At 43.2% G+C, this 72089-nt stretch overlaps 1 long non-coding RNA gene across 1 annotated transcript; it reads left to right on the top strand.

Moving 5' to 3' along the window:
• Positions 1-46931: 46931 nt before the first annotated feature.
• LOC149523474 (uncharacterized) lies at positions 46932-66523 on the top strand. Its single transcript, XR_016347048.1, has 3 exons — positions 46932-48169; positions 51353-51767; positions 65681-66523. It is a non-coding gene; the product is annotated as an uncharacterized LOC149523474 (long non-coding RNA).
• Positions 66524-72089: the final 5566 nt, after the last annotated feature.

The following is a 72089-nucleotide window of genomic DNA, read 5'->3' as shown; positions in this document are numbered from 1 at the left end:
GTGATGTGGGCCTCAGAGTAACTCAGGGGTAATACACAAAGGCTAAATCACCTCTTCTTTGGTCAGAATGCTGCAAAAAATAGAAAACATGGCCCAAGGTTAAGTAAAGAGTGAAAGGTGTCACCTCTTAATGTTAAAAAATTACCAAAAAAGTACATACAGTCCTTATAGTGTAGTACAGTATGTAGCACTCCCATCTTTGTATGCATCTATAAATCCCTGTCAAACTGATGCTTCCAATTCACGCATCTGACAAAGGGATGTGCAGCTCACCAAAGCTTATGCCCAAATAAATGTGTTAGTCTGTAAGGTGCCATGTGACTCCTCATTGCTTCTTGGTGTCTCAAATAACACATGATATTTGGAAAGCATCTCATTTCTAATGTCCTTTGGCGAAAATTATTCGCTTTACCACTGGGCTCTGCTGGTGACATAGCACATTCTCTCGTGTCCAAGAAGTACCATTAAAATCTTTTTGTAGTTGCATTTAGAAAGTTCCTGCATGTCCAAAATTTCTCTGGTCCCACTGATGCTCACTGGAATAATCCAGATCAGGATGTATCTGAATGGTATGTGTGTACGTGCACATGAACTCGTGTTCTGAAACCTCAAAGCATGTTCTCTTTTGTTGTTGTTTTTTTAAAGGCAAACAAGGTCAAACCTGGCTAGTCCACACTTAATGAAAAATGTACTAAAACTTTGTCATCCTGAATTGCAAACCATGGACCAATATTTCATGGGTTTCATATGATCTGATTACAACTAGAGTTTGTTCAGACTCTGAAACTCAAGAGTTGCAAGATTAGAGGAAATAAAACAGAAGACAGAATTCCCATGAACCTCTGTGAACTTCAGATTCAGTTTCACAAAAGCTTGCACTGTCACATTCATCCCTGAACTATGCTGACTTTAGTTGAATTAGACTGGTGGCTATAAAAGGCAATTGGAGATGGATATCTTCATCATCTTTGAAAATTAAGCCATTTACTCAGAAGCCTAATTAGGATTCCTGTACCTTTGAAATTTTTGGCTGACATATTTCTTCTGTTTCTATACATATAATGCTCAATATCGGTATAAGAAAAACAACTAAAAATAGTATACAGAAGGGATATATATGGCCCAGTGTGTCAGAATACAGCTAGGCTATCTGTCTGCTTTGTGAGAACATAAAAAAGTACTTTGAAAAGTTTGTATGTAATTCTAGCAAAGCATCTATGTTACATAGATTATATACACTTAAGTGACACACCAAAGATTTAAAAAATAAATGGACATAATTTTTCAAGTGGTTGTTTAAAACTTAGATACTTCTCAGAAACCACCCCAATGACGTCTGCTCAGCCATCTGCATTTTTCACTCCCTAGCCTTAGCCGAATTCTCATACACAACTGGCATCAGCAGAGATGCATTCCCTTTACAAATTAAGTTGTTTAAGCAAAATGGGAACTGGAATGAAAAGCTTATAAATTACCTATGAAGTTCTGTAAACATCAGATTGCTGCTTTTTTAATTTAATTGCTGCTTTAAATGTTTAATTCAGAGACTTTCACAGCAAACACTGTAGAGGATACTGATGGAGCTGCTGCGACACAGCATCCTGTCTGTCAAATGGACAGCACTCCAGAAATAATAACCCAGATTCCCCAAAAGAAATCTGTGTCAAATTGATGCTGAGCTGGTCTGACATCTGAGAAGCATCTTGGGTTGACAGCATTAACCCCAAAATGTCCTGGGGTACATAGTGCATGTCATTTGATGGGAGGGACACACATACAACCATGTGAATGTAAATGCTGCCAACTTCAAGCTGGGTATGGAGACTTATGGCACAAAAAGACTTTGTAAGACCAGCTAAAGGCTCAAATTAATTCCGTACCCTCCCCCCAATGTATTTGCCACAAGAAGAGAGAGCAGAATATCTCATGGATGGCATTGACTGTGTAGCATCCTGTAGGGCCCAGTGTTATGAGACACAGAGCATCTCTTGCAAGTGGAGGAGTACACCTTCACCTCCTGCTGGAATCACTGGGGGTATGTCTACACTACCCCACTAGTTCGAACTAGGGTGGTAATGTAGGCATACCGCACTTGCAAATGAAGCCCTGGATTTGAATTTCCCGGGCTTCATTTGCAACTCCGTATGACTACATTACCCTCCCTAGTTCGAACTAGGAGGGTAGTGTAGACATACCCTTTCTCTAGTGGGGGCCCCAGAACTGGACACAATATTCCAGATGTGGCCTCCCCAGAGCTGAATAAAGGGGAATAAAGGTTGAATGCTCCCAAGGGCAAATATCCACTATGGAAGGAAATCATGACCGTGAAGTGACATTAGTAATTCATGGTAGAATCCCCCTGCTATCCATTGCTACCTCGATACCATTAATATGATTTTTAGGCTAAAGAGCTAGATCTTTAACTAATGTAAACTAGTAAATTTGCATTGAAGTTCATGGAAATAGGTTAACCGACATCAGACAGACTTGGCTTCGCCTTTGTTACATACTTCTAAGTGAGGAGTGCTTTGCCTTTATAGATCTGCTCTACCGGAACAGTGATCCCAGCATAGACAAAGTTGGTACTGGCAAAACTGCTGTTCCAGCTGCCCCACTTTCCCCAGCTGCTTCTTAGTAAGAGAACCTTTACCAACAAAAGCACAGTCTTGGCAGTGTAACTACACCTATGCTAGGCATAGCATTCCTCCCCGTGGGACAGCTGATCATGCAGGGAATGGGACTGACATCGTGTAGCATGGGTATGATGCTTTCACCCCTTACAGGGGAATTGCGTAATCCTGATCTCAGATCTTAGCGCGGAGGTGGAATGATTTTCATATATTTAACTTTCTAAATGCATTGCTCCCTTATATCCTGCACACAAAGAATTAATGCAGGGGTGGGGAACCTTTTTTGGATTGGGGGCTGCTGACCCACAGAAAAATCAGATGGGGGCCACACACAAGTGAGATGCAAAAAAACCCAACCAAACCCTCACTGACGTGGCCCCTGACTGAGAAAGAGAAGGATACTCCCCACATTCCCCTCGCACTCCACAGCTAAGGGGACCCAGGCTAGTAGATTTTGTGGGCGTCAGCCCCATGGGTGGACAATAGGGGGTTGGAGCACCAGCATGGGCTCCCCAATACTAGGGGTAGCCCCATGCCTTGGGGGCCAGATCCTTAGGTTCCCCACCCCTAAGTTAATGGTTTGGAATCCTTAATCAACTTTAATGATCCAGAGGCTGTGGGTCCTTCTTTACTGGAGGTTTCAGAAGAGAGCTGGATAGCTCCTCTCTCTTGGATGGTTAAGACACAACAAATCCAGCATCTTGGCAAGAGTTAGACTAGATGACCCTTGTGGTCCCTCTAACCCTATGGCTGTGTCTACACTGCACCTCTTTTCCGGAAAAGGGATGCAGATGAGACAAGTCGGAATTGCAAATGAAGCGGGGGATTTAAATATCTCCCGCTTCATTTGTATAAACATGGCTGCCACTTTTTTCCGGCTCGGGGCTTTGCCGGAGAAAAGCGCCAGTCTAGACGGGATCTTTCAGAAAATAAAGCCTTTTCTGAAAGATCCCTTATTCCTGATTTTAAGAGGAATAAGGGATCTTTCAGAAAAGGCTTTATTTTCTGAAAGATCCCGTCTAGACTGGCGCTTTTCTCTGGCAAAGCCTCGAGCCGGAAAAAAGCAGCAGCCATGTTTATACAAATGAAGCGGGGGATATTTAAATCCCCCGCTTCATTTGCAATTCCGACTTCTCTCATCTGCATCCCTTTTCCGGAAAAGGGGTGCAGTGTAGACACAGCCTATGAGTCTATTATTCCCATTTATTCTAAGCCCCTTTAACAAAATGGCAGTGTTAAGTGAAGTTAATGTACATGAGAATCAAGTTGTACTATGACCTTTCAGTTTACTTCCTAAAGGACAGCCTGTGAGCACTGAGAGAGTTGTTTTGACAACTCGGTGTGTACATTATCTCACATGTAAAGCACTAGAGCACTGTCTGCAACATCAGTACATATGACTGGTTCCCAGTAAGCCTTGCTTGAATCAGATTGCCATTTTCAAAAGGAACTTGAGTGGTTTGGATTCTAAATGCCAATTGAAAGTTAATGGGACATGGGTTTGTAAGTCACTTAGAACCAGATGTTTAAAGGTATTTAAGTACTTAAATATGCAGATAGGAGCCTGAAGAGATTTCAAAAGTACCCAGGCAACTAACTCCTTTAATTTCTAATGTTTATGGAGGTTTCACCAATTTTGCGTACCTTTATTTTTGAGTGCCTAACCAAAGAATTTAAAGGTCTAATTCTCTGGGGTGCTGGACACCTGAATCTCCTATAAGCTCCTTCTGACTTTGGATGCCTAGCCACATTGAAAACCAGTATGTAGGTGTGGCAGATTCCCCAATGTTACTGGGCACTTCTGAGAGTGTTGCCTCTTATGAAAACCATATGTATTTGTGGGTGTGAAAATGAGCCATAACCCAGTTTGGGAGCTGCAAAATGTAAGTCACTGAGGGTATGTCTACACTACCCCGCTAGGTCGAACTAGCTGGGTAATGTAGGCATACCGCACTTGCAAATGAAGCCTGGGATTTGAATTTCTCGGGCTTCATTTGCATAAGCCGGGCGCCGCCATTTTTAAATCCTGGCTGATTCGATCCCCGTGCCACACGGCTACACGTGGCATGAACTAGGTAGTTCGGACTAGGCTTCCTAGTCCAAACTACCGTTACTCCTCATTCCACGAGGAGTAACGGTAGTTCGGACTAGGAAGCCTAGTCCGAACTACCTAGTTCATGCTGCGTGTAGCCGCGCGGCACGGGGTTCGAATCAGCCGGGATTTAAAAATGGCGGCCCCCGGCTTATGCAAATGAAGCCCGGGAAATTCAAATCCCGGGCTTCATTTGCAAGTGCGGTATGCCTACATTACCCTCCTAGTTCGAACTAGGAGGGTAGTGTAGACATACCCTGAGACTTCTCATGAGAATAAGGGCTGATGGATCAGGCTTCAGTGTACGTTGAACAAAGCACTGTGTTTGGTTTGCCGAGGTAGTGGAGGCTGTATTCACTTTGGGTATGTCTACACAGCAAAGTTATTTCGAAATAACTCTCCTAGTGTCTACACAGACATTCCATTATTTTGAAATTAAATCGAATTAGCAGAGGACTTATTTTGAATTTGGTAAACCTCATTCCGTGAGGAATAATGCCAAATTTGAAATAGCTATTTTGAAATAAGTGCTGTGAAGGCACTTATTTCAAAATAGGGGGCCTCCAGCCTTCCCAGGGTATGTCTACACTACCCCGCTAGTTCGAACTAGCGGGGTAATGTATGCATACCGCACTTGCTAATGAAGCCCGGGATTTGAATTTCCCGGGCTTCATTAGCATAAGCGGGGAGCCGCCATTTTTAAATCCCCGCTGCTTCGAACCCCGTGTAGCGCGGCTACACGGGGCTCGAACTAGGTAGTTCAGACTAGGGTCCTATTCCGAACTACCGTTACTCCTCGTGCTTCATTAGCAAGTGCGGTATGCATACATTACCCTCCTAGTTCGAACTAGGAGGGTAGTGTAGACATACCCCCAGGGTGCCTGGTGGCCACTCCAACCTCAACCAAGAACACTCCTCTCACCCCCTCACCCCCGAGCCCTTAAAGGGGTACACTCTGGCCACAGTGCCTGTGCCAGCTCCAAGCCTGCCAGCCCAGAGCCAGCAGTCATTGCCCATGACCCAGTGGCCCCAAAACATGAGTCAGCAAGCCACTGGCAGCCAGCCCTCTACTGCTCCCCAGGAGCAGTCTGCCAGCTCCCAGGAACCTGCCAGGGCCTGGAGAAGGTGGGCACCTTCCTACTCCAGGATGGAGATCATGGACCTTATTCAGGTTTGTGGGGATGCCCCCAATATCCATGATCTCTGCACTTGATGGAGGAATGCAGCCGTCTATGGCAGGATAGCTGCCAGCCTGGCCACCAAAGGACACATATGAACCCAGTAGAAAGTCTGCATGAAAATCAAGTTGGTCCGGCAAGACCCCCAACCCTGAGCCCTGAGCTTCCCCTCTCCTTTCTTCCCCTTGCTTCCCCCTTCCAGCTCCTTCCTCCCAGGTTTCCCCCTCCCCTCTCCTACCCTCTCTTCTCCCCTTTCCCACCTCCTTTCCCCAGTCTCACCAGAGTTTCATTCCCTCCCCCCAGTTTTGTTAAATAAAGAGAGTTTGTGTTCATAAAAATACGTGTATTTTATTTGACATCAGGAAGGGGGGGTTAGGGATGGATAAGTGGAAGGATGTGAGGGAGGAATGAGGCACAAGTCCCCAGTGAGACAGACCAGGGAGGCTCTTAATGCTCTTCAGGGTGGAATCTCTCCCACAGGCCTCCTGGATATTGACAGGCCCCCAATGGACCTCCCGGATGGCAGCCTGCAGAAAGTGCAGCCAGGCTCACAGCAACACATCCAAGAGAAGCACCAGAGTGCCCAGGGGCAGCTCTGGCTCCATGTTGCAGAGTGCTGTGGAGTCCATGTTGCAGAGTGAGGGCAACCAGAGCACGCAGAGACAAAATGTTTTGCTGTCCCTCATCGAGGTAGGCAAGCAAGCAGGGAAACCTGAGAACTGGCTGTCCAGGAGGAGTCCCTTTAAGTGCAAGCCTCAGATAGCCTCAGGCAGCAGCCACACAAGGTAACTCCTGGACCTGATGCCCTGCCGGACCTGGTTCCGGCCAGCCTTAAATGCGATTCAGTGTGGATGCATTATTTCAAAATAGTAAAAAGCTATTTCGAAATGCATTTTGTGTGTAGATGTGTTATTTCGAAATAAGCTATTTTGAATAACTATTTAAATAAGATATTTCAAAATAATGCTGTAGTGTAGACATACCCTTCGAGAGCAAGAAGTTAGAGGTTTTCAGATGTCTGTCACTTACAGTATGGATGCTGTTTCTTAAAACCATGGAGATTTGTGGCAATAGAGTAGAGCGGTGGAGTGGAGTTGGATGCTGGGAGAGAAGAAGTCTTCATTTAACATGAATGCTGCATATTGACCTATTCATTATGATCATGTATAAAAGATGATCAATCCACTAACCACAGACCTAATTATACATGAAGTCGCTTATCCCTCAATTTCTGTTATCAATAGCTTGAACAGGATATAAATAGAAAGCGGCCATGTGCGGCCCTGGGCCGGATCAAGTATTAAGCGGTCTGGATCCGGTTCCTGGGCCGCATCTTGCCCAGCATTGGTTTATACCAAGCAAATTACATCAATTAATTTCAAAAGCAAATCTAATGGGCATTTTAGAAGAGAATTTAATGTCTCATTTACTCGCTATAGCTATCTTGTTAAATGCCAATTAAGTATCTAAATATTTCTTACCAGCTTAATGAATTACAATATAATAAGTAATAAGTGATTACCAGCTTTTGCTAACATATTGGAATCTCGTTTCACTTTGGGACACTATCATTAAATTTCTTACACACACTTGTTTGCATCATTAAGGAAATTATTTTCAATACTCAGATGATGTTTTAATAGAATGGAATAAGTGGTTTCATGTAGAAGTTATCCTCTAATAGGACCCTGTCAAATTGTAGAAGTAAAGCAAACCGCAAGGGTCAAATAGGAGACTGTTTTAGAAGCTCACTTTGTGCTCCTAATTTGTTCAAATATTACAGTTTCACCTGATTAGCTATTTGCACATTCAATTAGTCCATTTTTATGCATAGCTGCTCAGCTAAACTGTTTGAAAATCTGCCCCCACATTTATTCAAACCTGAAGATGATTGCCCTGTGGAATTTAAGAGCCAAACTTCCAATGCTCCAAATTCCTTTGCAGGTGCACTGGAAGCCAAAGATATTTTCACTTTTTGAGTATCATATCTTAGTGGAGGATTATAGGTAGCAATGAAGTACTTAAGGGTAAATTTTTAGTTGGGCAGAGGCCTTGCTGTCCATTGTGGATTCAAGGTACACACCAAATATACAACTTTTAAATATTGTTCCATTCTGTTGTGAAAGGGGGGAAAAAATCTCCATTAACTGTATGGGCCAAGCATTTCAACTGGAGTATGTGGCAGTAAGAGGTGCATCAAGCCAGAAAAGGTCATGCTAGCTTGGTTGCGCTAACAAATATATAAGAAGGAGCAGAGCAGGGGTGGGGAACCTCAGGTCTGGGGGCCCCTGAGACTCAGCATTGGGAAGCTCACACTGGTGCTCCAGCTCCTCTGTCTCCCAGCTGAAGGGCTGGAGAACACAAAATCTACTAGCGTGCTCCCCCCCCCCCAGGCTCTGGTGCGCGAGGGAAATGTGGGGAGCGTCTTTCTCCATCTCAGTCAGAGGCTTCTTACTTATGTGCGGCCTCCAACTGATTTTTCTGTGGGTCAGTGGCCCACCCCTGGAGTAGCGAGACCATAGCTGTAAATGTAACAAATGCATCAGCAGGCAAGCTTTCCTGATAATGAACTGTTAGGTTACATCTAGACGGGCATGATTTTCCTCAAATGCTTTTAACAGAAACGTTTTCCGTTAAAAGTATTTGCAGAAAAGAGAGTCTAGATTGGCACGGACGCTTTTCCACAAAAGCACTTTTTGCAGAAAAGCATCCGTGCCAATCTAGACGCGGTTTTGCGCAAGAAAGCCCCGATCGCCATTTTCGTGATCGGGGCTTTTTTGCGCAAAACAATAACGCATTGTCTACACTGGCCCTCTTGCGCAAATGCTTTTGCGCAATAGGGCTTTTGCCCGAACGGGAGCAACATAGCATTTCCACAAGAAGCACTGATTTCAGACAGTAGGTAGTCAGTGTTCTTGCAGAAATTCAAGCGACCAGTGTAGACAGCTGGCAAGTTTTTCCACATAAGCAGCTGCTTTTGCGGAAAAACTTTCCAGTCTAGACGCAGCCTTATTGTGTGTCAGACTGGAACATCTCTGGAGTGGAAAGATACTTCATTCTCCATGACCTACTCAGCTCTTAACCCTCTCTACTGAAGTTACAATTAACAATGTCACTTGTCATGGCGATTTTTCTACATGATGTGTGACTGTTTTGTAAAAACAGAATGGAGAGCCATCAAATCACTGGGAGACAGGGCACCAAACAGCTCTCAGACAATAAACACCGTTCAGCCAGGTTTCCAAAAGTGCTCAGTGCTCACAATTGGAGTCACCCCCTCCCATGGAGGTATTTAAATTCAGTGGGCATATTTTGCTGCGCATCTTCCATTGAGAACGATGGGACATGGTGGATGCTAAACATTCTTGAAAATCTCAATTCATTTTCGTGTCTGCGTGATAGCTGTTGAGTCCTGAGCTCTTTTGAAAAATCCCTTTGGACTGGGATTTTCAGAGTTGCCTTAATGAGTTAGGTACCTAGTTTCTACCCTGGGGACTTGCTAGTACAGCTCTTAATGACCGGTTGTACTCAGATATATTTCTCCCCCAATAATTTTATCTCACCTGAGATGCTTTCAAGTTGATTATTCTTTTTAAAAATATCCCTTCTATTTATAGCAGGGGTTGGTTTATTGTAAAAAAAAAAGAGAGAAAAAAAATGGAAAGAGAGGCTGCACTGCAGCCATCTGGCTGTACAGCTCCCTAAGTGCTTTTTTCCAATTTAGGAAATAAACAAAACAAAATAACCTCCAAAGTTAAACTAATATGAAATGGCCCCAGTATTTGAACTTGTCGCACAAAGCTGGTTTAAATTTTAATGTGAGCTCTGGAGTAGATTTGTGTAAGGCAAGGTAAAGCCAGGTCCATGAAATATTGATTCTGTACATTTTCTTATGAATTTTTATACTCCAATTTAGTAAATTTTTCATCTCGCCTGCACTTAGAGGTTGCCTATAAAGTCGTTACTACCAATTGTATTAACTGTTGTAAATAAATCATCTTGGTTTGGACTATTTGTATGAACATGGGCCGACAGGACCCAGTTTTGTTCAAGCTCTGACATTTCCTGGCCCCTGCCTGAAAGGGCTAAAAAGGGATAATCAAAATTTAAAACCCGTCATGGCAGCAGAGACGCAGTCCATAAATGACTAACAAAAGCAGGCCACTCTCCCTAGATGTGTCCCATTTAGAACAAAGAATAAAACGCACAGACATTCTATTTTATTACAAGCTCCCTGGAACACCTAGCATTGTTCCATTTTGCGAAGGAAAAAACTAAGAATCTCTAACTGCTCCCTCATGCTGCAGTCTTCCCTCACTCAAAAAAGTCCACTGAAGATGCAAATCAAGACTGCGGGATTGGCTTCTGTTTGACGATCGCCCAGATGGTACCAAACCCATCATTTCTCTAAAGTTTCAGCCTAAAAGGGACCACAAGAACAATTTATCTTTCAAGATTTCTATCATTCAGGGTTATGTTGATTTGAGCTGAAACTTCAAGGGTATGTCTACACTAGCCCCCTAGATCGATCTAGGGAGGCTAATGAGGGTGACCAGAATTGCAAATCAAGCCTGGGATTCCGGAATAAAGCCCCTAAAACAAATTAGGTGGCAAACTTCATTCCACGAGGAATACCATCTAATTCAATTTCGGGCTTTATTCCTGAATCCCATTTCACTGCCATGTGTAGATGCGGGCAGTTACTTTGGGCTAGTCAATTTCTAAAATGTCGACCGGCTGGGAACATGCAAATCAAGCGCAGGATATTTAAATCCCAGGCTTGATTTGCAATTTTGGTCACCCTCATTAGCCTCCCTAGATTGATCTAGGGGGCTAGTGTAGACATGCCCTATGAGAGTAGATTATACCTTTCTGACCTCTATGTCTTGATGCTGGCCTAATCCCAGATCAGGTCCCTATAGCAAAGCTAGTTCAGATCCTAATGCTACTTCCTCATCGCTAATTATTACATATGAAATGTGTATGTAGACAGGATTCAGATCGTAAGTTTAAAAATGTTCATCATCTTTTACTCAGGATTTCTGGCACCTTACATATGAACAATATAAGGTAACATTTTGGCAGTGAAAACTGAAAACGTAGTTTCCGCCAGCAGTCTCAGGGTTAAAAATTGATTGCCTAAATGTTAGTGGAAGGAACACATAAGAGGGACATGAGACTATTAAAACAGATACTTGTTTTAAGTTTGAACTAATAATACCCATGGAAGCATGGGCATTTAAAAAAAAAATCTCTGTATCTATGGATGACAATTCGTTATGTCTTTAATCTTAAAATTAGATATGTCCAGAACCATCTCCCAGACAAAATCCCAGCTCACCATGATAAATGTAACACTGTTAAATCACAATTGCCAGACATTGTGTTATATGAGGGCTTAGCTCAGGGAAGTTTGTAAACATGTACTTATATCTCATAAACTTTAAAAGAGCTTATGTTCATGCTTAAAGTTAAGCATGTGCTTCATTATTACACTTAAAAGGGATGCACTGCTATATTAGGACTGATTATGGCTAAGCTGTAGGTGTACACCAAGTTAAATAGTACTTACTATACTATGATGTATTCGTATATTCAAAATTATTTGGCACTGTATTTCTGTGATTAATGTGTGGTGCCATTTATTCCACAATAAGTTTTTAAAAATTAAGTCTTCAAAATTCAGGTTATTTTAAATGTGGAAAAAGCAGAGGTTTCGTGGTAGATTTTTGTTTCTTGCTCACTTAAGTGTAACTCTTCCAATCAACTTACAATCAAGTACAATCAAGTGCAAACTTGACATTCATGTTTGCAACTATTCCAAAGTATCCATTATTTTGGAGACCTCTCCTGTCAGTAAATGCATGTACTGGAGTGGCCAAAAAAGATACATGAGAGGTAAGAACGTGCTAAAGCTAGTTCATTAGAAAAAGGGAAAGAACATTCAGAGTTTCTTGTTTTTCTTTTTCAGTTATCAGTCTAATTCTGCTCACAAAATAGATACACCCTTTCTGTATTCTATGCTGCTAATCAAACTGTATTTTAAATATTAAAATACTTATATTTTTGAAACTTCATTATTGAATAAAATAATAAAGATTAATAAAGTTATTAACTGCCCCCATGCCCTTTTTTATTTTTAAGGCATTTTATTGTTGTGCTTTCAAAAAGAAATCAGAACTACATTAGTTAAGTGGCATTCCATGACAACTCCTCCCCCATCTTTAATTAAATTTATACTAGAATGAAACTGGCCTTTTGGCTGTCTGTATAGTTAAGTGTTTGTGTAAACAGCAAAGGATCCAGTTAATTACAGAGCCTTCCTTCCATTCAGCAGACTGATGTCCGGCCTTCTCTGATTGCAAGAGAGATAGGGGAGGACCACTTGGAGACAGGAAAGAGCTACAGAAAGGGAAAATGCAAGCACAGCTAACGGAAAGTGAAATACAGAAGGGCAGAGAAGTGGCATCTAACAGTGGCTTTCAGGAAGCCACGAAAGGGAAATGTATAATTGTAGGGATAAATTCTCCATTGGTACTGAGGATTTAGTCTGCAGAGTTCACATCACTGAGGCTGTTTGAAGTTGAATTCTGCATTTGAAATATATCACTGGGGATTGACAAGCTGGTTTCCATTTAACAGGAACAGATCTAGATTTCCTCTTCAAATTCAAGGACAACTGGAACCCCAAAGATTCATCGAGATTCAAAATATAATTCACACTTTCCTGTACTTCCCTGCATGTTCTTTGGCTGGCTGATCAGAAAGCTGTCTCATGAGTCTCGCACTCTTGAGTTTGTGGTTCTGTTCTTCCAGAGGAACATAGCTGTTGTGGGCAATCATGAATAACAACTGCACAGTCGAGAGCTAGCTTCCATGTGAGGTGCCTCTTCTTGGAAGCTAGGGACTTTGTGCAGAATGGCAAAAGGAATATTTCCGTGGAGAGTGGGAGATAAAGAGATCTCATCCTGGAGCTGGGAGCTACAGTCCCATCCTTTCTAAGAGTCTTGTATCTTACCTTAGAAAGATGGAGTCCTGTAAAATGATCCAGATGCTTATTTAGGAAATACTAATTATGCCCCATTTACTGTTATGGCTGTGTCCAGTAAGGTTTACAAATCTTCACAAAGGGCCAGACCTGCAAGATGCTGAGTGCTCTTAGCTTGAATGAAGTAGGGCTCAGTACATGGCAAAGTAGCTTTCAGGCTAGGTTGCCAGGACTGGGGCAGTGATGGTTTTTTGTTAGAGTTGGGGTGAGAGGTAAATTGCTAATATTTGGGAGAACATAGGCCCTCATGTGCGCACTGTACACTGGGGTTTTTCCTTTAGTTAGTTTAAGATGAAAGCAAAATTCTACCTTTCGACTGGAATTGGAAAACTGTAGCTTGATCAATAATAAATGTAGGCCTTTGGAGAGCAATTAGAAAGCAGTGCTACCTTAAGGCTACACATTTGTGCTGTATTTCTGCTAAATGTAGCAACAGCCTTTATTAGCCACATTTACACTAAAACAGCCTATTTGGTTATGATGGTTTTGTGAAACTAATATAATTGATCATGTAGATTGAATCTATTATTTTCAAATACTATTAGCGCAAATAACGGTGATGCAGTCAGAGCAAGTAAATCTGTAGATATTTTGTCAGAAATGAAGAGGCAGTGGAATATATTTGGAAAGTGTCTCAGAGATACTCAACCTAAATGTGAGGGAGCTGGGTATCAGGAGATTTTGTTTATGCTATGATCTTTGCATGAACCGTGGTCCTTGGAAGTGGCTGTTTCTGAACGTGATGTTGCTCCAAGATGATTCAAAATCACCCTCATTATTAAGGCTCCCAGCTATAATAACTTATGGTCACACAACACCTTTCATCTGAGGACCTTAAACACTGTATAGACATTAATTCCCCAACTCTCCCTGCAAGTACGTCCTGCAAGTACTATTGCAGCAATTTCACAGATGGAAGAAACTGAGTCTCAGAAAGCGTAATACACAAAGATAGTAGTAAATGGCATACATTTTCAAACCTGGGTTCTTTCATGCTGCATTTGGGTACTTGGATGTCCAAATACTGGTTTTAGGTACTTAAATGCTGGCTTGAATGTCCAGATTTGGGCATCTGACTTAGCCATCAGATTTGGAAACTTATTCTCTGCTGGGAATTTCCTTAGCTATCATTCACTCAGTACTGAGACCACTCAGCCTTCAGAGTTTTAAGATGTTCTGTATCTTTCAGACTCAGGAATAAAGGCTCAATATTTAATAAAGAGCTCTGTAATTTTGGATCTCTTATCTTGAATCCCCCAGGTCTCGACTTTCAGGGGTGCTGAATGTCCACATCCATTTAATCTGTTTCTGTGATGATCACCAGAATTCCATATAAGAGAAAATAGGATCATTTCATTCAAGTTACACTTATCTTACACCAGTGTAGTGTCAAAAGGCCAGAATCTTGTTCAGTGGCCACATTAGCTCTGAATTTTTGATACAACATCAAATGAACTTATTTTGCCTTCCAATAACTGATGGGAATGGCAGGAAGACCTACAGGTCCCGGACTCAACATTTTCACATAGTCCCATCAAAGCAGAAGTGCATGCACCCACTCAAAAGCTCAACTGGTGAAAGAGAAAAGAACATACCACAAGCACCCATGGTCCTGCAGACTCCTGAGTTCATTATACAGCAAGTGTGTTTCAAAGGACCTTGAGAGCATATTTCCAAGGGAGGGGGGCAAGGTCGATGCTTGGATGGGAGAAGCCAATTGAAATCAATGGGAATTGATTTAGAGTCTGGGGGCACTGTGTTAAAATCTCTAGTCTTGCGATATAGCTTCATGAATATTAACAGGAGTAGAATCAATAACCAGCTGATTTTCAGATGCAAAACTGGCTCCTTTTTGTCTGTAGATTAAAGAAATGGCACACTCTCTCTCTTCCTTTAGATAAGATTCAGAACTCCAAAAATGGCGGCACCACATTCAAAGCTAATGATGAGGATTATTCAACATTATTTTTAAACATGTAGCTTCCTGATACTATTTATCTTGTGGTCTGTTTGCCCTTTCATCTGGCAAAATACAGGTCTATGGGGTTGCTTTCTGGACAGGGTAGTATTAGGATGCCTTGTTTCCAAAGCCAGCCATATCCGCATAAATAAAATTATAGTATCTTACTTCACTTCCAGAGTTCTGGAGGAGCCTAAAGGATAATTTTCTCAGTTTCCTATCTGCCAGCAGATGTCTGCCATTCTGTTACTGATGGGTGACTTTGCACTATACATCTTCTCTTGTGCTTGGTGGAAAGGTGAACTAGAGCAAATAAGTTTTAGATTTCTCCTAATGGCTCGCTTCCCAAGTAGTTCTCTACCAATGTGAACGCCTCAGATGTGTGGAAATAATGGGAGTTCTTCAGGGTTCAGCCCCCAGGATTTTTCCAGTCTTGGTGGCTGTAGCAGCTGTGAAAGTGGGTTTTGCAAAGTTATGACTTCAGAAGAAATGCACATGAATCAAAACATCCCTGACCATTTTTGTAAAGTTCAGATGAGGGTAAAAAAGAGTCAGCTGGGAACTGATTTCTCTAATGGGCTGAATGTAGCCCTACCTACAAACAACTTTCTGAAAGTTTGGGAAAGTTCAGTCCAGACTTTTTGGCTCTTCTCTACAGCAGACAAAGATTTCATTATTCAGTCTGGTTAATAACAAAGGATCATGTCTGAGTCTAAAATAATAAAAAACAAACAAACTCTACCCTACACAGAGAAGGATTTGGGTTAAGCTCTGGAAAATTTGTTTTCACTGTTAGACTCTTGCCTCTAGAGAACACTATTAGACAGTGCCTGTTTAGCAGCTGAGCATTAAGTGTGTGCACGTGTGCACGTGTGCGCGCGCGTGTGTGCATGCTTCCTCCCGTATTGAAACATTCAGGAGTGTGTAAGTCTACAGCTGATCCAAAGTTATTTCTGTTGGAATGAATAGGAGCAGCACAGACTCTTGGTATCCAGACAATGGAGAAGGGGGCAGAGAGAAGGAAGGCAATCCTCTCATTGTAGAAAGGCACAACAGAAATGTAGTGAGTGTTCCTCAAAACAAGCCTTGAATTCAAGACAGCCTGTAATGGGGCGCAACTCTCTGCCGTGGCGCCTCCTGCTGGACACTCTGGGAATTAGCTCTGTCCTCAGCAAGGCACTCCCTTCTGGCTGCTGTCTCACCCATCGTTGCTCCACGCTTTCTCCGTGCTCTTGCTCCAAACCAGCATCCCTTCCACAATCACAGTGTCCTCTTCAGGACACTGCCCTCCAGTAGTGCCCACCACAATGGTGCCTAATCCCCCTTTGGGGGCATCAGTGCCTGCCACTGTTGCCAATGGCAACCTCTGTCTAGTCCCTCACCTCCGGAGCAAGCCACAGTCTATAAAGGCCACTCAGTGTGGCTAGGTGCAGTGCAAGGGGCAGACCAAAGCCTGCCCACTATTCTGGGGTGCAGTCCAGGAACTCTCTGGCAACAGCCTTGTCCTACACTCCTTCACTGTCCTTAACTGCCTCTTGTTCCCTGGGCCACTTCCCTTGTGAGGCTCACACCTCTCTGGCCCTTGTGTTAAGGCCTGTAGCCCAGCAGGTATCATGCTGGAGCCTCTCTTGCTCTGCTCCCCTGAGCCTGCCCAGCACTCCTCTGTTCTGTTCTATTTTGCTCCAAGTGTTTCTCTGGGAACCACTCCTGCATCTTCACAAGCCAGGCTCTACCTGCCCACAGCTCTGCTGAGCAGCTCTTTATAACCAGGGCTGCCCCAGCAAGCTGTCCTCTGATTGGCTTCTTTCAAGCTTCTCCCTGTGCACAGGCAACCTCCAGCCTGCTTTAACCTCTTCTGGGCAGAGTGGGGTGACTGCGCCACTCCACAGCCTAGTCCCAATCCAGAGCTCTGAAAGAGGAACAATATATTCCTACATTTCACCTTTTCATATATGTAAACAGCTAACACTTCTCCATTTCCCCACATTTAGGCAGTCAGCGTACATGGCCATTGTTACGTACTCTGTACTTTGCAACCTCTAATCAAGATTTAGCCCATATCAACACACTGTTATTAACCCTGGCTCCAATGTTCTTGCTAATCTTTTCCATCCATGTGAGGAATACACGTTTGTGCATCAAGGCAAGTGTGAATGTGCACCACCAGGAGAAACAGAAACCCAGCTTTGAACCAGCTGGGAGGCATTGCAAGCTCTCCTGAGTGACTGTACAAATGCATAACTTACAGGGAACACCACCCGGCTCTTTCTCTGGGAATTAGCTTAAGGCACTCTACCTTGCCACCATCCACACAGAAAAACACCTAACCTAGGTTTGGAGATACTTAAAATCTGAGGTGGCTCATATGGCTAAGGATGAGTGTATAAAGCTAGACTCTGCTTCACCACTGGCTAGGACCTGCCCTCTTTGCAGTGAGGATACAAGCACTATCATTTGAGAGCGGACAGTCTTCTAGTATCGGCTCACTGTTTCCTCCTGAAGGACAGACAAGGTAGAATCATGGAACTGGAAGGAACCTCAAGACATCATTAAATCCATGTCAGGACCGAGCACCATTCTAGACCATGTCGGGGGAGCTTGCCTAACCTGCTCTTAAATATCTCCAATTATGTCCATTTTCTTCAAAAATTTTCAGGTTTTGCCAACCCCCCTCATTTTTGCTGAAATAGGTTTAGATTTTTCTTTTTTTTTCTTTTTACAAACCCCCCAGATCTTTGCAACAAATAGATATGTTATTTGCACAGATTTTTTTTTTCAATTTTTTCACAGGGAAATAATATTTTTTCACCAGCCCCTGCAAGTTACTGATTTATCTTCTGTACGTAACTAGGAACAAAACACAGGTCCTCTGAGCTTCAGCTTTGTCTTGGCTCCTGTATTACTATGAGTATGCCTGGATAACCACCAGTTAGTGGTAGCACATTAGACCAAACACACACTAAGGACTAGGCAGGGACTATGGACTGCTGCTTCACTTGTGGCCTCTAGAATGTTAAGCTCTTGGAGATACAGGCTTAGTGCTGTAGGTTTAATGTTTGATGCCACAGTACCCCAGCAATGTCTTTTTTCACCTACAAGGTAATAGAGTAATCCAAACATCTTTAAAATTACGCTTGTTATTGCAACTAACTAGTAACCTTGCATCATCTGTAAATATTGAAACAAACGAATGTTTTAACAAGGTAATCAAACTTGCCTTCAAGTTACAGTGGGGGAGGTCTAAGTTGGATTTTAGGAAAAACTGTTTCACTAGGAGGGTGGGGAAGCACTGGAACGGGTTTCCTAGGGAGGTGGTAGAATCTCCATCCCTAGAGGTTTTTAAGTCTCGGCTTGACAAAGCCCTGTTTGAATTGATTTAGTTGGGATTGGTCCTGCCTTGGGCAGGGGGCTGGACTTGATGACTCCTGAGGTCTCTTCCAGCTCTATGAGTCTATGATTCTATAGTAATGGACACAAATACAGCTATGTCGTTATCCAGGGTTTGGCAAATATTGAGAAAGTTATGGTGAAATTGCATTTTGCTGCAGTTTTTGTAAATGTGCCTTATATTTTCTATAGTGACTAATGATTGGGTTGTTGTTACTATTATTAGTTATTATTTGGATGCTCAGCTGAAGACATGGACCTAAGAGAGTCTGAGTTGTAGGAAATGCTGTGTCCCCTTCCTATGAAAATCAGAATTCTTGAAGGACCAGGCAATGAAGGTTTTGAAGTTTAAAAAAAATTGAGGCTCCCCAAAAGCTAGTCAATTAGGCCTTTTTTCTCCTAATGCTACTTTTAAATGCTTCCTGTAGGTTTTTAAAGGGCCAAATAAAGACCTAATGATGTCAATATTTGAAAAGACAGTCCTTGGGAGGAAAAGACAACACTAAACAATGCAAAACTACATCGGCTGAGTTCTGAAACTTTGCTTTTCCATACATTATTCATTGCGGCTAGTGAAAGGCAACTTGGCTTCTGTTATGTTGTTGACAGCCAAGTGGAAATGCTGAAACTGTTTGTAACTTCCATTGTGTTTTCCTCTAATTGGACATGGCAAACAGTTTATAAAGAGCGAGGACAGAATTAATCATGGGGTTTTTTCCTCATCACTGCTGCGTTCTGAATGCCTGAACAGGTCCACTTTATGGCATTTTATTTAATGTATAGAATTAGATGTAGAACCAAGGATGTAGTTTTGTCAAGCATTATTGCTGGACTCTGTGATGATCTTTTTTATAACCTCAACTGTTGAGCTCAAGAAAGTGTGGCTTCTGAAAATCTCATGCCATAACTGGCCCTTTTAAAAAAGAGGCCCCGGGTCAGTATATAATATTTTGTGCAATTTTGTGCGTACATTCTTATGTCCAGTTCCTGTGACTGCAAACAAATCTGTAATATTGTGCATGCAGATGGTTACCTATGTGTCCAGTTAACGCTCTCAAGGTACATTAACACTGAACCTTTAGCTTGAAATAAGCTACGCAATTTGAGCCACAAAAATTGCATAACTTATTTCCAGTTAATTGTTATTTCAAAATTTGGTGCTGTTTACACAGTGCCAAATTTCAGAATAGAGTGCTATTTCAAAACAACCCATAATTCTCATGGAATGAGGTTTTACAGCGATGTCAAAATAGCACACCCATTATTTCAAAAGCTATTTTGAAATAACGGGTGCGCTGTCAAGGTGCAGAATGGCTATTTCGGGATACCGGAAGTATCCCAAAATAGCGCCACTGTCTAGACACACCCTGACTGTGCATGTATAAAAAGAATGTGTCCTCAGGCTTCTAATTAGAATGAAGTCCTATTGGTCAGTGAATATCTGCATCAGAAGCCTATCGCTAGATACTTATAGATCTATAAATATAATATTCATATTTGTTAGGCTTGTGGTATCAGTACCATGGACACCTAAAGTAAAATGGTTGCTGAATTGATTTTAAAACTGACATTGCTTTCTGGTTTTGGGGGGGGGGAGTTACTTTTTTTTTTTAATTTCCCTTTAGATATTTTTCTCTCAGCTATTTGGCAAGAATAGCTAATTTGGTTAACCAGAAGACATTTTGTTGCATTCTAATTGAATGTTGATGTCATCTCTCATTCTTGGTTCAGTAAACCAATCTAATTTTTTTTAAAGTACCCTTTCAATCAGGGGACACGCGTTGCCAACTGCTGCAAATTACTTTGATAGACACCATAGAGAAAAAATTATGGACAACCAAACTTTTTATGGACACATTCTTACATAATATAAAGATGGCTCAAAAAGACCAATGTGAACAATATTGAATGTTTTTATTCATACGTCACAACCACAACATTATGATGTTAGTTTAATTTACTTACTGGCCACATCAGCATCCTCCAAGTTCCCCGGTTTATCATACACTGCAGCAGCCACACTGTCAGCCATTGCTTTAGTACTTGTTTCCAGGTCCATTTTTGACAGTTAATGATCAGTCCAGCATAGCAGTGGACAGTTTATTGCTTGTATTTAAGAGACTGCTCTACTGAGACTTGCTGGCAGGGAGCCTGTGGGAGGCTGCTATTCCCGGCCTGCTGTACCCCATCCTTCACCCCGCCATCCAACTGTGGAGAACCCAACAGGGTGTGTGCTGCATTCACACCCACCAAAAGTTGCAGCACATGCTGATGCTAGTGATGCCAAAGCAGAGTTCAAAGCTGGAGTTAGAGAACAGTAGCCCCACGCCCACCCCTCCCGGTCGGCAGTAGGTCAGAGGGAGTACCCACCAGGAGAACCGCCCTCTGAGCCCCTGCCCTGGGAATTGTAGATTCCTTGGAGCTGCCCTGTGGTGTGGTGCTTGCCCCAGGGCCAAGGCAGGAAGGAGGGGGGCGGGAGACTCCTCAGCTCCACTGCAGAGCTCAGTGGTTTTTTACTGATACAAAAATGTTTTTACAGATTTTACAGACAGGTCTAATTTTAGCTCTTTTTTATGGATAGTCCATGACTTTATTGGCAGTTGGAAATCCTGGGGGACACTGATCTGCACACACATGACACAGGCCCAACTTACATCCTAATGAGGGATCCACATTCATTCATAGTTGCAAACAGATGTCTCTCTGCATTGTGCCCACAGCTTGTAAGAGAGTGTTTTCCTTTGATACAGTCAGAGGTGCAATTGCAGCATATGTAACCCACACGCCGGCCAGGCTGGATCCAGCTAGCTAGAAGCACAACAGTGAAGTCATAGAAAGACCAGCAGTGGAAATGCCAAGTCATTCAGCTTATGCCAGTGGGCTTTTCCTGCCCATGATACCACCCACACTGCCCGGCTTTACTGACCAAACTGAAGCTCAAAGTTTATCAGGCCAATGCTCAAACCACTGAGCTTGCCCTCTCCCTTGTCTTTTAAAGGTGGACTGGGGGTATGTCTACACTCGTTCCACGAGGCGTACAGCTAGTTCAGATAGGAAGCCTAATCCGAACTAGCTAGTCCGTGCCGCGTGTAGCCGCACGGCACGGGGTCCGACCTAGCCGGCATTTAAAAATGGCGCTGGCTGGCTTTATGCAAATGAAGCCTGGGAAATTCAAATCCCGGGCTTCATTTGCAACTCCGTATGACTACATTACCCACCCTAGTTCGAACTAGGGGGGTAGTGTAGACATACCCTGAGAGATCAGAGATGGAGTGATCTCTTTGTAGGACATGTTCACCCACAGGTGAGGTGATGTCCCATTATGATTTTCTGGGTGAGTTTATTTGAGAATAGCCCATATCCTATTTGCATGTGGAAATAATTGTGCACACACAGTTTAGAAGCTGGTTTAAAACAACATGTAAATATTGTAATTACACAGTGAAATTGCAAACCATGATTTGTCAGCATGAACACACTTATTTTGATATCATTGTCATGACATCAATGAACTATACAGTTGCTAGGAATATGGAAACAGAATGTGGGAGAGAGGAACTCACATGAATTAACTTTGGCTCCTTAGAATAATATTCATATCCCCTTTTTGTAAAATACTGAAATACCTGAATATTTTTCCTCTTCTAATTTCTTGCCAGCCCTGAATTTGAAACACTGAAATTTTGCAAGAAAGTCACTACTTTCAGCACTCCCATTGCAACTGCATAGACTCCAGATTTTGAGATAATTTAGATAAGTATCTGAGGGTATGTCTACACTACAATGTTAGTTCGAACTAACGGACGTTAGTTCGAACTAACATTCATAGCTGCTACAAGAGCGCTCCGCTAGTTCGAATTTGAATCGAACTAGCGGAGCGCTTAGTTCGAACTAGGAAAACCTCATTTTACAAGGATTAAGCCTAGTTCGAACTAGCTAGTTCGAATTAAGGGGTGTGTAGCCCCTTAATTCGAACTAGTGGGAGGCTAGCCCTCCCCAGGTTTCCCTGGTGGCCACTCTGGCCAACACCAGGGAAACTCTATGCCCCCCTCCCGGCCCCGGACCCCTTAAAGGGGCATGGGCTGGCTATGGTGCCCGTGCCAAGTGCAAGCCTGCCAGCACCCAGCCAGCAGACCCTGCAACTGGCACGGCACAGAGCCACCCACCCGATGTCCCCCAGCCCACCCCCTCTTCCCGGGACCAGGCTGGCGGCTCCCGGGAGCTTGCCCTGGACCGCAAGAGGCGGGCACCTTCCTGGTCTAGTGCGGACATCGTGGACCTCGTCCACGATCTCCGCACTAGGCACAGGAAAGTGGCCGTCTAGGGCAGGAGAGCTGCCAGCCTGGCCACCCAGGAGCAGGTGTGCATGAAAATCAAGGGGGTCCACTGAGACCCCCGACCCTGAGCCCTGAGCTTACAATGGCTGTCCTGGGTCAGACCAAAGGTCCATCTAGCCCAGTAGCCTGTCTGCCGACAGCAGCCAACCCTAGGGACCCTGGAGGGGATGGACCGAAGACAGTGACTCTTGGGCCATTTGTCTCGTGCCATCCCTCTCAAGCCTTCCACAAACTTTGGGCAGGGACACCACTCCTACCCCCTGGCTAAGACTACTCCATGGACCCAACCTCCATGGCTTGATCTCACTTCTCTTTAAACTCTGTTCTAGTTGTAGCCTTCACAGCCTCCTGCAGAAAGGAGTTCCACAGGTTAACTCTTTGCTTTGTGAAGAACAACTTTCTCTTACTAGTTTGAAGCCTGCTACCCATTCCTTTCCTTTGGTGTCCTCTAGTCCTTCTTTATGGGAACTCATGAAGAACTTTTCTGAATGCACCCTCTCCACCCAACCCCTGCTTTTAGAGACCTCTATTCTGTCCCCGCTCCATCTCCTCTTTTCTAAGCTGAACAGTCCCAGTCTCTGTAGCCTCTCTTCATCTGGGACCTGTTCCCAACCCCTGATCATGTTAGTTGCCCTCCCCTCTCCCAGCCTTTCTCTTCCCCTCTCCCACCTCCTTTTCCCAGTCTCCCCCAGTTTTGTTCAATAAAGACAGAGTCAATGTTGGAAGAAACGTTATCTTTATTTTGTACATCAATAAGAAGGGGGGCTAGGGAAGGGTAAGTGGAAGGAGGTGAGGGAGGAATGGGGTACGAGCCCCCGATGGGGAGGACTGGGCTGGCTCTGCGGGCTTCTGGTGGTGGAAGCTCTCCTGCAGCTCCCCGATTGCCCCCTCTCCCCAGATGGCAGCCTGCGGCAAGTGCAGCCGGGCTGATGGCCGAGTGGTGTGATGTGCCCAGTGTGGGTACTCCGGGCAATCCAAGCCAGGACTGCTTTGCAAGTGGGGCACCCCTGAGAACTGTCTGTCCGGGGTGGGGGTCGGGACCCTTTAAGTGCAGCCCTCGGCTAGCCTGAGACAGCATCTCCACGCTCTAAGTCCTCCTCTGATGCCCTGCCGGCAGTGCTTCCGGCCATCCTTAAGCCCTGTTCAGAGTCCACTCAATGTGGACTTGCTAGTTCGAATTAGCAAAACGCTAATTCGAACTAGTTTTTAGTTCTAGACGCGTTAGTTCGAATTAGCTTAGTTCGAATTAACTAATTCGAACTAAGTTAGTTCGAACTAGCGCTGTAGTGTAGACATACCCTGAATGTTTGGATGCTTAGCTGAACCAAGTTAATCTCCAAATCTTTTGAGGTTCGGATTTATGCTTATGATGGATGGATCAAATGTAGTCTTGCTGATTCATTCTAATGCTCTAGTTTATCTAGTGGGGGAAAAATTACTCTAAACTCTATTATACCTCCTAGAAATCACAGCAAATTAATATAGGCTTGCTTGTTAATCAAACTGCTTTCAAACACAGAAATTAATATTGAAATTGACAATTTTTTTCACCTGACATATGCAAAAACAAAAAACAAAACAAAAAAACCCCACAACCAAAAAACAACCTCTTGGGGAATCAACAAAAAATTCCTGATTTCACAGGAGCTCCTGCTTAAAAGAGGTCTTGTTGCTTTTTAGCTCATGAAAGACAAAAGCGCTACTGCTTAGTGGGATTTGATGTTTATCTCAGTGTAGCAAATCAAAGTTTTACTGGGTTCAGAATTGCCAAAGCAGCACATTTTGTACTCTGCACCAAAAAACAACAAAAATAATCAGTGTCTGGAAGTGAAAAACATCTGCATCTAAAACAGGACAATTAGCAACAAGACACGAGTGATGCTAACGCGTTTGGTCTATTTTAGTTCACTGGCTACGTGATCAGGAAAAGCAAAGAATGTAACTACTTTTGTTAACTCTTCTTGTGCCTTTTTCAATGCATTTCTTATTTTCAGTGGCAAAATGTTTGGTCATATTCTTATCTACCTTTTTTAATTAGTTCTGTTCTAGTACTCTGGTAAGGACTTGGCTTTTGAGAATCCCTTTCTTGTATGTCAAGTAATGTGCCAGCACATATAAAATATAGACAGGGTATTGGATTGGTTGAGTTCAATTACCTGTTCGGTCCTGAAAATATAGTTTGATTTAACTTAAGTATGGAAGTCATCAGTGTAACATTCACTTCCCATGTGCTTCCGTGAGTAAAGCTCTTTTTTGCCCCAAATGCTTGAGTTAGCTTGCCATAAAAAGGCTGTAAACATGAAACAAATTCATTTTTAAATTCAAGTATAGTCCTAAGTTTTGTATGGTCTTCAAGTGGCTTTCTTATTATATAATATCCGTCTGATCTGTAAACTGGGCATATTGGTACCAATCTTTTTTGTATAGCACTGTGCAATCTACTAATGAAAAGTGCTATGATAGAGCTGGGTATTATTACATCCAGAGAGGTCCTTGGACACTTTTTATAATGTTTATGGAGGGATCATAACACTTGATGCTGAAAATGCAGCTGCCTCTAAGGTGAAACATAATTGTTGCTTGACAGCACATAACAGTATTACGTAATAATAAAAAACAGAATGAAGAAGAAAATCTGGAACTAATTACCTACACTAGAACTTATTCAGGATACCAGATTTAATCACCCTCATTCTCATGACAAGTACTACGGGACCATTAATGATCAGAAGTAGGCAGAGCCTTAGTTTGACTTTTTTCCCCTCAAATGGGAAAAAGCCTGATCCTATGCATGCAGCAAATTTGAAAGAAATATTTTTTAAATTGTCCCCCTCTCCTCCAAGGCTATGTCTTGTTGTCCCGGAAAAACTCTGCTGCATCCAGGGAATGCGTTTGCTCTTCTGCTTTTTTTCGTGGAAGAGGAAACGTGCTCTTTCAGGGAGCCCTATATTCCTTGTTTCATGAGGAATGAGGGATCCTCCAAAAGAGGAGGCTTTTCTACCATTTGGCCCCGTCTAGATGGGGCCAAATGGTGAAAAAGCCTCTTCTGGAAAAACAATCGGAAAAAGCTACGCAAATTGCGCAATTCCTGATAGTGTAGACCTAGCCCAATTGTAGTGCTGAGCAGGAGGAAATTTGGCCTTGAAGTTTTCAGAAAATCTCTCTTTAAAAGACTCATATTGCTTTACAAGCTTCTCTTGCATCGCTCTGCTGGGTCATCTCTGTCCTTATTTATGAGTAGTGATAGAAATGTAGCCGTGATAGTCTGGTGTAGCTGAAACAAAATACAGGACTATGTAGCACTTTAAAGACTAACAAGATGGTTTATTAGATGATGAGCTTTCGTGGACCAGACCCACTTCCTCAGATCAAATAGTGGAAGAAAATAGTCACAACCATATATACCAAAGGATACAATTAAAAAAAATGAACACATGTGAAAAGGACAAATCACATTTCAGAACAGAAGGGGGATGCGGGGGGGGAGGGGAAGGAAGGTAAATGTCTGTGAGTTAATGATATTAGAGGTGGGGAAGGGTAAATGTCTGTGAGCTAATGGTATTAGAGATGATAATTGGGGAAGCTATCTTTGTAATGGGTAAGGTAGTTGCTGTCTTTGTTGAGCCCCCCGCGGAGAGTGTCGAATTTTAGCATGAATAACAGTTCAGAGGATTCCCTTTCAAATGCAGATTTGAAAGTCTTCTGGAGTAGGATGCAGGTAATTAGGTCATTGAGACAGTGTCCTTTCTGGTTGAAATGGCTCATCCAGAAATATAATTTATACTATCATGTGCCAAAAGTGTCCGTCTGCTATGTACATTGGACAAACGTCTCAGACACTTTGCCAAAGGATCAATGCCCACAAAACAGATATTAGACAGGATCACAAAGAAAAAACAGTTTCTTGCCATTTCAACCAGAAAGGGCACTGTCTCAACGACCTTTTGATTATACATCATAACACTTCTTCTAAGCCCCACTCCTGTTCTAAGCCATTGTAACCTGGGAGCACTTGGTAACTTTAGGCCACTGATTGAGCTTTTCAGAAGCCCAGAAGTATCATGGACAGATTCAGAATTTCAAAGGGGCCCAGTGCAGCAGCAGTAGCTGAGCCTGCAAAATGTGGCAGCTTGCCTATGCAAACAGCTTTAGGCGTACACAATCCTTCATTGTGCTTGCACAGGCAAAAACTTATTTGCATGCCATTTGCAAAAAGAAGTGCACATGTTTGTGAGCTCATCAGGGACATGAATGTCTGCCTTGCTCTTCATGGTTCAGGATAAAATTAGTCCTAGGAATCCTAGAAAAACTGCACTTGACTGAAAGATTTGTTCCCGCTCTTTGGAATCTCACCTTCAAACTGCTTTTATTCCCCCTCTCCTTTTCTGTGGGCAAGTGGCAAATTAATGATGAATAAGGCCAGTAGAAGACCCTGAGTAAATCCAGAAAGGGCATAAGTTAGGGTCCCAGTGGGTTAAATACAATGCAGCCTACTATAAACTTTTCCCAGGGACAAAATCAAATGCCACTGAGTTAATCAAATAGACTCTGCCTTCCCTATTATGAGATGGAATGAACATCTTAGCCCTTACTAATAAGATTGTGTAAGGGCATAATGGAACTGATGGCAGCTCCTGGAGCTCCCATCTGTTAGGAGCCTTCTCAACATGGCATGTCAAAGAATGGCTAGTTTAGGGCTTTCAGATGCTTGGGAACTGCATCTATCAGACCCTTCCCTTATAGACTGAAGCTTGGACTTTCTTGTGAGTTGTAAATTATTTATTGCTTTCTTTATCTACTTTGTAGTTAGTGGGGTTTTATTTGTTTTAATTGTGTAAAGGGAATGTTGTACAACTTAGCATTAGGGCTGAAGGAGAGAAAACACGGAGCCAGTCACAAGTTCATAGGAAAGGGAAAATCTCATAAGATTTTCAGTGGTGAGGGAGCCCAGTGATTTTGGAGCATCTAAATTTTTGAGTGCCCAATTTAAAACACCCAGAAAAGGACTGTGGATAGATGCTCCACATGTTTTTGAAACCAGGCCCCTAGATGTGTTGAGATGGGTTCCTACAGCATAAGACACTCAGAATCACGACGAGCTTGTGAAAATCTTGGCCTTAATATCTATACAGCCTAACCTGCAAATCTTGCCCATTAGTAGAGAAACCCAAATGAATGGGATTGCACATGAGTCAGGATTTGCAGCAGGCCCTAAATATGGAGTTAATTGACAAAGCAATTGCTTTTCTCACTTTAAAATACATATTTTATTGACCTAAATTCTCCTTCCATTTCCAAGTGGATACAGTATTTCCTTCACTCCCTACATTATTTTGTGATCTTTCTGTTTGCTACTAAATTGCTGGTGTTTCACTAAGGGTAGATTAGTAGCAGGCAGGGGTGCTGGAATAATTTGTGTAAGGAAAGACTGAAGCCATTGAATCTAGGGTTGCCAAATTTCTAACTGCACAAGACTAAACACCCTGGCTCTGTCCCTGGCTCTGCTCCCCAATCATTTCATCTCCTCTCCTTCCCTTACTCAGTCCCCCCACCCTCACTCACTTTCACCCGGCTGGGGCTGAGGTTGCGGTGCAGGTGCTGGCTGCTCAATGACCAGGAGCAACCGAGGTAAGTACCAGGGTGCAGGCCCCAGGTTGGGGCCGTAAATGTGGGGCTCAAGGTGTGGCAGAGGGCTCCAGGCTGAGGCTGAAGGTTCAGGGTGCAGACGTGGGCTCAGGGCTTGAGGTGTGAGGAAGAATGCAGAATCTGAGAGGGAGTTAGGGTGCAGGATGGAGCCCAGGCCTGAGGCAGAGGGCTGGAGTATGGGAGGGGGCGTGAGCTCCAATTAGAGGGATGGGAATAGGAATGTGGAGCTTGGGGATGCTGGAGGAGGTTCAGCTGTGGGGTAGGGCATTAGGGTGCAGGAGGGAGTGCTGGTTTGGGGAGGGAGTTTGGGTGTGGGGGTGGAGTGCAGAAGGGGTGTGAACTCCTGGAGAGAGTTTGCTGTGGGAGGGGGCTAAGGTCTGGGGCAAGAGAGGGTTTAGGGTCCAGGCTCCAGCCAGGTAGCACTCAGGCAGCTCCTGGTCATTAGCTCAGTGGGGTTAAGGCAGGCACCCTGCTTGCCATGGTTCCTTGTGGTTTCCAGAAGCAGCCGGCATGTCCAGCTCTTAGGTGGAGGGACCAGGGGACTGCCCATGCCCACAGGCGCAGCCTCCAATGGGAGTTGCAGAGCTGGCACTCGGGGCAGGAGCAGCATGCGGAGCTTCCGTGGCCACTGATGAACCTACAAGTTGGCCATGGCAGCCACTTCAGGGAGCTGCATGAGTCAGGGCAGGTAGCAAAGTGGTCTTAGCCTCCTTGCCACCAATCAGACTGCAGCAGCCTGGGTAGTGGTGCTGACCAGAGCCACCAGGATCCCTTTTTGACTGGGTGTTCTGGTTGCAAACCAGATACTGGCAACCCTGCATGAACCAAACTATAAACCCTATATACAATGGAAACTCCTTGGAGCCAAGGCAGCACCTACTGCCTCTGTGGTAGCAGCTGACGTCAACCTCGTACAAGGAGGGCATGCTAGTTATTTGAAAATTCATATACAGAACATATTAGTTATTGGCTTGTTGGTCTTTTTAACACCTGCCATCCAATGAAGGAGCAGAAACAGTAGCATGTGATTTAAATGACCAAGAACATGACACAAATAATGAGTAACAGACAGTATAAATGAAGTTCACAAACAACTCGTCAGTAAATTGTTCATTCAAACCATTTGGTCAATGTGCCGGGGAAAACAAATACACTTGAATCAGGAACAATTCCCTAGTGCAAAGTCAGGCTGAGCATGCGATGAAACCACCACAAGTAGACATGGGGTTTATGCACCTGCAGCCAAGCTGCTCCCCTCTGCTCCCTTGCCCACCCCACATACTAATTCCTCCCCCCACCCTCCCAGCATTTCTGGAGTACTGTGAACAGCTGATTCTCAGCATCCAGAAAGCACTGGGAGGGATGGAGAGGAGCAGGGAGAAGACAGGGAAGAGGCAGGGTGGGAAGAAATGGGGCCAGGTGCTTGAAGGAAAGGGGGAAAGAGGGGCAGAGCTGGGGCAGGAAGAGGTGGGATGGGAATGGGGTGTTGGGGAAGGGATTGATTGAGGGTGAGGTCTGAATTGGAGTGGGGAGTTCAACTAACATCCCCCGGCTGGAAGGATAGTCAGTGCCTAAGGTGTAAGGAGCCTCATCTTTCCCACAGTTCACCCAATCTCAAGCCTTTCCATCCTGGCATGGGAGGGCCAAGGGAGTTTAGTGGGGGAAAGCCCATGCAGGGAGAGGATGTATGCTCATGGATGTATGCTCATGATGTATGCTACCTGCAGATGTGGGCTGGTGCTGAGGGAAATACAAACTAGATCCTGTTAATGGTGTAGCTGCAGCTACTATGTATGCTACCCTGGGGCCAGATCCCACACACTTTGAAATCAAGGGAAAGACTTCCATGAATGACCTGATCCATAGATTCCACTGGAGTTTGGATCAGATCATTGATGGTCCTGAAAGCATTGGATCTGCCTAAAGGCACAATAGCTTTGGGAGATGCACTAGGGCGTTCCCTGCCTGACGGCCCCTAACTAGAAGCTTTGCCTTAAAGCTACAGTTTAAGCTCCAAAACTTGATTTGCAAATATTTTGGTGGTGGTTTCTCCCAAACACTTAGCAATTTAAATTTTTGGCCATGATCGATAAAACAAATTCTCAGCCGCTGATCGTTTGTACACAACGTAGCATGTGGGAGAGACAAGATTCCTTCCAGGTGCAGGAACAAATTGTATTTTGTAAAAATGCTTTCTTGGTTTAATGGGTGATCAAGTAGAAGTGAAAACAGTGGAGGCACCAGTTCTCCCCAAATGCCAAGTTTGGTATGTTTTTTATGTTCTCTGAGTTTGGATTACTAATAATTGGGGAAAACTCCCTTTTTGGGTATGGAGTGAAATGTGTTTTCTAATACTTCCTATGTAATCAGAATCCTTTGAAGCCAGTTTACTGCACTCTCAGAAAACAGAGCACTCCAGCAAGATGCCCCTACTTTTCTTCTCCAGAATACACACACTAAAGATTATTCCATTACATTTTCTGGACTTTTATAAGGGTCTGTTTATCTCATGGAAAACCTACAGAGATTGCAAACAAATGAGGCTACCTAGCTATTTTAAGCCAAATCCCTGAACTAAGGACTCTATACGCATGTCTACACTGGGGAGTTATTTCAAAATAACTCCCTTATTTTGAAATAACAAGGTGAGCATCCACACTACCCAGCCTGTAACTTTGAAATAATGGGATTGTTATTTTGAAATAATGACTCCTGCTTGTAAAGAGGAATAAGCTTATTTCAAAATAGTTATTTTGGGAGTTATTATTTGGAAATAGCCTGGTAGTGTAGACATAGCCTAATGGTTTTCACCAGCTCAATGGCAATAAAACTTCCCTGTTACCTTTAAAGGGCCTGATCCAAAGCTCATTAAAGTCAATGCAAAGGTTCCCATTAATGTTATTTTGGGAAATCCTAGAAGGTTGTAGTGCATTCTTCTCTCTGGTGTCGAGCAATGGTTCTACCTCTTCTCTTCCCTTCCCCAACTGGACTCTGTGTGCCTAGCCAGAGGTACAAATGTGGTTCATTCCTGCTTGCAAGGGATACAGTCTCTTTTTCCACCTTCCCTTTTCTTCCACCCCCATTCAAGGACTCAGCACATTCTGGTCCGTAGTCTTTGTATCTTGCTCACAACCTCTCTAGGTCACAAAGCAAAGCAGCTGAGCTATAGGAAGTTCCATTGAAAACAGGCCTGTTTAAAAATAAAGCTCATTGTATATTCTCAAAAAGTGGGGTTTCATTCCAATGACTTTCATAGTTCCTTGATTGAAGCTTTGGCTTAAGTTACCAAATGCCTCATGGGAGTCAGTCTTAAAGTCACCCACCGGAGAACACGATGCGAGCAGGAAATGGTCCTTTCTCTGGAAGTTATTCCAGCTGCAGATACAAATGAAAAGAAAAGCTATTGCCATGTTTGGCTGGTGTTACTTACATTCCAGGAATTTTCAACATTCCAGATGCCTCGCAGTTTAAAAATGTATTTTATGTGCAGAATGTGGCTTTTCAGTCTCTTCTGTAGCCCCTTGGACCAAGCCTTGTCTGTATTAGAAAAATGGATCCAGTGTAATGAAAATCGGTCGATACCCATGCAAATCCCCAGCTAATACAGACACTTAGGTCTGTTTAAATTGCAATTAAACCTGGTATCAGAGTAATTCCACTAGCTAAGAATAACAAGAGGCTATTATTCTCTGTGTGGACCAGATGAGGATGTGACACACACACTTTAGCTGTGTGTTAAAAAGTTGTTTGTGGAGTCTAGCTGGTTGTCGCAGGGAATGAATTTGCAGAAAGGTGAGGAGTTTTGTGGGTGGCTGCTGCATTTTTCACAGGAATTTGAGAAGCAGTTGAGTTATTGCAACAATTTTTAACTGGGGCTTGAGGAGTTTTCTGGGCAATCAAATGAACCTTTTAAGAGTATTGTGTGTTTCGATGATCATATGGGCTCTTACTGAAAGCTTTGAGAACCATTTTTATCTTAGTCTGAAGTCTGAAGTCCTTCCATAGCTATTTAGTTGCTCATCCTAACTTAAAACTAATCTGATTTTGCTACAGTGAAAATAAGGAAATAAACAGCTGACAGGAAATGCACGGAAGAACTCAAATCATATTTGTTTCTGTTTCACTGAGAATTCCAACCACACTTTCACATCCACCTCCCCCTTGGCCTGCTTCACCCTTCCCTTTGACTGGACTGGACACATGTTTAATCTTAGCCATAGAGGTAAGCCTGTCTGTCTGTTATTTTGCATCCTTCAACTATGATTATAATCAGGCCAGTTATTAAGAATTAATGCCTCTTGGTGAATAATGTTATGGCCACATTTCCCCTTGTGCCGGATTGTGATTTACTAATAGGAGTTTTCAGGGAAAGGATCGTAAAAGTGAGGCCCCCCACCTCTGTATTAATATTTAATCAGGTGTTAAGAGAGCCTTGTGCAGGATCCCAGAGTTGCTAGTGGAAACCTGAAGGGGAAACAAGGGGGCCCTATATCTTAAAGGGGCAGACAGTTTATTTTCATGTCAGAATTAAATAGGATAATTCTAAAAGGCTGGATCCAAAGCTCATTGGAATGAAAAAAACACCACAAAAACAAACAAACAAAAACAAAACAAAAAAACAAAAACAAAAAAACCCTTTCCTGCTTTCAAAGGATGTTGGATTTGGCTCAACAGGAAGAACAAGAAATAGGTATACATTTGCATGTGGGTGTGTGTGTGATTGTGTGTGAGTGTGTGTGTGTGTGTGTATGAAGTGTATGAGAGAAACACTCACCTGCTGTTGCTCCAAAGCTGAAAGTGACATAACTTAAATTTCCCAGGGTAGAAAGCATCTTTTACTAGAAGAAAGAGTAAACCACACTACCAGGTCCAAACCCTCCCAAACTTTGGAAGAGTAGTCTCTGAGGAGCTGCTTCTTGCTTTTGTGGGCCAAACCAGAACACTGAGTCAAACTCTTTCCTGACAAGCAGGGCAGCACAAACTTGGATCCAGAATCAGATCCAAGTCTCAGGTCATGAGTCCATCTCTAGACAAACTGGTGTCTATGTTCCAGCAGGAGAGGATTATCCTCTGGTTGGGGTGTGTAGGTTTACATCTGCATCCATTAAGTTCTATGCAATAGAGAATCAGAGCAGCTGCATCACTTACTGCCTGATTTGCACCTGCAACTGAGCAGGCAGAGGTGGTACCACTCAGATTTGTGTCCACTTTCATTCTGTGGATGGACACTTAACAACGCACAATGTAGAAGGTGAGGGACACCCTTCTGAAAATGTATTCCTTAAATCCAGTTTCTTTCAACAGTTGTAACATTTTCCCTAATACAACTGATAACTTGTTTTGTCCCATAGCCAGGTCTGGTATACAGTATGACTTGAAACAGTGTTACCAACTGTTTAGTAAAATAAAAAGGTTAACATGCTTGGCAAACACACTTTGAACCATGGCTTTTGAGAACTGCATCTTGGTAATGTGGAATCTTTGCAGTCGTGCAGGATGGCAAGGCAAAAGCTTGTGATGTAGTAAGAGCAGTTGGCTTATGGCAGCCGTGGGAAGTGAGTTGCTCTTGTGCTTTCCCATTTCTAATCCCAGTTGACACAGGGGAAGGAGGGAAAGGAAAATCACTTCAAAATGAAATGATACCTGCTCACCACACAACCGTTGGGAAGGCGTTGATGAGGTAGAGAGGGGCAGTTAGCCAGCTAGGCCACAGCTGAGGTGAACCAGGTGGCCTAAATAATCCCCTGAAAGATGACTGTGCCTACTTGAGAGGGAACAGGCAGGATTAAGATAAAAAATAGGAAATTGGCAGTAGAAAGGGCTATGGGGAAAGTAGACTGCAGTTACTTCCTAAGGGTATGTCTACACTACAGAGTTTTGTCGGAAAAACAGCCATTTTTTCCCAACAAAACTCGAGGAACATCCACACTGCAATTGCATACCTCCGCAAGAAAATCAAAAGAACAGAGGGGGTTTTCTAGCATTGGTAATCCTCATTCTACGAGGAGGAAGCCTTTTTGCGAAAGAGCTCTTTTGCTAAAAGGCACTTGTGGATGGGGAAGAGGGAGGAAAGAGGAAAAAGCACAGGTGCTCTGGTGGCCATTCCATCCCTAGCAATCATGGCTTACATGTGAGAGAGCATCCATTCAGTCTGGACACTCTCTTTCGAAAAAGCAGATGGCTTTTTTGATGCATTGTGGACGCTCTCTTTTGGAAGAAGTTGTTGTTGGAAGATCTCTTCTAAAAAAAAGTTTTCCGAAAGAAGCATGAAGTCTAGACATAGCCTAAAAGAAGGGTGGTGTGCTTGGTATCTACAATGCCAAGGAGCCTGCAGGTGAACCCTGCAAGGAGAAAGTTTGGGATGTTAAACCCGGGGGAGCGCCAGAAATTAGGGAGTCCTGTGAAAACACAACAGGGTCTGAGGAAAGACTGGAAATGGTTGACATTGTAAGATCTCCGGAATCTGGACTGGAACCAGCGAGTGGGCCCAGGTTCCCCTCTCAGCCACTGGGGAAGTGGCACAGAACATGCAGTGGAGTGTAGACTGCATAGTACAGTTGTCCAGAGAAACTGGGTTATCCTGAAAGGGGAGGACTACAGAGACCTGACTGGGGAGCCCCGAGAACCCCGAGTCCCAAGAGACAGAGAGCACAGGTCAAGGAACGGACAAGAAAAGGCATCATACCTGAAACCAGCTAATCCCCAGTGCAACTGGAATGAGCACTCCAACAGTGAGTGGACCCGGTGACACACATGCAGACTTTCTTTCACACTGGATGGGATGTTTGTTTTCCAGCGGTGGAAAGAACACTTCAGATAGAGTAGGACAATTAGCACAGTCCCTCACCATGCAGCAAAACTGGTCACTCTAATCCATACCCCCGTAATTTGAAGAAAACCAGTTCAACTGGTAAATGGGAGAACATTTGCCTTCTACTGACTGAGTTGGTGCTAAGTTATTTTCCAACCCCTTCCTCCTTTCCTCCCAGCTGAAAATGGCCCTAGCCTACATCATTCACAAAAGTGTTCTGCAGGGGCAGCTTAGCATGATCTTTCATATATCATCACAGAGTGCAGCGTCAATGCTTTACAAGTGTGTACTGAGTAGTTCTGTTTTGATTGACCTTGGTTTGCATTTGCTCTCTATGCTCCCTACAATATTGTGCTCTGCATTTCCAAGAAAAAAATAACAAAGCCAATGAAAAATGAGCGTGTGTTTGTACAGAGTCTTTCTCTCCCTCTCTGTCCTGTCAGACTCATAGCAAATTAACTTTGTATGTTCTATTGGATTATTAGATTATGACTCATTATGTGGAGCTTATTTAGAGGAGGGTCTTCAGGTATTCACTTGATCTGGTTTTGGCTTTTGATGTAAAACTAAAATTCAGGCCTTCATTCAAAATGTTCATCTAGTGCCACAAATGTTTGGAGAGAGTTTAAGTCAGTTTATGATCTTTTTATTGAAATCTTGCAAAATCCTCAGGTTTATTTGCATTGAGATTTTGAGCCTCATTTCAAACCTGAAAAGATAAACAAGCATAATGTGCACATGAAGCAGCACCCTTTCACCAGTTCCATTGTAAGACGGAATCTCCATCGCGAGTGTCAAATCTAGAGGAAACATTGTCTCATGCATGACTGCCCCATCCTGTCGTGGTTCCACAGACCAACTCCCCACCCACTGATGAGCATGTTAACACTTCTGAGGTGACTACAGTAAGTGCTTACCATGAAACAGTAACATTAGGAAAGGATTTCATGTGTTGGTCACTGGCTTGTATGGAGATACGGCACTTGGAAGTGAGAAGAATGCCTGTACTATGTAAGCACATGGTCATTCAGCAACCACCTGCAAGTGCTCTGAGGACTGCCAATGCACATCAGGTGTCTACCGTGCATGTCAGGTGTTGAGTGGAGGTTGTAGTGAGCTTTTGAAAAATTTCCCTTGTAACAAGGTCATGACTCATCACCACAGAGCTTCCTGACGGTCTCCTTGTGAATCAGCTTTTCGGCCTCCAAGTGCCTTCTGCTGGCTGAGGTCTCGCCTTCAGTTTCCTGTCTCCTGAACTGTGTAGTCCTCCCCTCCTGGGAAATCCAATCCCCTATACCCACCTTGCCTCAGTGATCCACTGGCAGGCATCCAGTCACTGCCTCAGGCTACGTCTAGACTGCAGGCTTCTTTCGGGAAAAAGCTTTTCAGGAACATATCTTCTGAAAAAACTTCTTTTGAAAGAGAGTGTCCACACTGCCAAAGTGCATCAAAAAAGTAATCTGCTTGTTCGAAAGAAAGCCTCCACACTGATTGGACACTATCTCGCTTATAAGGCCACCCAGAACCAGTTAGGCAGGGCTTTAGGTGAACAATTGCTTCCGAATGCCTTTGCTGAAGCCTTGCTGAAAGATGAGTGTAAAGGGACCCCCCCAGGACAGCTGTTTCTCTGCTTCTACTGTGTGCTTGCCTACCTCTTCAAGGGACAGCAAAGCTCTTGTGGTGTCTGCTTTGGTTGTCCAGCTTTTTGGACACCACAGCTTTTTTCTTTGTACCATGGAGCTGGAGCTGTCCAAGCTGCCTTCCTGGCCCTCTATGAGCTCAACACCAAACTCATTCTTGAGACCTGTGTGCAGGAGCAAGACCAGTGTAACCACACACCATAGTGGAGAGACGGTTCTGGAGGCTGGGCACCAGTTCCGACTGGTGGGACTTGCTGGTCATGGAGTGGTGGGATGACCAGCAGCGGCTCCAAAACTTCCGCATGCGAAAGGCCACATTTTTGGAGCTGTGTGCCTGGCTTGCCCCGGCCTCCGACAATGCAATATCCATCTGTGGTCTGCCATCCCCCTGGAGAAGTGGGTCACAATCACTGTCTGGGAGCTCGCTACCCCAGACAGCTACCAGTCAGTGAACAACCAGGTCAGTGTGGGAAATTCCACCATCAGGGCCCTCCTCATGGAGGTAAGGCACTCTCAGGATGCAATCCCTTCATGGGGGAGGAAGGGGAGAGTCCTGGAAAAGAGGGGCCTTAGGGAAAGTGGGGTAGGAGGGTGGGGAGGCCCTGGGGATAAAGGGGAAGCCCCATCCCTGAGGTATTGTGTTGTCTCACCCTCACACATCCCTGCTGCTGGGGGGATGGCCTCATAGGAAGTAGCTCCTGGGGTGTTTGGGGGGAGGGTGAGGAAGGGGTGGCCACCTCCCAAGGGCTCAGGCACTTCCTCTCATTCTCTGTTTTTTGTGTTTGTCTCCTTCTGCAGGTTTTGAGGGCCATCAACTCCATCCTGCTGCACAGAGACATCCACCTGGGAGACCTGGACCTGATCACAGGGTCCCTGAGGTGCCCAGGGGACCATGCTGCCCACTGCCCCCCTCCAGACAAGCAGGCAGCAAGGAATAGTGGAGTTAGAGGTGGAGGAAGAGGCAACGAAGTTGACAGTAGGGAGGAGGTAGGAAAACTCAGAAATCCTCTTTTGTAATTTACCCAAGCTGGAAAGGAACACTGCTTCCTCCGGAAATGGGCACTGATGATTACACTGTAATTGGGTAACGTAAGGAGAGACCTGCAGCCCCAGTGCTGGAGATGGTAGGTGTAGTGCTGAGGGGGCTACTCTTGTAAAGAGGATCTAACAGAGAGAATGAAGACTTGTGTCCAGTTATAAATGTGGTACAGTCAGCTAAATGAAGCACTGCATGTAATAGGATACGGGCTTTGCATTGACCTGCATCTGTTACCTCAGCCAGTTCCTTCGAGCCATCCTCATAGCTGTGCACTGGGTACTTACAAAGCCCCCATTTTGCTGTTTTTAGGATTTATCCTTCTCAGATATATCCATTAAAAGTATGGTGATGTTAGTGGCAGTGGTGGTTGTATTTTATATGGCAACATGAAAAGAAATGTTAAAGGTCAATGTCCTACTTTGTCATTCATTATATGACTTCCAGCATCATGGAACGAATCAACTGTCGCTCTTCAGAATCATCACAGAGGACAGCAGTTCATTAGATTTTCCATGGTTTCCTGTCTCCTCCATATTCACATCTTGGGCTGTCCTTCATTCTCCATTTGCATTGTAGGTACCTGCAATCCTCATGTAAGGAGGGCAGCAATGTGTCTGTACACACAAGTGTCTGTGTTAAAAATGTTGAGATCTGTGGTAATTTTTCAAAAAAATGAATGACATAACCCCGCATGTCCATCACTAACCATGATCATTTTGTCTGGGGTCCATTGAAAAGATGGTGGTGCCAACCCGCAAGTGTGAAGGTTCCATGATCAGGCCTTTTTTCTTCACCTATGCTTTTTTCCCACAGTCTCTACCACTTGTCTTTTGGTGACAATTTTAAGGTTTTGAGAGCATTGGCCACTGATCAGAAAGGGTTTCCAGACTTAAGGTGGCATCTCAATGGGGAGGAAGTGGGAGGAGATCTTTGTAGATGGGCAAATGTGGGTTTGTTATTGCATGGTCATCTTTTATTTAATTTCAGTGTTACCAACAAGTGCCATATTTTGTGTTTGGCTTAAATGCCCTTGTTCTCAGAGACAAGCTCTTCAAAAGTATTTAAGCATTTCACGAGGCATACCGGAGCAGTCGACAAAGGCTTCCCTTGTCAACCGCGCTGCGGATCAGCTGATTGTCGGCACAGCACAGCGGCCATTTTTATTTTAATGAAGCGGGGATTATTTAAATCCCCACTTCATTGACTATATCGAGTAAACAACTTTACATGGCTCCGTCGACAGAGCCATGTAGTCTAGACACACCCCTATAGATGTGGTAGGATTTTTCAAAGGAGCAGCTAAACAGGTTAGGGTCAACAAACTCAAAGAAAGTTAGGCACCTAACCTGCGTAAAGGATTTTGAAAATCCTGTTATGCATCTGTCTGCGTCTTTAGGCACTTAAATATGTTTGAAAAGTCAGATCCTAGCTCTAAAGGCAGTGGAGAAACACATGGAAATTTGATCTGAATGCTCCTTAAAACCCAAAGGGAAACTGAACTGCCTGCTTGTTTGACTTGAAAATGATGAGATTTAAAATAGTCACATGATTTTGTGGGGTTATCTACCTCCTGATTTTTTTGATTGTCTGGAGAGGGAAAGATTCCCTCCCGTTTTGTAGAGGAGAAGAACGCACATATACTGAGCCTTAGGTGACACAAAGCTAGGAATAGAACCCATCTCTGTGGAGCTTTAACACAGTCTCTTAACCAGTAGACCATCCAGTCTTCCACGGAACAGGAATTCTTTCTTGGGGGAGACATTTTCCATGAAAATCCCCTTCACTATATAGAAGGGTATTTCAGGCACTTTCAGTTTAAAGGCTACTTCCTTCATTTCTCATTAATCCCAGGGAGGAATGCAGAGTAAGAGAGCTCAGTCAATGTGCAGCTTTCTAGATGAGGCTGGGAAAATTCCTTGCTGGGCCCCTGCTGTCTGGGGGTCAGGAACCAGGGCTGTGTTAAAACTCTCCTCACTGAAGCAGTACCCAATTATACTGCCTTTTATGATGGCTGGAGAGTGAGACAATTATTACTGGAGAGAAAGCATTGGATTCTGTCTTAATTTGACAGAAGATGGGAATTGATTATAGCAAACTGTGGTGATACCATTTTAGAAGGGAATATTGTTTTGCATGTAATGAATTGCAACTTTTGATTCCTCTTATGAACCCTTCTGGAAAATAGGAAAAATTGTACAGTAATGACCCCTAGCTCTACAGCAAAGCTTGTGACAAGTTCTACAGTATTTGTTAGAGAATATATAGCAGTGATAGCTAAATACAAATCAGAGGATTCACATACAGTGGAACCCAGGTCTGATAATTTTTCACAGCTCAGGTTTTTCAATGTTGAAATTATTCTGAGGTTTCTCCAGCTCCAAATATACCAGGAATGTGGAACGTAGCATTGTTTTTCAGCCAAACAGTAACAGATTTTGAGTCCTTGAAGCAGGTCAGTTTCCCATTAGTAGCTAAAAGGGTGATATGGAGTCAGCATATTTTCCAGTGATTTATTTACAAAATGTGCACAAATCTTGTTTATCTTGAACAGAGCTGGTAAAAATGGCATGTTTCTGAAGAAGCCTCACCTATGAAACAGCTCTCTTGGTCGCTCACTCTCTTTGGCTCCATCTGGAGTTCTGGAATTAGTGGTCCTTGGGGGTGCAGTAGGACCTGCTGGCTTGAAGAAGTAATAACCAAATGCTGGGTTTCCACTTCCAGCACCCCCACTATACAAATTGTTCCAGTCCTTCTGCCAACCAAATGAGAACACTATGTCCTCTTTTGACCCTAATTCCCTTAGAACACTGTTCTCTTCTCCTTCCAAAGTCCCTGAGTTTTCTACCTAAGGGTACGTCTAGACTACCGCGTTTTGTCGACGGAAGTTTTGTCGACAGATAAAACAGATACTGTCGACAAAACTTCCGTCCACAAAGAGCGTCCAGACACATGGAGTTCTGTTGACAAAGCAAGCAGCTTTGTCGACAGAACTCCGTAGTCTGGACGCAGTGTTACAGGCAATAACACCTTCTGTCGACAGAACTCTGTCGACAGAAGGTGTTTTGCCTCATAAAATGAGGTATACCAGCGTCGACAAAACCGCGGAGTTCTGTCGACGTTATGTCGACAGAACTCCGCGGTAGTGTAGACGCTGGTATTGTTTTGTCGACAAAAGTCCACTTTTGTCGACAAAACTAGGTAGTCTAGACACACCCTAAGAGACCGATAGTCCAAAGTTTAGGCATTACATTAACAATATTTTATTCTCTTGTGCGTGCACACACCCCATACACATGTACAATATTTAGATAAACTTTCTATCTGTCCTCCTCAACTTGGTATCTTAGGACCTTCACAAATACTGGGAGGGGAAGGGGCACGCAAGGGAAGCAGAGAAAACAAGCAAAGGAACAAAAGTCCCCCCCCCCCACACACACACACTTGTCCAAATTTTTTAAACAAATCCACTCTAATATACTTCCCCCCAAGTTTTGTGTGATCAAGTTTTCCTCCTGGGATCTCCCATTCATGGGCACAGATCATGTAAATATGGGGACACCAGTGGAGAGGTTGGTTTTGATGCCCAAAGGCAAATCCTGACCCTTCTGCAGACATAAGACCATAAGAACATTAGAACGACCAGACTGAGTAAGACCAAAGGTCCATCCGGCCCAGTATCCTGACTGCCGACAGTGGCCAGCACCAGATGCCCCAGAGTGAGGGATCACAACAGGGATCATAACATGATCCCTCCCCTGTTACCCACCTCCAGACAAACAGAGGCTGGGGACACCATTCCTACCCATCTTGGCTAATAGCCATTGATGGACCTAACCTTCATGAATGTATCTAGCTCTTTTTTGAACCCTGCTGATAGGCCATCATTTCACCCAGGATGCACTGAAAAAAATCCATACATATCAACTGGGACCCAATGTTTTGGTATCAAAACAACAGGCACAAAACTGTGCAAATAAAAACAAAGGGTGAGACGAGCTGTGGTGTATAGAGCCTTTCTAAGGGTATGTCTACACTACCCCCCTAGTTCGAACTAGGGGGTAATGTATGCATACCGAACTTGTAATGAAGCCCGGGATTTGAATTTCCCGGGCTCATTAGCATAAAGCCGGCTCCGCCATTTTTAAAAGCCGGCTAGTGCGAACCCCATGCCGCGCGGCTACACGCGGCATGGGCTAGATAGTTCGAACTACGTAGCCATTCCGATCTATCTGTACACCTCGTTCCACGAGGCGTACAGATAGTTCGGAATAACTACGTCGTTCGAACTATCTAGCCCGTGCCGCGTGTAGCCGCGCGGCACGGGGTTCGCACTAGCCGGCTTTTAAAAATGGCGGCGCTGGCTTTATGCTAATGAAGCCCGGGAAATTCAAATCCCGGGCTTCATTAGCAAGTTCGGTATGCATACATTACCCCCCTAGTTCGAACTAGGGGGTAGTGTAGACATACCCTAAGATAATGCACCACTCCAGGATATGTTCACACTGCAACAAGCACCCACGAAAGCAAAGTCTGTGAACCTGGGCTCTGGCTCATGCTACAGTGCTTATAAGAGCTGTGTTGGAGTGCTAGTTCTGAAACTTGGGGATATCAGATGCTGTCAGAGTCTGAGCTCCAGCCTGAGCAAGAAGGTCTACAGGGTTATGTTTAATTCGCAATGAGCACCCCACAAGCCAGGGTCTGTAGACCAGGGTTCTGAGACTGCTGTCGTGGAGGGGCGTTGTTTTGCAGTACCCTAAAATCTTCAAAATAAGGTCTGAGACCTATTAAAGTGATAATTGTGAGCTAAGCTTTGCACAGTCCCTCTGCATGGAATTGAGTTGCACCCCAATGAAGAAAATTATGGGATGTCAGAGATTACATTAGGCATCTGTGAATTTTGGTTCCCAGAGCAGTACTTAGAAAAATATCCTCAAACAGCACATGCTGCGTTATAGTCTGCAGTTTTCTTTGTGGATACTAATATAGAGAATCCATGATGGCAATAAAACTTTTATTGCTGTAAGTATTGGATGAGTGCATTACACAGAGTGAAAAGATCTTTACACACAAGTGGTAGCTAAAACATCTATTCTACAATGTACCAGAATGTATCTTGTTCATGAGCCATATTTTCTTAGGTTTCTGTGTGAATTTTTTAGCCTCTCCCTGATTTCTAGAGCCCAGCACAGATACAAAATTTGTATCAACAGCCACATCTGTATCCACAAAAATGAGCAGTTATAAAGCAGTTATCTGCAAATTTGCAGGGTTCTACTGATTTCTTCCATGCTAAAAGCTTTACTTACTAGGGAGACAATGCCATATTAGGATGGATGGGGTGTAGCTCTATTTTTACAGTGCACAATAAAGTCAATTTATTCCTGGCTTACAATTTATTTCATGGTTGGTGAAATAATAGTTTGAAGATTATGTTGACCAATTGCAGTATATAGTGTTTCTACATCAAATTAAAACAATCACTGTATATGGGATATGTGGGGTGGGTTATATGTAACTTAATGGTGTGCTGTGGCTTAAAGATTTTAATTGGCATTTATTTTGGGCTGGATATTGTATGCACAAGTTGATATTTTCTTTTTGGTCAAAGTTTTAAAATTGATGCAGATCATCTGGAGTGAACTTGAATAAAATCTTTATGCCACATTTCCACCATCAAATATTTTGTTTATGGCACAGAGTTTAGACACATTTTAAAGCTCTAAGATGTTTCAAATGCCATTGGGACAACTTTTAGTATCCTGGAACATATAAAGTCTGACTGTTTATGTACGATAAATTCAGATGAACAAGCTGGTGTCTGTTGATGAGGAAGTATAAGTAATTCCTTCATGAGAACATCTACAAATAATCTGAAAATGTTCTCTGTACAGTATCACAATATCTCCAGGAAGTAGAAGCAAGTGCTGTGCTTGAAAGAAAAGTAAGAGGTGTCCATTAACCCATGCTAAATTACAGCAGAGCATCTCTGGAAATACATGTGACATACACATGAATACCAAATGAATTCATTAAGATCAGTGCTATTACAACATATACCAAATGAAATCCACAATGATAGGCATGTCTCTGCTGCTTAACTGTATAATGCTCTGGTTTCAAACTCTGATGGGTCATGAGATACTTATCAATGGGCCAGAACTGAGTACAGGCAGTCCCCGGGTTACATACAAGATAGGGACTGTAGGTTTGTTCTTAAGTTGAATTTGTATGTAAGTCGGAACTGGTACATATTGTAGGGGAAACTCTAGCCAAACATTTCTCCAGAGCTCAGTTTTATTCTCCCACACGTCACTTCCCTCAGTCCTTTATTCTCAAGCTGAGGTGTCTGCTGAGAAAAGCCGCTCCATGTCTCCCTGGTCTGCTGGGGAGGGGGGGGGGGGCACTAGCTTCGCATCTCCCTGATCTGCTGGGGGGAAGCAGCTAGTGCGGGGTTGCCTCACCCCGTTTGTAAGTAGGGATCCAATGTAAGTCGGATCTATGTAACCCGGGGACTGCCTGTATTGCCCTTTGGGCCTTCAGCATCAGTAATCCCATCAGAAGATGCATCTTGAGAGCAGCAGGGAGATGTAATTCCCAGGGTAAGTAGCCATATGCATGCTAGCTTAATTTTAGCATGTTATTTCAAATAATCAGTGTTGTGGGTACTGCACAAGTGGTGGCACAGACTAGACTTGCAAATCCAATCCTGCTCAGCCATTAGTTATGAGCCTCTGCCAGAACATGTGCCACTGTATTCACACTGCTATTTCTTGGCTTGATCTGAGCTAGTGTATGTATGGTTACCAGAATGGAGATGTATTCCTACCAGATGCAATGTATACATACCCTGAGTTTGTTCCATGACATGCAGATCAAAGGATAACATTTTGTATTTTTCTTTTCAATGCTTAGTAAAATTCCAAATTGTGAAGCTTTGGGAAAAAAATAAAATAAAATGATCAGTCCAGAAATCATGCTGGTGCTCTGCTAAGTCAGCAAAGATGTTACCAACCATTGACTGGCTGTCATGTCTACATGATCTCAAACTTTATTGTACTCATCAGTGTGATACTGACACTAATCTGTGAACTAGTGGCACAGAAATACTGGGTCAGAAGTGCAAAGTGGTCCCATTAAGTGCTGGTCCCATTAGTCCACATGCTCTCTTTGGTTGGGTGGGAGGAGGAAGAGTGAGTCAGATGGAACAGATTTTCCTTCCTAGCAGCCACATTAAGATTGCTATTTTAAATTGTCATTTCATACTTGACTTAAACTCAGTGGCTTCCCCCTACTCTCTTCAGCTTTAATATCTACAATTGTATGAGATTTTTTTAAAACTGGGTTATTTGAATGTCAAACTTTCAATAACACTTTAATAGAGGTGTCCATTAACCCATGCTAAATTACAGCAGAACATCTCTGGAAATACATGTGACATCCACATGAATACCAAATGAATTCATTAAGATCAGTGCTATTACAACGCATACCAAATGAAATCCACAATGATAGGCATGTCTCTTTTCAATGGTATTCCTGCTGGGCTGGTCCGATGCATCAGCTGTTTGTTTCCAGTGATGAGAGAAGGCCATCTAGCTTTTGGTTAGCTAAACAAATGATACCAGAAATTACTTAGTTCATGGCTGTAACACCTTATAATCAGGCCTTGATAGCATGCACACTAGCAGCAGGGCTGCACTTTGCATGCATAATGAATCCCAAACATTTCATAAAAAGGCGATAACTTTCTTTGACCACTGAATATATTATTTATAAATGCTCCCCACCCCGCCTCTCCACCCCACCCCCCACCCTTTGGAGATCCTGTTATCTTGTGGCATACACTTAGATTATGAGGTCTCTTCCTATACATAATTTATTAAACAATTTACAAGTGATTTATTTTTAGCAGTACGATAAAACATGGTGTGAAGGGTTTTGCCAACAGACACACAGACTGCCTTGGGAATAATACATGGGGAGCCTGTGCTACAGTCAAACTTGTTATGTCCCCTCCCCTACAAAGTGGACCTTAACCCTCTTTTACATAAAGCTCTCTCTCTATATATATGTATAATATTAACCACACAAACCCTTTTCTCTCTCATTCACTGATTCTTTCCCTAAACCTATATGTGGTATTATATGGAGTCACCAGATAGCCTGGTTATGAGTGGCCTTATACAACTGAATGTGTGGGAAGTTAGATCTTGGGCGGGAGACATGAGGCTGTACAGTAATTATTTATTTAACATGTGCCCTCTTAACACGTTTTCACAATAGCATGTTTTGTTTTAGGGAATGTTTTTCGAATAACACGACATTCCCTGAAATCGCACGAAAATAATTAAGTGGAGGACTACGTCGTGCGGCGGTCTAAGTTGCTGAAAACAGTGGTAATACGCATGAGCGGATAAATACACGTGGTCACAGCGCTCCTCCGCTTACTCATGTGTTTATCTTTGTGTTTTAACAAACTACGGCATCTTGTATTGCTAGATATCTAATGTTGACGTTGATGACCGAGCACCAACAAAAAACTGACTTTGCCTCCACACCTGAAACACAACCCTCACCTTTTCCATTATTTTTAATGGGAAAATTGACCCTGCATGGCACGTTTTCACTTAGCATGAACATTTTCAGAAACGCATCTATAGCGTTAAATGAGGAATTACTGTAGTGTGATTGTTCTTAGAAGTTGCTTGCTTACCAGTGGTGATTTTTTGCTTTTGTTCATCACTGCCAGGGTCTTTCTAACTGGAGTCACTTCCAAAATTCAGAGCTGGTACTGACTGAGTGTAACCTCTTCAGCAAAATCAAGATATGATATGATATCAGAGAGTATGTCTACACTACCCCGCTAGCTCGAACTAGCGGGGTAATGTAGGCATACCGCACTTGCAAATGAAGCCCGGGATTTGAATTTCCCGGGCTTCATTTGCATAAGCGGGGAGCCGCCATTTTTAAAACCCCGTTGGTTCGAACCCCGTGCAGTGCGGCTACACGGGGCTCGAACTAAGTAGTTCGGACTAGGCTTCCTATTCCGAACTACTAGTACACCTCGTTTTAAAAATGGTGGCTCCCCGCTTATGCAAATGAAGCCCAGGAAATTCAAATCCCGGGCTTCATTTGCAAGTGCGGTATGCCTACATTACCCTCCTAGTTCGAACTAGGAGGGTAGTGTAGACATACCCAGAAATCTTACCCTGTAACACACAACTTTGCAGGAGCAAGTAGGAAATGTTACTGGTGAAGTAGGCATTAATTTAGAAAATGAATATGATATCTGGGCTCTCCAGTAATGTCATGCAGCGAACCAGTGGTCAAAAGATGGCATGGTTCTGGCTCGTAACACAGAGAAGGAAAGATAAATGGAGAAAGCCCTGAGGAAGGTGAGAGATGTAGCTGTGGTGCAGCATGACAGTTTTTCTGCAGCTGTTCCTACTGCAGCATCAGGGATATATTAGTTACTGACTCAGTAGTGCTCACCTTCCTTGTGGCATCTGGCCAGTGAATGCATGAAACTATTGATTGACTAGTCCTGGTCCTGGTCCCATTTGGTGGCTGCATAGGAATCTCTTGCCCCCAAAACTGAATTCCACAATGCAGACCCTCTGACCAGCCTCGTTAGCATCGACCTGCTGGGCAGAGTTGGCTCTGCTGCAGCCCACTCTCTGCAAACATGGAAGAGTGAGAAAGATTCCCCTCTGCATCACTAGGTGTGGCACAGGGACTGAGGGACTTCTGCCTCCTGGGTGCTGGATGCTGAGAGTTGGATCATTATAAAATGTAGTGGGCATATGTGACTGACGAATTAGGCTCCATTGTTGCCATTCTGAATTTTTTTGTAGAAAGAAAAGCCACTAATTCTCAGCTGCATGAGAATTCTCACATGTTGGAATCTACACATGGTGGCTTTTGAAACAAGCTACAGACAGCTTGCATCCTGCATAGTCATTTGCGCCTATGCAACATGGGTGCGAAGCGCGACTGACTCCAAATGCTGGGGCTTACCCTTATGCTGGGATAGCATATTTTAACTACTTAATACTGAGGTAAATGACTACAGAAAGAAATGGGCTCTAAATCTCTTACCATTTTCTTTTTTCAGTGCCTTCGGTTAAGGGCTTACTTTGGACAGCCTGTTGCGTTGGAGCAAAAAGTATGAGGTTTTTTTTCTTACATTAACAATTGTCTCTCAAGCCATCAGGACCATTTCATTGGCCTCCTAAAAAAGGAGAGCCTTTCTTTTCCACAGCTATCAAATGACATCTGGAAGGTGGGGGCTGACTTCCTTCCAAAGCTCTCCTGAAGTCTGAAGGACCCTCCAATTAAGTATCTGGAGCAGTGATGCCCATTCCTTGTGAATGCAGTGTTAAAGTGAAAGTCACCAGAACTGTAAGAGAAACCTTTTTGACCCGTTTTTGAATATAAGGGCTGCTTATACACAGAGGCTGCGTCTAGACTGGCAAGTTTTTCCGCAAAACCAGCTGCTTTTGTGGAAAAACTTGCCAGCTGTCTACAGGTGGCCGCTTGAATTTCCGCAAGAACACTGACGATCTCATGTAAGGTTGTCAGTGTTGTTGCAGAAATGCTATGCTGCTCCCATTCAGGCAAAAGCCCTCTTGCACAAATGCTTTTGCACAAGAGGGCCAGTGTAGACAACGCGATACTGTTTTGCGCAAAAAAGCCCCGATGGCAAAAATGGCGATCGGGGCTTTTTTGCGCAAAACCGCGTCTAGATTGGCACGGACGCTTTTCCGCAAAAAGTGCTTTTGCAGGAAAGCATCCATGCCAATCTAGACTCTCTTTTCCGCAAGTGCTTTTAACGGAAAAACTTTTCTGTTAAAAGCATTTGCGGAAAATCATGCCAGTCTAGACATAGCCAGATTGAAATGACTTTGCCAATAATGGGGGAGGGTTTAGATAATTCTGTCAGTGAAAATGGCTGAATGTCGTTAGCAGCAGCAGAGCTTATGTAGAAGAGGGGGTATTTTGAGGATCTGCTGTGCTGTGAAATTTCATCAGCTCCTCCACTTCTCAGATACATCCTGACCCGCACGTCCAAAGCTGTCACTAATGTTTCCATTGTGTAATCCTGGCCTTGAAACAGTTCAACCCTCCAGTTCCTGTGGAATTAAGCCCCCCCCCCCTCCCCACTCCATAATCTATTTGTTTTAAATTAGTATCTACAAAGTGAACTCCTCTCAAGGCCCAGGCTTTGAATTGGGGACATCAGCCCTGGAAAACACGGAATGCAAGCACTGCTCCCCCTCACATCCAAATTCAACAGAACTTGTCAGATAACATGAGAGATGGTTAATAATAAATTAAAAACATTGCAGCCACAGGGAAACTGCATCTCTCCCCTTCCCCCCAACCTCCTCCTCTCTTCTGCTTTTTCTACCCCATGGGCTTAATCAGCATCAAAGAGTAACAAATCCAATAAAATGTTTCCCTGAGCCAGGAACCAGCCTGAACTGGATACACGCATGTTCTCTCTCTCTCTCTCTCTCTCTCTTTCTCTATGTGTCTCCCTGACTGCCAGCCCATTTTCAAAACAGCTGACAGTTGAGGTGAAAATAGAACAAAGAGAAGGCAGGGGGATAGTAAATCAGATACACCCCTTCTCTTTAATAATTCTTCTCTGCTATATAAGGAGACCATTTCTCCTTCTACCCACTTTGCTTTATCCCCTCAGGATCTGTGATTAGGGGTCTGGGGTCTGCTAATGTTTTCTTTTTTTAATCAAAATCACTTTTGACATGATATGTTGGGTCATTTCCATGCAAGCTTGGTGGTGTCATCGAGAAAAGCTGCACTAAACACCTGTCAGAGTTATACCAAGAGAAATAAGGGTTGCAGGCAGACACCATTACAGGACCCTAGTGATCCAAGAGGGAACAGGCCTCTGTATGTGTGTGGGTGGGTTGTGTCTAGTTTACCTGCCTGACACGGCCATTCTCTTGTACAGGACAATGTAGAGTTCAGGGTCCTTCAGTGGTCTTCAGTAGTGTGTGATATTCTTCTTGCTTGGAGGATTTCAGGAGCCAACAAGGATGCCTGTCTATCCTGCAGGGCTGAATTTCACAGCACTTAAAGCATTTGGGAGGAAAGAGATTACAGAATTTTCAGGTGATAAAGTAATTCTGCCGCTGCACCAAAATGTGTTTTCTCTCTAAAGAAATCCTCATCACCTGCCACAGTCCCTTGAGTTCTTTTTATATTACAAGAGAGATGTCTATTCTATTAAAAGATCTGGTATGGTTGGCACTATTAATATCATTAGCACTTAAAATCATAGCCAGACATTAATGAATGAATTCTGAGTTACCACAGAATTCATATGGAAATTCTTCTGACATCCAGATTATGACCATAATTATTTAACTTATCAATTATCATGATTAATGCTATTTTAATGAATTGGTTGCAAATCATTTTCAATTCCTACAGTTTACATTGTGAGCCCATTAATCATGGCAAAGTCTTTTGGTTATAAAGAGGATGTCAGATGTTGTTCCAGGGCATGATCTATATTTTTAATAGACATGAGCCAGACACTCAGACTTGAGGGTCATAATGAGATATAAAGAGCTTCCCCAAGTCAGAAGCTCTTCAGATTTGGCAGTCTAGCTCCAGCATACTGGAGAGAGAGGCCCAGATTGTGAAGATCTATAGCTAATTCTGCTCAGGCTTTGTGAGATGGGATTTCACACTAGGTGTTTCATGCTTCCCTCATTGCTACTATATAATCTACTATATATCGAGAGAGTTTGTCTGTTTGCTCAAGAACTTCTCCTAAATGGTAAGAGCCAGGTCCACCAAATTTGGTGTACAGCTTCCTCTTCTTCCAACTTAAAGCAAGGTCGGGGTTTGGTTGTGCCAGGACAATGGGATGCAATTGTTTCTCATAAAATTGAAAGGGAGAGTTCTGCTAGCAGAGACAGCTAGATTGTATAATGACCACAAAGTTATGGGTAGTCTGTTGTTTGTGCAGCAATTGATTCCTAGGTTAATGTTTCTCTTGTGCCTTCCATGATGACACATCCCTATGAATCAGGGAGGACCCCTGATTCGCACAGAGAAGGTAGGGCAATCAGCTACTTATCTAAGGCTGCGTCTAGATTGGCATGATTTTCTGGAAATGCTTTTAATGGAAAAGTTTTCCGTTAAAAGCATTTTCGGAACAGAGCGTCTAGATTGGCACGGACCCTTTTCCGCAAAAGCACTTTTTGAGGAAAAGCATCCATGCCAATCTAGACGCGTTTTTCCGCAAAAAAGCCCCGATGGCCATTTTAGTGATCGGGGCTTTTTTGCGGCAAACAAATCTGAACTGTCTACACTGGCCCTTTTGCGCAAAAGCTTGAATTTCCGCAAGAACACTGAATTCCTACTGTCTGAAATCAGTGCTTCTTGTGGAAATACTATTCTGCTCCCGTTCGGGCAAAAGTACTTTTGCACAAAGCTTTTGCACAGGGAAAATGTGGGACCCTTACTTGATGAGGGAGGTAACCTAGTGATAGATGATGTGGGAAAAGCTGAAGTACTCAATGCTTTCTTTTGCCTCTCTTTTCACAGACAAGGTCAGCTCCCAGACTACAGTACTAGGCAACACAGTATGGGAAGGAGGTGGGCAGCCCTTTGTGGAGAAAGAACAGGTTAAGAACTATTCAGAAAAGTTGGACATACACAAATCCATGGGGTCGGAGCTAATGCATCTGAGGGTGTTGAGGAGTTGACTGATGTGATTACAGAACTTTTGGCCACTATCTTTGAAAACATGTGGCGATCGGGGAGGTGCCAGATGGTTTGAAAAAGGCAAATGTAGTGCCCATCTTTAAAAAAGGGAAGAAGGGCAATCCAGAGAACTATAGACTGGTCAGCCTCACTTCAGTTCCAAGGAAAATCATGGAGGGGATCCTCAAGGAATCCATTTGGAAGCACTTGGAAGAGGGGAATGTGACCAGGAATAGTTAACATAGACTCATCAAAGGTAAGCATACCTGACCAACCTGACAGCCGTCTATGACATGGTAACTGGCTCTGTGGACATGGGGAAGTTGGTGACTTTAGCAAAGCTTTTGATACAGTCTCCCACAGTATTTTGCCAGCAAGATAAGGAAGTATGGATTGGATAAATGGACTGTTAGGTTGATAGAAAGCTGGCTAGATGGTGAGGTTCAATGGGTAGTGATCAAAGGCTCGATGTCTGGTTGGCAGTCGGTATCAAGCGGAGTGCCCCAAAAGGTTGGTTTCAGGGCCGGTTTTGTTCAACATCTTTATTAATGACCTGGATGGATTGCGCCCTCAGCAAGTTTTCAGATGACGCTAAGTAGGAGGAGAAGTAGATAAGCTGGAGGGTAGGGATAAGGTCCAGAGTGACCTAGACAAATTGGAGGATTGGGCCAAAAGAAATCTGATGAGATTCAACATAGACAAGGGCAGAGTCCTGCACCTGGGACAGAAGAATCCCAACCATTGTTACAGGCTGGGGACTGACTGCCTAAGCAGCAGTTTAGCAGAAAAGGACCTGGGATAACAGTGGATGAAAAGCTGGATATGAGTCAACAGTGCGCCCTTGTACACAAAAAGGCTAACAGCATATCAGGGTGCACTAGGAGAAACATTGCCAGTGGATCTAGAGAAGTGATTATTCCATGTTATGGTCTCAAGTTGCAGTGGGGAGGTTTAGTTTGAATATTAGGAAAAACTATTTCCCTAGGAGGGTGGTGAAGCATTGGAATGGTTATCTAGGGAGGTGGTAGAATCTTCATCCCTGGAGGTTTTTAATCCCAGCTTGACAAAGGCCTGGCTGGGATGATTTAGGTTGGGCTGGTTCTGCTTTGGGCAAGGGTTGGACTTGATGAACTCCTGAGGTCTCTTCCAATCCTAGGATTCTATGATTCTATGACAAGTTTCAGAGAGGTAGCCATCTTAGTCTGATTCAGCAAAATTATAAATAAGCAGCATCACTTGCCCCACAATTCCAGCCACGCAGAACGTAACGCCATCCAGAGCCTCAGAAACAACTCTGACATTATAATCAAACAGGCTGACAAAGGAGGTGCTGTAGTAATCATGAATAGGTCAGTTTATGAACAGGAGGCTGCTAGGCAACTCTTTAGCACTACATTCTTCAACACCCCCGAGGAATACCAAAAAAACCTACTCAATAAACTACCTCAAGAAGTACAGGAACAAATCGTCACAGACACACCCTTACAGCCACTCCCAGGGGTTTCTATCTGCTACTCAAGATCCATAAACCTGGACATACTGGATGGCCTATCATCTCAGGTACTGGTACACTTACAACAGGAATAACTGGCTATAAAACCCTCTCCTCAGTCCCTACAATACCAGCACTTCCAGCTACCTTTGAGATACCACTGACTTCCTGAGGAAATTACAATCCAGTGGTGATTTTCCAGAAAGTACCACCCTGGTCTAGACTGGCATGATTTTCCGGAAATGCTTTTAACGGAAAAGTTTTCTATTACAAGCATTTTTGGAACAGAGCGTCTAGATTGGCATGGACGCTTTTCCGTAAAAGCACTTTTTGCGGAACAGCGTCCGTGCCAATCTAGATGCACTTTTCTGCAAAAATGCCCTGATTGGAAAAGCGGCTGATTTTCTGGAAAAACTGGGCAGTCTAGACACAGCCTATGTCTTCACACCAACATTCTACACAAAGCCATCAAGAACTATATCCTCAATGATGTCACAGCCCAGCTGGTTGCTGACTTTGTGACTTTGTCCTCACCCACAATCATTTCAGATTTGGAGTTAGCGGCACTGCAATGGGTCCCCACATGAACTCACAGCGTGCCATCATTTTTATGGCTGATTTGGAACAGCACTTCCTCAGTTCCTTTTTGTGTAGTTAGGGAGACTATGGGTGTCTTTCTTAACTTTCTACTCTGGGTCACAGCTAAATAGATTCAGCTCTTACCACTTAAAAAGAATTTATCCATTAATTTAACCTGACATTTTGAAAACCCTGAGCTGAAAATTAGACTCCTACATTCATATTTGTGTGCCCACCTGATTTTTGTTCAAAACTCTGAATGCCCAGCTACTACTATGGGTCATTTGAAGGAATCTGTCTACCAAATTCTTTAAGAGTTGCAACCAACAGTCTCATGTATCTGAAACAGATATATTTAAAAATTAAAGAAAATATTTGTGAATCTGGTTTTTGTGGTCTTCATCCAGATCTATTGATAATTTGTGTTAATTTCACATCTGTCATGAAATCTCTTTTTTTTTTTACACCAAAATGTTGTAAGGAACTAGAGCAAGTTTTGAACAGAAATGTGGTGAAAGATTTCTGATTCAGGAGCTAATCAAGTGCAGCATCCCAATTCCAAACATTCAGAATTCACAAGTCAGACCCCCAAAATCAGGAGATATAATTTAGGCCATTTTTTAAAATAGGGGTTCTTTATTATTTATGTTCTGTTTTTTTAACCTTTACGTGAATTTCAGGTTCATATTTCCAAGATTTTACCTGCAACCATGAAAGCTAAAAACATACCTTTCAAAAATTAATTAAAGCAAAGGTTCTCATTAGAGGTATTTGGAAAAATTCCTATGACATATTTTTTTCATTGAAATTTGACAGTTTTGTTAAAATCAAAATGCTTTGTGAAAATAGTTCAATTTCAGGAAACTTCTAATGAAACCCAGGAAGGTTTCTGACCAACTCACTTGCTTGAAGTCTGGGCCCCTAAGGTCCTTGACTCCAAGAAAGCCTACTTTCCAGACTACCTTGAAGTATAGGATTCCAGAATCCAGTCTCCTGGCTTGCTTCAGCCTGCTAGCCAGGGGATCAGTGATCTAGAACGTTCCAGGCTCCACATGAATTCTGGCTTCCCACCTGGCAGGCTGTTGCAGGGTCAGGGCATAGAAACCCAGATAGCTGTGTCCTGAAACTGACACAGCTCTTATTAGTTTTGGTGTGGCTCATCACTGAATAGCAGTTATGAAGCCCAAGAGATTCTTGTTAACTTGACAAAAAGAGTTTTGCCAGTTTTACAGCTACCATTCAGTGGCAGGCAGCAGTGAAATTGACATGAAGCAAGTTGATTTCATTCAGCAACTGCCAGGGCTTTCTGGGCCCAATTCAACTGCTGCTTGCTAGGCAGGCTGCTGCAGATCCCAGAGAGCCTATTTAGTCTGGAATCACCACATTTCAATGTTTCCAAAATTAAATGTTGTGGGGTTTCATTTCCATGGAAACATGTGTGTGTGTGTGTCTGTGTTTGTGTGTTAATTTCTGCCTGATTTGGGAGGAAGAAAATTTTGAAAACTCCAATCTTCACAGAACTGAAATTTGGTTTCCCACAGAGCTGTGATTCTCAGGCCTGAAATGAATGGTGTTTCTCATGTTTGATACTGCTTAGAGATTATGAGAGAAATAGAGTGAGAGGACTTTGTGGAGCCCCCTTAGAGTTAAGCCCCCTTCATCTTAAACCCATCAACATGTTAAAGTATTTAATAGAGAAAACCTTAGGGGATGTTACAAGGATTAGGAAGGTGATGGCTTGAGCTTTCCCAAATGAAGCATATCAACATTTCCTATAATTTTAAACAGACAACTTGCCCCTTAATAATCCATGGCTAGGGGAGGTGCTGTTCAGTCAGGCAACTCCCAGAGGGTGCTGGACTCACTCCTTTCAGTTGTAAAATCAAAACATGTGCAAGAGTGGTTGAGTTCTACTCATATTGAGGCCTTGGCTTTGATTACATTCATGCGTCATTTTCAAAGGTCCATGTTTAGCTTGGTTTTAGATCATGCTTGCATAATTAGTTTATTTAAACTATGTCTCCTGTTAAATCAAATTTTGCCTGTAGACTTAAGTACAACTATGTAACAAGATATACCTATTAAACAGATGTTGAATCTTAATGACTATGTTCTTTACAATCATTTTGAATTGAACATCTAATAACTAGACTGCAACTATAAGGATCTCTTTACATTTAATAAGATATTATAGTAATATAATTATAGTAATATGGGTTGCTATAAGTAACTTATTCATGGGGATCTTCCAATATTTATACAGTACAGATATATAAAATCATCTTGAAAGACAAGAGGTTTTAGCTAACTCTAAGCTATGCTTCCCAATATATATATATATATATATATATATTCATGTGTGTTTCAATTTGCTGAATTTTATGTAGCCTTCTCAATTAATAGGATTAATAGACCAACTTCAAGAAATCATTCATGGATAAATACATATGTGAGGTGTGTGAGAGAAATTGTGTGCCAGACTTGTGCATGTGGTATCTTTCATATTATTTTGTATTTAAATTGGCCATTCATTTTTCACATCCCGCAAACCCAGTTGTTTTGTTTATTTTGTCTGTTAGTCCAGGTACTAAACCTTCAAATTTACTTCCGCTTGTAATTAGTTGTACAAATGTTTGTTTCATATCCACTTCCTGAATCATGACTATGTCATAAATATATCGTGGTTATACTTTAAAATATTCCTAATGATAGATCATATAGATATAGAAATGAATAGACACCAAATAGCCTATTAAATGGATAATTAAGTTGACAGAATTTAGGATTCTGCATTTATGTCTCAGTTCAGTGAATCATAGAATTTAAGGCCATAAGTGACCCCCAGAATTATCTAGTCCGATCTGTTTATGACAAGCCACTAAACATTACCCAGACCTCTCCATGCCAAGCCCAACCACCAGAATTAGAACAAATTATTCTAGCCTTTAGGAGGCTAAACATGCTAAAAACCATCAAAGCCATGTTGAGAGTAGTCTGTGATGCTAGATAGGAATGGACCAGTGAACTGAAGTCTCAGGGACAGACTAGGGACAGACAAGCATTCATTGGAGTTGATGGAAATATTTCCATTGACTCCAGTGGGCACCAGGCAGGGCTATTAATGAGATTTGGGGAGGTGCAAGTGGGATAAAGACAGACTTTAAAATAGCCTGAATGTGTTAAATTATATCTAAGATGCAGGTTCTCTTACATTTTGGCCAAAATTCTAAAAACATTTTTATAAGCATTGTGGGTTTAGAATCATATGTATAATGTATGATTCTGAGCTGCTCATATGTTAAAGCCATGAAAGCATTAGCAAATGCAAGCTAAACGTTCTGGCAATGAGTTGTTTTCTAAAAGTGAAAGAATTTCTTACAAGTCTGCACATTCTGTGAAAATGTCTGCAAAGCCTCATTTTGCTCTGTCCAATGGGGCTTTCCAAATTCACCATTATTTCATACATAACTCATTCTTCCTGGTAGGAATGTAGCCGTGTTAGTCTGGTGTAGCTGAAACAAAAAACAGGACTATGTAGCACTTTAAAGACTAACAAGATGGTTTATTAGGTGATGAGCTTTTGTGGGCCAGACCCACTTCCTCAGATCAAATAGCGGAAGAAAATTGGCACAACCATATATACCAAAGGATACAATCAAAAAAATGAACACTTATGAAAAGGACAAATCAAATTTCAGAACAGAAGGAGGATGAGGGGGGGAGGTAAATGTCTGTGAGCTAATGATATTAGAGGTGATAATTGGGGAGGCTATCTTTATAATTGGTAAGATAATTAATGTCTTTGTTTAGACTGAGGCATAAAGATACCATATTTGATACCATATTCACTCTGCTGATACCATTATTGAATCTAACCAATTAAGTTATAAGATCAAGAACACATATTTCTGCTCATCCAGAAATATAATTTATGCTATCATGTGCTGAAAGTGTCCGTCTGCTATGTACATTGGACAAACGTCTCAGACACTTCACCAAAGAATCAATGCCCACAAAACAGATATTAGGCAGGATCACAAAGAAAAAACAGTTTCTTGCCATTTCAACCAGAAAGAGCATTGTCTCAACGACTTGATTACCTGCATCCTGCTTCAAAGACCTTTTAACACCAGACTTGAAAGAGAATCCTCTGAACTGTCATTCATGCTTAAATTCCACACTTTACGCCTCGGTCTAAACAAAGACATTAATTATCTTACCCATTATAAAGATAGCCTCCCCAATTATCACCTCTAATATTATTAGCTCACAGACATTTACCTCCCCCACTCATCCCCCTTCTGTTCTGAAATTTGATTTGTCCTTTTCATATGTGTTCATTTTTTTGATTGTATCCTTTGGTATATATGGTTGTGCCAATTTTCTTCCACTATTTGATCTGAGGAAGTGGGTCTGGCCCACGAAAGCTCATCACCTAATAAACCATCTTGTTAGTCTTTAAAGTGCTACATAGTCCTGTTTTTTGTTCATTCTTCCTGGGAATTTGTCAGTGCCACTAACAAAATATTGCCAGCTTAAAAGTCTCAAAATTGCACCAAAAAGTTCCCCTTTCCACCCTTGCCCACCTTAGTCAAAAACCAGAAGCAAAACTGGCTTGCTTGATCTTCCTCACAGGTCCAGCAAATGTGCACCAACAAGCATCCACTGAGATCAGCAAAGTTAAAACCTGACTCTACTGACTTTTTTCCCCCTGCCACTGTAGCTACCAGCACTGATATAAGTTAGAACTTGAATTACCGTATAAATATGTTTTACTGCATTGATGTAGTTTCATCAGCGCAAATTTCTTTGGTTTAGAGAAGCCCCCATTCCCTGTTTACTTTGAGACCAGAAGCATGCTTGATGCCTCTTAGTTTCATTATTCAGTGGATAGTTTTTTCCACACACTGTTAGTAAAGACAGGAACTGTGAATACACTCAACTTGGTATTCCGCTCACACTTGAAGTTAACAAGTAGTTCAAAGATTAATTACCATGAAGCTTGCAGTTCATAGATTCTATTATGATACAGCTCAAGGAAAGAGAACAGGAAAAACCAGACGATTAGCCCATGATTATGTGTTAGTGACCATGTGCTTACGGTACATGATCAGTTGTTACTCTGTAATTTGAGAGTTGTTACATATTTATGTCCCCTCCCCTCCTCCTTTTTATACAAAGGCGCTATTAATTTTTGGGTAGCTGATTTGTTTGTATAGCTACAAAAATGAAGAGCCTCATTTACCAAGTTATTATTGGTAAAGCATTCTTAACACTTACATCGAATCTGGTTAATTAAGTTAACCCTCACAGCAACTGAATGAGATCAGCATTGCTGTTCTTTTATTACAGATGGGCACACTAAGGCACAGAGTAGTTAAGGAACTTGTCCAAATCCACAGAGAAGGGCCCAGACCAGCAGTTCCTTTGATGTCAATGGGAAATTTGCATTGTAAGATCTCCAGAATGACAAGTATCAGAGCTATGATTAGAACTGAGTCCTCAGCTCCCAGTCCTGTGCTTACTTTAAGCCACTGTTCCCATTATTTTAGTTTCCATTATTTTGGTCCATTAGGACTAAATAAAAAGGGCCAGAAGAAACCACCTGCCAACTTTTATATGTCCCAGCCTCCTCTGAATCCGTGACAAAATGGGAGCTCTTAGCAGCATGAATTCTCTGATTCTATAGTTTTCTCCAGCTAACAAGGGAGGGCAATATATATAGGACAGAGCAGGTTTCCATTCAGCCACGGAGAAAGCACTTGTGAATGTTGCAGGAAATGAGATCTTAAGTCAGTGCATAAAACAATCTAATCCATCACAGCCCTTAGAATGGCCCCTCATAACTCAGGGGCTGTCATACCCCTTTGTGTGCATGAAGGCAGTTGTGGAAGAAGTGACGAACTGCGCACATAGTCTGCTAAATCCGTTCTGGCAGCTGAGGTAATATATTTTCAATGCCAAGTCACATAATTTTACTTTAGCTCATTTGACTCCAGGCTACAAAGCTATTCCAGAAAACAAAGGGATGGTGTTTGAATAATGAATAATAATGAATTTAATTCTGTGGGCTTGTGTTGGGCTGGAGCCTGTAAGAGGTTAAATGCAGATAAAGTAATGCAAAATAAAAGTTTTACTCCACAAAATAGCATTATTTTACACCAGTAGCCTTGTCTTTATTAGACTCAGATCCCACTGGACAGCCACAGTTGGCACCTGGGGAGAAAGCTGATGCAGCATAACTATGATTTGCTGATTTGCACCTATAATGTAGCAGAGGCTTAGTCACAATGTCTCTCTCCCTCCTTCCGCCCCCACCACCAGTTTTCCCCTTTCTCCTGCTGTTTCCTCCTGTTCTTGTAATTGTGAATCTTGGTGATAGCTGGAACCTGAGCACATCCACACCCAGTTGTCCATGTGTGCTAACAGTAACTTAGCAGTGCAGAGTGGTCATTTGTAAGGATTCACAAGATGCTCTGACTATGGATTCCAAAATGCATTACAAGAGAGGGCAGATGAAAAGTCCAGCTATTCAGGACAGAGGTTGTATCTCCCTATGTTGCTGCAGGGCCCCTAACATACATACATACATATATATTTTTATAGAGGGGGACAGGGTTTCCCCATCTAAATTGACACTGTCAAATAGTTTAGAGAGAGACTGATACATTGTTTATAATGGAGAATATTTTTGTAGACATAAAGGTCAGTTAGGGCACTTAATTCTCTTTTAAAGTCAATGAAGTTTGGACATCTAATTCTTCTTTGTAAGTTTGAACCTCTCCCCTATTACAATAAAATTAGGGCTGTCAAGGAATTACAAAATTAATTGTGATTAATCACAGTGTTAAACAATAACAGAATGACATTTATTTAAATATTTTGGATATTTCCTACATTTTCATATGTATTGATTTCCACTATAACACAGAATACAAAATGTACAGTGCTCATTATATTATTTTGATTAGAAATATTTTCACAATAAAAATCAAAAGAAATAGTATTTTTCAATCCATTTCCTATGAGTACGGTAGCGTAATCTCTTTACCATGAGAGTTGAATTTACAAAGGTAGACCTGCATTCAAAAATAAAGCCCGTTCAGTCCTATCTCTTGGTCAGCCAAATACACAGACAAACAAATTTGGTTGCAATTTGCAGAAGATAATGCTGTCCACTTCTTGTTGTTTTCAGCGTAACTTGAAAGTGAGAACTGGCCTTCGCATTGTACTGTGATAGCTGGCATTGCAAAATATTTACCTCCCAGATATAACAAAGATTCCCTTCTTGCTTCAGCCTCCATTCCACAGGACATGCGTCCATGTGACAATGCGTTCTCATCATCATAGAATAGTAGGACTGGAAGGGACCTCGAGAGGTCATCGAGTCCAGTTCCCTGCCCTCATGGCAGGACCAAATACTGTCTAGACCATCCCTGATAGACATTTATCTAACCTACTCTTAAATATCTCCACAGATGGAGACTCCACAACCTCCCTAGGCAATTTATTCCAGTGTTTGACTAGCCTGCCAGTTAGGAACTTTTTCCTAATGTCCAACTTAAACCTCCCTTGCTGCAGTTTAAGCCCACTGCTTCTTGTTCTATCCTCAGAGGCCAAGATGAACACATTTTCTCCCTCCTCCTTATGACACCCTTTTAGATATCTGAAAACTGCTATCATGTCCCCTCTCAATATTCTCTTTTCTAAACTAAACAAACCTAATTCCTTCAGCCTTCCCTCATAGGTCATGTTCTCGAGACCTTTAATCATTCTTGTTGCTCTTCTCTGGACCCTCTCCAATTTCTCCACATCCTTCTTGAAATGCGGTGCCCAGAACTGGACACAATACTCCAGCTGAGGCCTAACCAGCGCAAAGTAGAGCGGAAGAATGACTTCTCGTGTCTTGCTCACAACACACCCGTTAATGCATCCCAGAGTCATATTTACTTTTTTTGCAACAGCGTCACGCTGCTGACTCATATTTAGTTTGTGGTCCACTATAACCCCTAGATCCCTTTCTGCCATACTCCTTCCTAGACAGTCGCTTCCCATTCTGTATGTGTGAAACTGATTGTTCCTTCCTAAGTGAAGCATTTTGCATTTGTCTTTATTAAACTTCATCCTCCTCATCATCGACAACCATGGGCTCAATGCCTGTTGGCGTCTGATGCCTCCCTGACTATTTCCTTCCATCTTTCCCTGTCCGGTGCAGATTGGCTTAGTTTCTGTAGACTAGCTCCACACCAATCTACTATATCATCTACCCATTCTCTTTGGGGTCTGCCTCTCCTATTCGGACCATCCATCATGCTGAATACCAGGGTCTTAAATTTTCACTTGTTCATTCTACAGATATGCCCAAATAGCTGTAACTTCTGATGTATAACCTCTGCAGTAGGTTCTCTTTTGGCTGTTTCTGCCTATATAATTCCTCGTTGGTGACCTTCTGTATCCATCCTATTCTCAGGATCTTTCTATAACAATTCCTCTTGAACACCAATATCCTTCCCTTCGAATCTTTTGTTATCACCCAGGTCTCACATCCGTACAAAATGTTGCTAAATACACACGCTTTCAAGATGCTCAGCTTTGCATTCTGCTCAATAACAATTCAAAGCAGAGTGGATTGACACACGTTCATTTTCATTTTCTGAGTCAGATACCACCAAGAGAAGGCTGATTTTCTTTATTGATGGTTTGGGTTCTGTAGTTGCTGCAGAGAACTGTTGCTCTTTTAAGACTTCTCAAAGTGTGCCACACACCTTATCCTTCACAGATTTTGGCCATCACTTTAATTATTAAATCTTTGGTCAAGCGCTGTAATGATCTTTAGAATTCTCATTTTAGTCCCTTCCTTGCATTTGGTCTAATCTGTAGTGAAAGTGTTCTTAAAACAAACATGTGCTGGGTCACCATCAGAGACTGCTATAACATGAACTATATGGCAGAACATGGGTAAAACAGGAGACATATAGTTCTCCTCTAAGAGTTCAGTCACATATTTAATTAATGCATCATCAGCATGGAAGAAAGTCCTCTGGAATAGTGTCTGAAGCAAGCAAGGGCACACAAATATTTAACATATCTGGCAAGTACTTATCTTGCTATGCCCCCTTCAGAAATGCTGTGTAAATGTCTAGTCTCACTTTCAGGTGACTGTAAATAAGGAGCAGGCAGCATTATCTCTCATAAATGTAAACAAACTTGTTTGTCTTAGGAATTGGCTGAACAAAAAATAGTACTGAGTGGACTTGTAGGCTCTAAAGTTTTACATTGTTTTGTTTTGGAATGCAGTAATGTAACCCCAAAAAATCTACAATTGTAAGTTATGCGTCCATGAGAAAAGAGATTGTATGAGCTGAATTGAAAATACTATTTCTTTTGTTTATCATTTTACAGTGCAAATATGTGTAATAAAATAATAATATAAAGTGAGCACTGTAGCCTTTGTATTCTGTGGCAAAAGAAATCATTATATCTGAAAATGTAGAAAAAACATTCAAAATATTTAATACATTGAAATTGGCATTCTATTGTTTGACCGTATGATTAATCATAATTATTTTTTGCTGTTAATTGTGTGGATTAAGTGTGATTAAATGACAGCCCTGCGTAGAATGTGTCCTATAAAACTGATATTAACATAAATGCTTTATGAAATCATTTTCAAACTACAATAATTTGCACAAAGTATTTAAACAATATGAAATACAATCAAACGTGAAGTATGGTTGCCTGAGAGATCTTATCCCAGCTGGAGAAGAAGTTAGCACATACATACACACAGTGGTATCATTCTCTGTGTTCCTGTTATGGTCATTGTAGAGCTGTCTTTAATCAGAAGCTCCTTCCTATGATCTAAGTGGCTTCTGCTGGCTCCAGTAGTGACGTCATCCCCTCATGTTTGTAACATCAGCATAGTGCTGTGGAGATCTTTGAGATGTCACAAATTTGATGTAATTCCTGACAAGTTCCCAGAGAGGCAGCAGATCCATCAAGAGGGAAACCTGCTTGTGATGGAGTATGCAAACCCCACACTAGGTGAGACAGAATTAAAGAGTAGCTTTGGGCTAAGCCACTAAGGTCTCCCTCCCCTGCTTCATCAGGGAGGAATGCCAATGTTGGAAGAGAAGAAGGAGGAAGCTTAAAGAAAAAAATCCAATAGAATATAAAAATTATCCTACAAATGCTGTGCATTTTACTAATGTTAAGGCACTAGAAAGAGAACTAATTATAAACGGAAATGAAATGGGCCCTCCGGCATTGTATGCATGGAACTCCCATTGAACTCAGTAAGAACTCTGTGCATGGAAAGCTTGTAAAGACTGTAGCCTAGTCTCAGGGGTCTGTTTTCATATTCCAAACAGCCTGCCATGAAAGAATAAACAAACAGCATAAATGATTGTTTTTTAATAAAAAAAACCATTTATTTTAATAAGACACAAGAAAGGATGGTTGATTATTAAAATATATGATCTTTTACTTGGCAGCGTCCTGTTCAAGTCCAATAAAATTTAAAGTTACAAGCTAAAATTAAAAAAAAGTTTGCTCCATTACTTAAGTCCTTCTAAAATTTCTTGGTTTTCATAAGTACAGGAAGCTCAAGATGTGGGTCCCCATGTCACAGAAAAGAAATGTGATAGCTTCATTTAACACCACCATGTTTAACACCACCATGTGACAATTGTAACAAATCACAAAGAATTTCTAACTTCCAATGCTGAATGAGGAACTTCGTTATAATCAGGAAAACAGTTATTTCTAGGTTCTGTACCTGTTTCACTCACTGACACTTTGAAATTAATTGAAAAAGGAAACCAGAATTAATGAATTTTTTTCAAAATTTCCCTGTGTGTTTTTTTTTTACCAGCTTTACAGTCAATGGCTTTTTTAAACACCTTTAATTAAACCAGTTGCAAGTTTGCGTGTGGACAAGAGCCAGTGTTGCCAATGCTCATGATTTTATTATGAATCTTGCGATGTTTTTTGGCCTGCTCTTCTGGGGTACATCTACACTGCAAGCTTAATTTTCAATCAGCGTTTCCAGAAGAGATCCTCCGGAAAAGCTTATTTCGAAATAGCACATCTACATACAAACAGCACAATGAAATAGCGATTTGCTATTTCGAAAGATAGTGTCCACACTGATTGGACGCAATCTCACATTTAAGGCTACCTATAGCCAGCTGAGGCAGGGCATTAGGTCAGCAGTTGCTTCCTGGAGCTGCTGCCTAAGGCTAGCTGAGACGCGAGCTTAAAGGGTCTCCTCTGGACAGCTTCTCAGGTTCTTCTGCTTGCTTGCCTACCTCTCTGAGGGACAGCAAAGCATTTCCACCGCGTGCTCTGGTTGCCCTGCTTCAGGACATCACAACACTCCCTGCCATGGAGCCAGAGCTGCCTCTGGGCACGTGATGGCCCCACACGGCCATGATGCAGTTTCTACAGCAGTTTCTGCAGGCTGCCTTCATCGTCGAAAATCTCGGCTTGTGTGTGGAAGCGACGCCCTGGCAACAGCACCCCATGTTGAGGCGACGCTTCTAGTGGCTGGACACCAGTTCCAACTAGTGGGACCAGCTGGTGATGGAGTGGTGGGATGACCAGCAGTGGCTCCAAAATTTCTGCATGAGGAAGGAAACATTCCTGGAGCTGTGTGCCTGGCTCACCCTTGCCCTCAGACGAGGGGATATTTGCCACCCTTCTGGAGAAGCAGGTCACCATCACCATCTGGAAGCTTTCCACACTGGACAGTTACCAGCCCGTGGGCAACCAGTTTCGCATGGGGAAGTCAACCAATGAGGATCTCCTCATGCAAATATGGCACTCTCAGGATGCAGTCCCTGGAGTAGGGGGAGTACTGGAAAGGGGGACCCTAGGGAAAGGGGGAGTTGGGAATGTGGGGGGTTGGGCAGGAATGGCGGGGGAGAAACGCCATCCCCAAGGGGCTTCTTCAGTCCTGCCCTTAGGGGGGCGAGCTTCATAGGTGGTGGATCCTGGGGTATATGTGGGGGGAAGAGAGGAGGGCTTGGGGACCTCTCAAGGGCTCAGGCACCCCCTTTGATTCTCTGTTTTGTTTCTTTGTTTGTCTCCTTCTGCAGGTGGAGAGGGCCATTAACACCATCCTGCTGCGCAGGATCATCTGCCTGGGCGACTTGGACCCCATCGTCACCGGATTTGTTACCCTGGGCTTCTCCAACTGTGAGGGGGCTATTGATGGAACACACATCCCTATCCAGGCCTCCAACCACTGGGCAACACAGAACATAAACCAAAAGGGATTCTTCTCCATGGTCCTGCAGACCCTGGTGGACGACCGTGGCCAGTTTACAGACATCTTCATAGGCTAGTCCAAGAAAGCACACAATGCCCATGTCTTCCGCAACTCCAGCCTCTACCACAAGCTGGAGGCTGGCACAACATCAGGATCGGGAACATTGAAATGCCACTGTGCGTTGTGGGGGACGCGGCCAACCCCCTCATGTCGTGGCTGATGAAGCCATACACTGGACACTTGGACCCCAGCAAGGACTGGTTAAATAGCCACGTGGGCAGGGCCTGCATCCAGGCCGATGCACCTTCAGCCACTTGAAGGCAAGGTTTAGGTACCTCCTGATTCACCTGGATGTGGGGGAACAGAACATCCCCCAGGTGATATCCGCATGTTGTGTGCTCCGCAACATCGTGGAGAGGAAGGGGGAAGCCTTCCTTCTGGGATGGGGGACAGAGGCCAGCCGGGATGGCTTGACCTTTGAACAGCCATGCACAACTGCCATCCGGCAGGTCCATCAGGTGAGGGTGAGCATCCAGGAGGCCCCGAGGGAGAGTTTCTCTTAAGGACCCCAATAACTCTCCCCAGGGCCTCCACTAGAGGCCTGTGCCTTGCCTCTCTCTGCCTTTCTCACAACAACCCCTCCCTTCCCCCCTCTACCCTTCTTCCCTGCAGACCCAATAAAAACAACTGTTTTATTTTGAAAAAAATAACTGTTTGGTTATTTATTTGGGATAAAAGTAACTATGGAGGAGAGGGGCTGAGAACCTAAAAATGAGGAGGGGGCAGAGAACCTTGGAGCGGGAAGGAGAGGCTCAGGGCTGAGTCTGAGAGTGGTGTGTGGCTTGCGTGCTTCCTTCACCTCATGTATGGGGACCTCAGCAACCTCGGGGATGGGGGATAGGCAGGAGGCAGGAGGCAGGGCTGGAGAGGGGTCAGGCATGGAAGGGGGAGCAGAGGTGGGGCAGGGACTGGAGTAGGAGCAGGGACTGAGACTGGTGCCGGGTAGGTCAGGAGCTCCCAGATAGTTGCACGCATGTGGCATCAGCTCAGTGAACATCTGGGCCCACCACTGAGCATTATCGCAGACCTTCTGGGCCAGCATCTGCTGCATGTCCCACAGATTGCAGACATGCTCCCTCATGAGGTTCTCCTGGACCCTCCAGCTCCTGTGGCTCCCCCGGATCAGGCGGCTGGCTCAGCTGGTGTCAATCGCCCTTCAGTCACAGCTAGCAGGCCCCTAGCAGGCTCCTGAGACCCCTGTGTGTGTGCTCCCTGGGATAGGCACGGGGTTCTTGGGAGGCTTGTTGCTGTGACATGGTGCCCAGATGACAGGCAATGTGAGCTGCTCTGTGGCTGGAGGCTCTGAGGGCCGGCTTCCTGCCACAAGCCCTGTCCCTTGTGTCTGCAGCTTTAAGCACTCCAGGGGAACAGGAACTATAGAGTTGCGATGAGTGTGGATGGAGTGGCCAACAAGACACCTGTGGGATTTCCTGGAGGCCTCTTTTTTCAACAAAACTCCCTGTTCTGCATCCACATACACCCTCTTCTGAAAAAGCTTTTTCAGAAAAAGGCTTATTCCTCATGGAATTAGGTTTACTGCCATTGGAAAAGGCTGTCCGTTATTTCTACTTTTTTTTGAAATAACCCAATTGCAGTGTGGCTGCTAGTATTGTTTTTCCGGAATAATAGCCGTTATTCCGGGAAAATGGTGCAGTACAGACGCACCCCTGGAGCCTTTTAAATTTGATAGTCCCACTTTTAAAAAAAATACAAGCTAACTTTGTAGCCCTTGAATTTGTGGAGAAAAACTTGAAAATTTGAGCCAAAAAGACTGAAGCCAGAAGGATTCTAAAAAGGATGAATTATGAAAATTTTTGGCAGGGAGGAGGTCTGATTCATGATTTTTGGATGTGCAGGGATGGTGAGAGTGAGGGTCAATGTAATTCTGGGTGGAGCTAAGGACAGGTTACACAGACTTTGGTGTATTGGTATAATTAGTTTAGTTAGGGGTGTGATTTCCCCCCTCCCTACTGAAATAGTTACACTGCAAAAACTCTGTTGTGGATGCAATTATCTCTCTAGAAAGGTGAATTAGGACTTGTCTGTGAGTAAAACACAATAGTGGCACAGCTGTGTTCTGCTGATTTAATGTTTTGATGTTGATGCTACCTATGCCAATGAGAGGGTTTTTTCTATTGTCATGGGTAAGCCACCTTCCTGAGAAGCAGTAGCTATGTCAGAGGAATAATTCTCCCATCAGCCTAGTGCTAACTACACAAGGCTGGCTTAAATCCACTCTCCTTAGTGACATATTTTTCATATCCCTGAGCAATATATTTATGGTGACCTATTTTTCTTGTGCAGAAAGCACTACAGCCAGGTTTACATGGGGACACTCCAGGGACTGTCTACATTTTGAAATGCTACCATGGAACAACTGCAAAACTGCAGCTGTGCCACTGTACCACTTCAATGTAGACACTACCTATACAGATGGGAGGAGCTCTCTCATCATCATATTTAATCCCTCTCTTTGAGAGGCAGGTAGCAAGGGTGACAGAAGAATTCTTCCATCGACCTCATGCTATCTGCACCTGCAGGTTAGATTGGCATAACTGAATTTGCTTATCTTTCCTGTGGCCTGGTCTACAATAAAAAGTGAGGAGAAATTAGCTATCTGTATGAAGGAGGATTAAACTAAAGCAAAGTAAGGCCACTTCGCTTCTGAAAAAGAGCATCCAGAAGGGGGTTTAATACATTTTAGCTAATGTGCTTGATCTTCATGCCTATAATTAATTCCTCTTAATATTCCTGTGTGGCCATACACATTTATCCTGTATAGTTATTCTGCCTTCCATAAGGGGATAGCTATACTGGTATAAGACCAGTTATGCTGGTATAACTGCATCTACCCTGGGTGATTCTACTGCTTTAACTTCATCAGGATAATTGAATGTCTGAGGCCTGACCTACAAAATAACTTTACATTGGTAGAGCTATGTCTCAGGAGTCTGAAAAATCCACACCCCAAAGAGGTGCAGCTCTGCCAATCTCACCCTGGAGTAGACAGTGCTAAAGTGATGGAAGTCCTCTTCTGAAGACCTAGCTACTGCCTCTTGGAGATGTAGATTACATTCACCAACGGGAGAATCCCTTCTGCTGGCACAGGAAACGTCTACCCTGAAAACACTACAGCTGTGTTGTTGCAGGGACTTTGCTGTCCTGTGTTAAGTGTAGACAAGCCCAGAGACAACAGGTGTGGGAAGTTCACAAAGCCTCTGTCCTGGTAATCTTTTACCTCTTAGAACCTTGGCTTTCCCTAGAGCAACAGTGCTAAGTGACCCTCAGTTCTAGAAGACAGTTCGATGGAGCGAACCCCTGTATGCCTTAAAACAGTGGTATGGAACCTGAGGCCTGGGAGCTGGATGTGGCCCCCCCCGGCTTGCTTGGATCCAGCCCCTGAGTCTTGGGGCTCCCCCCAGCATTGGGGAGCCCGTGCTGGCATGCCAGTCCCCTCCACTGTCTCCCTGCAGAGCCTGAGCACACAAAAGTTATTAGCCTGGCCCCCCCAGGTCCTGGTGTATGAAGGGAATATGGGGAGTATCTTTCTCCTTCTCAGTAGGGAGCCACGTCAGTAGGGTTTGTTTGTTTGTTTCTTTGTTTGTTTGTTTGTTTGCTTACTTGCTTGCGTCCCCCTTACGTTTGGCCTTTGACTGATTTTTCTGTAGGTCAGAGGCTCCCAACCCAAAAAATGTTCCTCACCCTTGCCTTAAAGCCATGTTCCTGGGGTTCCGCAGACCATCATCAGGGGTTCCACGAGAAATCGTGGAATAAATAAATAATTTTTTTTCTTACAATGTAAGCTGACATATATATAAATATATGTCAAATATATATTTGACAAATAAATATACAAATACATTTTCTTGACACTAATTTAGCAGTAATTGGATTGCGCTCCCCGCTGTCAACTTTTTATGGCCAAGCAAACGTGTTCATAGGTAGGAGTTCCTCGGGATATAAAAAATTAATTTAGGGGTTCCTCCATGGGGATAAAGGTTGGGAATCACTGCCTTAAAGAATTAAGGCAAAGCCTTCTGAAATGGGTTTGTGTTGTCATTTTCTGTCTTAAAAGGTATAAAATGAATTTTAACCTCTGGTATCAGAAAGAGAGAGGAAACCAACTTGGGTCAGGCATTGTCTTCATGCTCCTGTGTGCTTGGATGGTACTTCAGACTGTGTGTGTGTGTGTGTGTGTGTGTGTGTGTGTGTGTGTAAGTCAGTGTTTACTTATTCCTGTTTGATCTCCCTGCCCATCAGTATTTCCTGAGCCACACTCTGAAGGAGGCTACGGGAAGGAAGCTTCTGATTTTAATGGAAGCCCACCCTCAAGATGAAATAGGGTTTTTTTAATAAGCCATTTCCTGGCAAGGTCGTGGTGTCACTGTGTGTTAGTTTGACTCCAGGGGTCAGTAGGGGGATAATTGAGATGACACTGCTCAAGTTAGGCATTTGTTTCTTCACTGATTCTAAGTCAGTTGAATCCAGAGATTTGAAACCTGAATGTTTTCTTTACAACTGTCTAGTCTGGTTCGGGTTGCCACCCTACCTACACAAAATCCCACAGAAAATGAGACTTTCTGGATGCTCTTAAGCCCCTAATACTGACGAGTGGGCAGTAATGAGCTCCCTCATCCTGATGCTATATGGGACGATGCGAGGAAAACCTGGAGAGGTGGCGCAATGAACTGGCTTTGCAATTATACTGCAGTTTCCACTACCAAAACATTAAACTTTGTTTGCATGCACAATAAGGCTACATCTACACTGCACGGTTATTTCAGAATAAACTATTCTGGCATAGGAGCTTCAGGGGGTAGCCGAGTTAGTCTGTTGTAGAAAAAAACAACAAATGGTCTGATAGCACTTTATGGACTAACAAAACATGTAGATGGTATCATGAGCTCTTGTGGGCACAGCCCACTTCTTCAAATGGCCAGAATAGTTATTCCGAAATACCTTATTTGGAAATAGCACATCTACACTGCAGGGAAGCCTCAAAATTAGTCCGAGGCAGGCTTCCCTAATGTAGATGTGCTATCATGATTTAGAGCCCCACTGGGAATAACTTAGGGTATGTCTACACTGCAGCGCTATTTTGAAATATCTAATTTAGAAATAGTTAATTTGAAATAGCTTATTTCGAAATAATGCATCTACACACAAAATGCATCTCAAAATAGCATTTTTCTATTTTGAAATAGTGCGTCCACAGTGAGTGGACGTTGAATCGCATGTAAGGCTGGTTGGAACCATTTTTGGCAGGACATCAGGTTAGAAGTTACCTTGTGGCCAGGGCGGTCAGTAGGGCACCTTGGGAAGGACTGAAGGCCCCCTATTTTGAAATAAGCATCTACACCGCACTTATTTCTAAATAGCAATTTTGAAATTGGTATGATTCCTTGTGGAATGAGTTTTACCAATTTTGAAATAAGCCCTCCGCTATTTCGAATTAATTTTGAAATAACAGAATGGCTGCGTAGATGCTAGGAAAGTTATTTCGAAATAACTTTGCTGTGTAGACATACCCTAAGAATGATTTTGCTGAGGGGCTATTTCGAAATAGTAGAAGTGGCTCATCTACACACACCTTATTTTGAAATAGCTATATCGGAGTAGACATTATTCCTCATAGAATGAGGTTTACAGAAGTTGGAATAAGCTTCCCGTTATTTCAAAACTATTTTGAAATAACAGAATTGCTGTTTAGACACTGGCATAGTTATTTTGGAATAATGGCCGTTATTTTGAAACTAGCCAATTAGCTAATTGGCTAGTTTCAAAATAAGACGGGATTTTCAGGTCTCTCCTCCACGTCGGTCTTCTCTCCTGAGCCTCCCGTATCTTGCTCCGTCTCTCTCTCTCTCTCCTTCTCCTATTGCCTCCCCCCTCCCCTCTCTCTCTCAGCTCTCCTCCCCCTCCTGCCTCTCACTTGGGGGACCGCGGAGCCCAAACGTCCGTTTGGGCTCCGCACTCCCCGTGCTGCATGGGGAGCGCAGAGCCCAAACGGTCGCTTGCGCCACTTGCTCCCAATTGGCAGCCTCGCTGAGTGGTGCAGAAGTCAGCTGAGCGCCATTATGGGAGGTGAAGGGGGGCAAGGCGGTGATGTTCACGGCGAGCGGGCGGGGCCTGGAGCCGCTGTCATGCCGTACTTCACCTCCCCAACCCCCTTCGCC

Source organism: Pelodiscus sinensis, chromosome 17, assembly GCF_052426305.1.
Source record: "Pelodiscus sinensis isolate ZL-2025 chromosome 17, ASM5242630v1, whole genome shotgun sequence".
Classification (NCBI taxonomy): domain Eukaryota; kingdom Metazoa; phylum Chordata; order Testudines; family Trionychidae; genus Pelodiscus; species Pelodiscus sinensis.
Note: the sequence above shows the minus strand (reverse complement) of the source record. Positions and strands in the feature narration are given on the sequence as shown.